At 43.8% G+C, this 62821-nt stretch overlaps 3 protein-coding genes and 1 long non-coding RNA gene across 4 annotated transcripts; 3 read left to right on the forward strand and 1 right to left on the reverse strand.

The window, feature by feature from the left end:
• The first annotated feature begins 16717 nt into the window (after positions 1 to 16717).
• Positions 16718 to 24280, forward strand: CCL18 (C-C motif chemokine ligand 18). The gene is made up of 3 exons (XM_033220647.1): positions 16718 to 16871; positions 23263 to 23374; positions 23767 to 24280. Exons 1-3 carry the CDS (start codon positions 16808 to 16810, stop codon positions 23855 to 23857), a joined length of 267 nt encoding a protein of 88 aa, XP_033076538.1. The 5' UTR covers positions 16718 to 16807; the 3' UTR covers positions 23858 to 24280.
• An 11587-nt stretch (positions 24281 to 35867) lies between these two features.
• LOC117089453 lies at positions 35868 to 43572 on the forward strand. Its single transcript, XR_004439613.1, has 2 exons — positions 35868 to 36823; positions 39859 to 43572. It is a non-coding gene; the product is annotated as an uncharacterized LOC117089453 (long non-coding RNA).
• On the reverse strand, positions 38577 to 40467 carry CCL3 (C-C motif chemokine ligand 3). Its single transcript, XM_033220518.1, has 3 exons — positions 40296 to 40467; positions 39499 to 39613; positions 38577 to 39078 (listed from the first exon to the last, which is right to left on the reverse strand). The coding sequence occupies exons 1-3, from the start codon at positions 40366 to 40368 to the stop codon at positions 38988 to 38990; spliced, it is 279 nt and encodes a 92-aa protein (XP_033076409.1). The 5' UTR covers positions 40369 to 40467; the 3' UTR covers positions 38577 to 38987.
• An 11970-nt stretch (positions 43573 to 55542) lies between the features above and the next one.
• On the forward strand, positions 55543 to 58234 carry LOC117089490 (C-C motif chemokine 4-like). Its single transcript, XM_033220843.1, has 3 exons — positions 55543 to 56600; positions 57144 to 57258; positions 57851 to 58234. The coding sequence occupies exons 1-3, from the start codon at positions 56525 to 56527 to the stop codon at positions 57936 to 57938; spliced, it is 279 nt and encodes a 92-aa protein (XP_033076734.1). The 5' UTR covers positions 55543 to 56524; the 3' UTR covers positions 57939 to 58234.
• Positions 58235 to 62821: the final 4587 nt, after the last annotated feature.

The following is a 62821-nucleotide window of genomic DNA, read 5'->3' on the forward strand; positions in this document are numbered from 1 at the left end:
CAATTAATCATTTTTATGAGCACAACTTGATGAGTTTTGACAAATGGACAGTCATGTAACCACCACTACCATCAAAACTGATAACATTCCCATCACTCCAAAAAGTCCCTTTGTGCTCCTTTTGTAGTCACTTTCTCCTATCCCCAGTCCTTGGAAACCACTGATCTGACTTTTGTCTCTATAGTTTTGCCTTTTACATTATATTATGTAAATGGAATAATACTGTTTGTATCTTTTTCCCAATCTGGACTCATTTGTTTATCATTCTGCTTTGAGATTTATCTATACTTTTGTATGTATTAGTTCATTCTCACATAGTTACCAAGAAATATCTGACACTAGGTAATTTATAAGGAAAAGAGGTTTAATTGGCTCATGGTTCTGCAGGCCGTACAGGTAGCATGATGCTAGCATCTACTTGGCTTCTGGGGAGGCCTTAGGAAACTTACAATCATTGTGGAAGGTGAGAGGAGAGTAGGCACATCACAGGGCCAGAGCAGGAACAAGAGAGAGAGTGGGGAGGTGCTACACACTTTTTTTTTTTTTTTTTTGAGGTGGAGTCTCGCTCTGTTGCCGGGACTGGAGTGCAGTGGCCGGATCTCAGCTCACTGCAAGCTCCGCCTCCCGGGTTTACGCCATTCTCCTGCCTCAGCCTCCCGAGGAGCTGGGACTACAGGCGCCCGCCATCTCGCCCGGCTAGTTTTTTTTTTTGTATTTTTAGTAGAGACGGGGTTTCACCGTGTTAGCCAGGATGGTCTCGATCTCCTGACCTCGCGATCCGCCCGTCTCGGCCTCCCAAAGTGCTGGGATTACAGGCTTGAGCCACCGCGCCCGGCTGCTATACACTTTTTTTTTTTTTTTTTTTTTTGAGGCGGAGTCTCGCTCTGTTGCCCGGACTGGAGTGCAGTGGCCAGATCTAAATGACCAGATCGCATGATAATTCACTCACCATTGTGAGGAAAGTATCAAAGAGAATAATGCTAAATCATTCATGAGAAATCTGCACCCATGATCCAGTCACCTCCCACCAGGCCCCAGGTCCAACACTGAGGATCACATTTCAATATGAGATTTGGGTGAAGACAAACATTCAAACCACATCATTGTATGTATCACTAGTTGGGTCCTTTTTGTTGCTGAATGGTATTCCATTGTATGGATGTATATAGTCACTTCTGCTATAATGCATATTTAGAAAATGCAAATTATTTTTAATTTAATTAAAAAATGGTTGACTAGGAATGTTGGATGCGAGTTCTTTTCAGAAAGAAGATCAGAGTTACTGGTTAATGGTCATGATCCAAATGGAAAACTGAGGTAAGAGAGCCAGGACCTGCCGGAGAACCCGTGGGAAGAAGCTGGGGCACAGAAAAGGAAAGCAGCAAGAGTCTGGCAGACCTTGACCTCTGAGCAACTTGGGGGTCCCATGGTAAAGGTAGGTGGGAATGCTTCTCTGCTCCCTTCATCCCTGCAACAAACTGCTGACCGCTAAGCTGGTGGGGAATCCCTCTGCCCTCGCAACCACAGGCAATGCTGTTGGTGGTGATTTGGTAACTTTCCAGGGTGAGAGAACTTGCTGACCAGTTTGTGCTAGTGGATCTGCACTCCACTCAGGCCCTACCTGAAACAGTGGGTGCCATAATGGTTGTGCACCCATTATGGGCCACTGCCCTGCCAGTGAACCTCAACCCTTAAGTTGCATTACCAGATTCCCTGCAAACATACTCCAGAATTCACTCTAAATTTGGCACCCACAGGGGATCAGTGGGTACCCGGAGAGCTGTGAGTTCCCCTGAGATCTAGCTCTCAGTGTGGGCATCCCTAGGGGAGGATGCAGTACAGCCTGTCAAAGCCTCCCTTGGGACAGAGGAAATGTGGGAATGGTGTTGATCACTGAAGGGGGTGGCACTGGTGGCCGAGAATAGGTGTGGAGAGGGGTCATTTCCTTCTCCCTCATCCACCATTGCAGACACAGCAGAGGCTTTCCCCACTGGAGGCTGGTGCAAGCACATGTGGAGACAGCCTTTCCGGGTGCCACTTGCAGAAGTTGCACCCCCACTGAAAATAAGCCTGTGCTACCTGGGCGTGCACAAAAGTCAGGGCCCATCTCCCTCTTCCTACACGGAGAAGCAGGCAATGGAGGGCGGACAAGTCGCAGAGTTGGCCCGGAGGAAGAGGCTTTGCCCTGAGCCCCTTTCAGTGGTAGCCACCAGAGGGGTGTTTCTGCAGACCTCAGTCACACTGCGGCCAGGAGCCAAAGGACAATGTCTGTATGAACTGAATATTGCAGGCCCTGTGACAGGGGCATGATAGGGAAGCAGATTGTGTTCCTGCCTGCCCAGGGTGATAAGCTGGTGCAGTGACCCTCTCAACCTCTCCTGTCCCTATCCCCAAGACCTCAGCCTATCCCAACACAAACTCCCCAACCACCCTTCATCAGGCAGGTGCCTCTCCTTATCACTTGGCTACCAAGGGCGAGTTGGCTCTTACTCTTAAGTGCCACCTACCCACCTACTGGACTGGAGACTGAACTGCACCACCAAATAAAAAGCCGGCTATCAGAAGGGCATAGTGCTAGTGTGTGAGATCAGCTTCCTGAGACTTCCACACTCAGCCCCACAGAAGATAATGAGTTGGCTTATACTCACAATACATTGCTAAAACAAGCAACATTTTAGGAAAACACTGCACAAAAGCTGTCTATAACCAAGGAACCTATACAGAGCCTTGGTCCCTTGAAAGTACCAAGAAATGAAGCAAAGAATCACAGCATACATGACAGTCATACCTTCAAGGGAAAAAAAGATAAAATTTCCATCCAAATAACAGCAAATTCAAAAATAAAAAGCAACAGCTCTTTCAGATGAGGAGGAATCAGTTCAAGAACTCTGGTGGTACAAAAAGACAGAATGTTTTGACAACCCCAAAGGCTCTCACTAACTTTCTAGCAATGGATCCTAACCAAAATGAGGATTCTGAAATAACAGATAAAGAATGCAAAATATGAATTGTAAGGAAGCTCAATGATATCCAAGAGAAAGTTGAAACTCAACAGAAAGAAACCAGAAAAACCATTCAGGATATGAAAGACAGCTACATTAAAACAAACAAACAGAACTTCCGGAAATGAAGAAATTTAATAAAAGAATTTCAAAATATAGTGGAAAAGCATCCCATGCCCATGAATAGGAAGAATCAATGTTATTAAAATAACTATATTGTCCAAAGCAGTCTACAAATTCAACACAATTCCTGTCAAATTACCAGTGTCATTTTTCACGGTACTAGAAAAAACAATTCTAAAATCTATATAGAACCAAAAAAGGGTTCAAATAGCCAAAGCAATCCTAAAGCAAAAAGAACAAAATCAGAGGCATCACATTGCCTGACCTCAAACTATACTATAAGTCTGTAGTAACCAAAATAGCATAATGGTACAAAAGTGGACACATAGATCTGTGGAACAGAACAGAGAACCGAGAGGTAAAGTCACAGACTTATAATAACTGATTTTCAACAAAGTCAGCAAAAATAGAAAATAGGGAAAGAACACCCTAGTCAATAAACCGGGCTTGGAAAACTGGCCAGCCTCATGCAGAAGAATGAAAATGGACCCCTATCTTTCCTCATATACAAAAGTTATAATAATACTAAAAATGGATTAAAAACTTGAATGTAAGATATGAAACTATTAAAATCCTGGAAAAAAAACCTAGAAAAAATTCTTCTGAACATTGACGCAGGCAAAGAATTTATGACTAAGACCTCAAAAGCAAATGCAACAAAAACAAAAATAGACAAATGGGACTTAATTAAACCAAAAAGCTTCTGCATAGCAAAAGAAACAATTAACAGAATAAACAGATAACCTACCAAATGAGAGATATATTTGCAAACTATGCATCCAACAAAGTACTAATATCCATCATCTATAAGGAGCTCAAATAAATCAACAAAATCCCTCAGATAGCCCTACTAAAAAGTGGACAAAGGACATGAACAGACACTTCTCAAAAGAAGACATACAAGTGGCCAACAAATATATGAAAAATGCTCGATATCACTAATCATCAGAGAAATGCAAACTAGAACCACAATAGGATACCATCTCACACTGTCAGAATGGCTATTATTAAAAAGTAAGAAAATAACAGATGTTGGTGAGGATGCAGAGAAAAAGAACACTTACACACTGTGGGTGGGAAGATAAATTACTTCAGCTTCTATGGTAAACAGTATGGAGATTTCTCAAGGAACTAAAAATAGAACTACCATTTGCCCAGCAATCCCACTACTGGGCATCTATCCAGAGGAAATCATTTTATCAAAAAGACACCTGCACTCATATGTTACTGCAGCACTATTCACAATAGCAAAGTCATGAAATCACCCTAAGTGTCCATCAGTGGTTGATTGGATAAATAATATGTGGTAAATATACACACCATGGGATACTATGCAGCCATAAAAAGAATGAAATCATGTCCTTCATAGCAACATGGATAGAAAGGCCATTATCCTAAGTGAAATAACTCAGAAACAGAAAATCAAATACCACTTGTTCTCACTTTTAAGTGGGAACTGAACAATGGGTACACACGGATATAAAGATTGAAATAATAGAGAGTGGGGACTGCAAAAGGAGGGAGTGTGGGAGAGGATGAGGGCTGACAAATTACCTTTTGGGTAAAGCGTGCACTATTTGGGTGATGGCTTCACTAGAGGCCCAAACCTCACCATTACGCAATATATCCATGTAACAAACCTGCACAAGCACCCTTCCTGCATCTAAAATAAAATAAAATAACAAAAAAAGAAAATATGAATTTGTTACAATATGACTGATGTGTCAGAAAAAAATTGAGCATAACACATATTTTTCCATTTGCTTACAAGTGATTTTATCCATGAAAAACACTCAGTGAATAAGCCATATAAGAATATACAAAATGGGCCGGGCACAGTGGCTCACGCCTGTAATCCCAGCACTTTGGGAGGCCAAGGCAGGTGGATCATAAGATCATGAGTTCAAGACCGGCCTGGCCAATATGGTAAAATCTTGTCTCTACTAAAAATAGAAAAATTAGCTCGGCATGGTGGCATGCACCTATATTCCCAGCTACTCAGGAGGCTGAGGCAAAAGAACCGCTTGAACCCGGGAGGCGGAGGTTGCTGTGAGCTGAGATTGCGCCACTGTACTCCAGCCTGGGTGACAGAGCAAGACTCCGTCTCAAAAAAAAAGAAAAAAAAAGAAAAGAATACACAAAACGTGTGTACATACACATGTCTCAAATACCTACTAGCTATCCTAGTTCACCCCATGTTATGAGCTACACCTATCCACAACTGGAGTTAAACTTCCTTTCTGATCTAAGACAACCTTCCTTTTTTTCAATTTTTTTTTTTTTTTTTTTTTTTGAGACAGCAGCTTGTCTAGGCTGGAGTTCAGTGGTGCCATTATAGCCCACTGCAGCCTCTAACTCTTGGATTCAGGCGATCCTCCCATCTCAGACTCCAAAGTAGCTAAGACTACAGGTGCATGACATCATGCCTAGCTAACTTTTAAAGAATTTTCTGTAGAGACAGGATTTTACTATGTTGCCCAAACTCCTGGCCTCAAGTGATCCTGCCACCTTGGCCTCTCAAAGTGCTGGGATTACAAGTGTGAGCCCCCACACCTAGCCAGACAACCTTCCTTTTACCACTTCACAATAATTGACAACCTGTAGCCCTTCTGACTTCCACTTTAAAGCAAATTTCAGGTATTTTTCATAGTAAAGTGCTGTATTTATTATAGCATTTATGTTAAATACTTAGCATTTATAAAACTGTGCTTCCATTTTTACTAGGGTTCTATCTCTATTTTAAAAATATGTCACTGATGAAGTATTTGAGTGTTCAAATACTCAAACTCATTTTACCCATAAGCTCTATAGGTTTTACTGCATGGTTTTGCATAATGTAGTGGTTTTTAGGAATGCATGTGTAGGTCGGGCACAGTGGCTCATGCCTGTAACCCTAGCACTTTGGGAGGCTGAGGAGGGCAGATCACAAGGTCAGGAGATCGAGACCCTCCTGGCTAACACAGAGAAACCCCGTCTTACCAAAAACACACACACACACACAAATTAGCTGGGCGTAGTGGCGGGCGCCTGTAGTCCCAGCTGCTCAGGAGGCTGAGGCAGGAGAATGGCGTGAACCCGGGAGGCGGAGCTTGCAGTGAGCCGAGATCACACTACTGCACTACTCCAGCCTGGGCGACAGAGCGAGACTCTGTCTCGAAAAAAAAAAAAAAAAAAAAGAGGAATGCATGTGTCTTGGTTTACCTATCAACCACTTGACGACATCTGGGTTATATCTTGAATAAAGTAAAGTTTGGGGCTATTTTGAATAAAGCTATATAAACATTTGTGCACAAGTCTTTGGACACAGAGATACAAATAGTTGGAAAGGCAGAGGGAGCACACTTAAAGATCCCTATGTGAGTGGAGCCTGGACCGTGTCTGCATAGAGGAGGACTTGGCATAGAGCTCACTCTTCATTTGTACCCCAAGACCCCTGCTTTCCTGTTGGATTCAGCAACACCGTGACCTCCTCTGGATGGCCTTTTTTTTTTTTTGAGAGGGAGTCTCGCTCTGTCGCCCTGGCCAGAGTGGCCGGATCTCAGCTCACTGCAAGCTCCGCCTCCCGGGTTTACGCCATTCTCCTGCCTCAGCCTCCCGAGTAGCTGGGACTACAGGCGCCCGCCACCTTGCCTGGCTAGTTTTTTTTTTGTATTTTTTAGTAGAGACGGGGTTTCACCGGTTAGCCAGGATGGTCTCCATCTCCTGACCTCGTGATCTGCCCGTCTCGGCCTCCCAAAGTGCTGGGATTACAGGCTTGAGCCACCGCGCCCGGCCTGGATGGCCATTTTCAACTCTTTAGTGAGGAAAGAATACCGGGAAAGGGGGAAACGTTAATTTCATTTAGAAGCAAAATTACAGTGTTCAATACATTTAAGTGTGTAATATGTTTTGTTATTTTCTTATGAATTTGTTCTTAGTATATGAAGAACATTAACTCTTACTTACGTTGTTTATATCTTCTTTAAAAATTGGGGAAGTAGATGTGGATTTTCTATCAAAGTTGCAAATTCTGGAGTAATTTGATGAGTAATTATTTTCTTTCATTTTTCAGCATTAGGCAGTTTCACTGCCCTCTCTGTCTTCCCGGAATTTTCTGTGTAATTTAACAAGATGCTGAATGGGATTTATCTTGCTGCAAAAAGCTATTTTCTTATTCTAAAAAGACCATAACATACTACCTTGAGGGATAATATTCCCTGGAGATGGCAGGACTAGCCCTAAGTTTCTCCCCATCCTTCCAATCTATAGACATAAAGAAAAAAAAGAGAAAAGAGAGGGAGAGGAGAGAATCATAGCCCAGGGCAGGGAGTATTACAGTGCTATAGTAGTCCCAGCTACTTGGGAGACTGAGGTGGGAGGATCACTTGAGCCTGGGTGATCGGGGCTGCAGTGAACCATGATCATAAAATGGTAATGGTATTGGATCACAGCAGAGCTGTGATCTCTGCTGCTCCCATAAAGGCAAATGAGAGCATTCCAAGGGAAAAGTTTGTAGCTATTGGAGGTAACATCAAAGAAAGAAGGAGTGTTCTCTTCATCTGGTTACATTTTATATAGGCTACTTATTTGTTGATGTGCCCCAGTAGTACCTGAGTAGCGGGGAGGGGAAGGGAGCGAGATGGCAAGCAGAGAGTCTTGGCCTGCACTCTGACCTTTAGCTTGATAAGCAGGAGAAAAGTGAAGATGTGGTAATAGATGGAGGGACTTGAGTCATTTGACTTTGCCCACCCAAGAGGATGACCTGGCTAATTGGAACTGAAATGCTCACATCATGGAACAAGAAATGTCAGGTTACATCTGTTCTAGGTGTAATAACACCTTGAGAGGCAGAGATCTGATGGTAAAGAGCACAGGGCATGCACCCAGGTTTAAATCCCACCACTGCTAATTATATAGTTGTGGGAAATTATCTAAACTCTCCGGACTCCTGTTTCCTCATCTGCCAATTGGGCAACAAGGGTATACGCATCATAGTGATATTCTCAGGAAAAAAAATGAGCCAATACTTGAAAGTTCTTAACTCATAATAACTTCTCAATAAATTTAAATCATTTTAATTTTTTTTCTTGTTTTTTTCTACTCTGTCACCAAAGCTAGACTGCAGTAACGTGATCATGTTCACTGCAGTCTTGAACACCTGGGCTCAAGCGATCCGCCCATCTCAGTCTCTCAAGTAGCTGGGACTACAGGTGCCTGCCACCATGCCAAGCTAATTTTTAAATTCTTTTATTGAGATGGGATCCCACTATGTTCCCAGGCTGGTCTGGATGTCCTGGGCTCAAGTGATCCTACTATCTCAGCCTCCCAAAGGGCTGGGATTACAGGCCTGAGACATTGCGCCAAGCTTCGTTTTTCTTTTTTTTTTTTTTTTTGAGACGGAGTCTTGCTCTGTCCCCCGGGCTGGAGTGCAGTGGCCGGATCTCAGCTCACTGCAAGCTCCGTCTCCCGGGTTCACGCCATTCTCCTGCCTCAGCCTCCGGAGTAGCTGGGACTACAGGCGCCTGCCACGTCGCCCGGCTAGTTTTTTTTTTTTGTATTTTTAGTAGAAACGGGGTTTCACCGTGTTAGCCAGGATGGTCTCGATCTCCTGACCTCGTGATCCGCCCGTCTCGGCCTCCCAAAGTGCTGGGATTACAGGCTTGAGCCACCGCACCCGGCAAGCTTCGTTTTTCTTAAGAAAGTTTGACTTATTTTCTTAAAGAGTAAAGATGCATATGAAGGAAGGTCTTGCTTTGAAATAAAGGAAAGTGTTTTTATTATATTAATAACATTACAACATAGCGCAAAGATCAAAAATTTATTGAAAAGTGCACATCCAGAAATTCTTGTGGTTGATGGATTTGGTCCAATATCTTGAGAGAAGATTTAGCACAAACATTCAGCACTATCTAGAATCACTGTGTACTATGTGATTTCTTAGAGAAAACATTCAATAAAAACGATATAAAGTGCTGATTTTATTTTAGGGAATATAAATTATAGTTTAATTTATAATGTTATTATTTCAGTTTTGGCTTTCTAGGCTGCTATCTCCATTGTAAGGCCTGACAACATTACCATGTAGCATGTCTTCCCTTTTTTCTGTTGTTTCTTACTTTTCCAGTTTTCCTCAACTTCCTCCCTCATCCCACCAAACCAATATTCCTAATGTTCAAGAGAGCGATCAACATAATAGCTAGAATTCCGTGGCTTACTTTTAAATAAAGGAAAGTATTTTTAATATATTAAAAACATTACAACATAGTACAAAGATCAATTATTCATTGAAAAATGCATATTCAGAAATTCCTGTGGTTGATGGACTTGGTCCAATATCTAGAGAGAAGATTTAGCACAAACATTCAGCACCATCTAGAATCACTGTGTACTATGTGATTTCTTAGAGAAAACATTCAACAAAAACAATTCAAAATTGGAAATACACAATAAAGGTGAATTAAATTAAAATTTAAGTGTGGTTTGGTTATGGGTGGGATTAGACCATAAAGGAGGTAGTTTCTGGGGTAATAAGTGCTATTCTTCTGGCTCAGCTCCCTTTTCCCCAATCTACTGATGGATTTAATTTTTTTTTTTTTCTGGGCTATTTAGATTTAGCTCTGGGTTTTGATGTATTCCTGGACTCAGCATCTCTGGGGTTGGCACAGACCAGCTGACCTCTTTTAGTCTGGAAGCTATGGGGAAAGGCAGAAGATTAAGAGGGATCTAGCCAGCTGGGAAATGTCTGGGCCCATGGTGGCCCCTCCATCTCTCTTTCTGACTTGCTATCTCAGAGTCTGTCTCTTTCTCAGCAATCAGCTCCCATGCCTTAGTGTTCCAGTTTCCCAGAGTATCTCATGAGATACTGGGAGGGTGTCTTCAGTCAGCACCCTCCTGCTGCCATGTCTTCCCCCTCTCTTCCTCTGCCCTTGGCCAGCCTCTCCTGTCTCCCTGATGACCCTGGACTGCTCAAAAAATACCTCAGAGACTCTTCTGTGCCTGTGATGGGCCCAGAGAGCTGGGTATTCCCAGGATGGTGACCAGTCCCCCTCCCTTCACCCATGGGGGCTGCTCCAGTGTCTCCCTCAGGAATGGGCAAGAGGAATGACCCTTAAACAACACTGGGCTTAGAACACAGGCTGCAGGTTTTGTAATAGTCTGCTACAAAATCTTGAGGGATCTTCTGGGGCTATAAGGGAAGCAGCAGGAGTCTGTGGAGTCAACACCAGCCGTAGGAGAAGGCACAGCAAGAGACTGAGTTATTGAAAAGCCGAAGAAAACCAACTTCCCCTCTCTATGCCCCCTGCCCTCCCTTTAATCCAAAAAAGATCAGAAGGAACGAGAAAGACACAGCATTTCTTAAAGTTGGGGAATTCAGATGAACTGGGACACAGGTATCTTTTCTACAGATTACTTTGCCTCTGTCTATATTACTCTATTTTGATTTTTATTTTTACTCTTTTAGGGATTTAGCTCACTAAAATGTCTCATCTTCCAGCTCATCTCTTTTGGGAGGGAAATTTATCTGTCCTATGATATCACAATACGAAAGAGATGAAGCTAGGATATCTCACATGTCACCAATAGGACAGGGCTCTAGGGAATAGCTGACATGAATTTAGGCTTACACGCACCAGTGGGAAATAAATAGAGCTGCCAGTTACTCTGTGAATTAGGCCTCAGTTATCTTATCAGGAAAGTGGAAATTAGCATCTCCTGCTTCCACTCTCTGAACCACTAGTTGGAATGTGATAGCCTGGACCTTTTTGAAAGAAAGTCTTTTTGAAGAGAATGGCCAGGGCGATTCGAATTCCTGTTTTGAGTGCTCTGTTTTCAACTCAGGTGATCTTTATTTTCAGGGCATGTTTGGTGTGGTCCCACCTGGAGCCAAAGAGGGTAACATCTGAATAAGGCAGAAGGGATGACACTCTCTTATGGTACCAAGGAGGTTTGGGAGCAGAGGACCACAATAGGAGGAGACAGTTGAAAATGCCTGTGTGATGCTGGGCAGGCAAGGGATTCTGGGCTTGAGTGTCAGCATACCTAAGACGAGCAAGCTTGAGTACTTGAAGCTAGCACCTCCTTCTTGGGTTCAAGCCATTGCCCCTTCTCTTTATAGAGAATTCCATTGTATGGGAAGATAGAAACTGGGGATGATTAGAGGAAAAGATTTTAATCAGAATGTTAGTGTCATGTTGGGAGTTACATAATTCAGGGGTTGCCAACACCCTTTGGTCAACACAGAAGATCCAAGTATATGCAAGAATAGTTTAACTTAGGCTGGGTGCGGTGGCTCACGTTTGTAATCCCAGCACTTTGGGAGGCCGAGGCGGGCAGATCACAACATCAGGAGATTGAGACCAGCCTGGCCAACATGGTGAAACCCCGTCTCTACTAAAAATACAAAAATTAACCGGGCATGGTGGTGCATGCCTGTAATTCCAGCTACTCAGGAGGCTTAGGCAGGAGAATCTCTTGAATCCGGGAGGTGGAGGTTGCAGTGAGCTGAGATCGCGCCACTGTACTCCAGCCTGGTGACAGAGCGAGACACCATCTAAAAAGAAAGAAAAAAAAAAGCTCAATTTCTCCATCGAATGGGGACACTTCTGAGAAAATTGTTTGCTCAATCTGTTCAAGTTGTTTTGAAGAAATAATTTCCTTAGTGAGTGGGTGATCAGGACTTGGTATGGCCACAGGCTCTCTCACGAGATGGATGTATCTATGAACCATGGGCTGACTATTTCTCTCCTGTAGAGTGGAAGGTGCTGATGCTCTTTCACAACTGCTCGGACTATACAGATGTGATTTAACTGATGATGTCACAATCATCTATTATAAGTAACCTTCACTATCTGGGTTGGAAGATCCTCTTCTAAGATGATTTCTTCATTCACACATCTGGCGCCTGGACTGGGATGTTTGAAGGACAGGCTCCTCTGGGACTGTCAACTGGAGCTGTCAACATGCCCTTTCAAGATAGCAGCCTTGAGACTCAAAGATGAATGTTCCTAGTAAACTAGGGTCATACTCATGGCCTTTTATGACCTAGCCACAGAAGTCACAGCGTATCTCTTCCACTACAGTCTCTTGGTGAAAACAGTCACAAGCCTGTCCCGATTCAAGGAGAGAGAACCTAGATCTCACCTATCAATGAGAGAAGTATCAAAGAAATATGGCCATCTTTACAAACCACTACAGCATTATTTTATCCCTAAATATTTATATTAGTTTCTATTGCTTCCATAACAAATTACCACAAATGTAGAGGCTTAAAACCACATGAATTATTCTCTTACAGTTTTGGAGGTCAAAAGTCTGAAATGGGCCTCACTGGGCTAAAACCAAGCTGTTAGTGGGGTGGCAATTGTTTTTGGAGGCTGTAGGGGAGAATCCAATTTCTTGCCTTTATTGGCTCTTAGAGGCTGCCCACATGGGTTGGCTATAGTGGGCAATGGATAGTCCAGTTCTTCTCACATTGTGTCAATCTGATACTGACACTCCTTCCTCCCTTATAAGGATCCTTATGATTATGCTGGGCTTACTCAGATACTCCAGGATATTCTCCCGATCTCAAAGTCAGTGATTAGCAACCTTAATTCCTTCTTGCTGTGTACAGGTCTCAGGGATTAGGATGGGGACATTCTTTTGGGGGAAATGTTATTCCGACTGCCACAATATTTCAGTATGTATCTTTAAAATAAGGACTTTAAAATCCCACACAATCAAAATATTGTTACTTATTTGCCATCTGTGTATTCTCCTCAGTCTGTTCATGTTTTTTGCTCATTTTCTAACTGGATGATACATTTGCTTACTTTCGAGTTTTGAGAATTATTTGTATATTCTGAATACAAGTCCTTTGTCAATTAAGTGGTTTGTAATTACTTTTTCCCAGTCTGTAATTTGTCTTTTCATCCTCTTGACAAGGTCTTTTTGAAGAGCAAGATTTAAAAATTTTGATGAAATCTAATTTGTTGCTTTTTTCTTTTATGGATTATGCATGCTTTTGGTATCAAATCTGAATTTTTTTTTTTACCCAGTCCTAGGTCCTAAAATTATTTTTCCTATTTATTTTATTTTTATTTTATTATTTTTTTTAAAGACAGAGTCTGGTTCTGTCACCCAGGCTGGAGTGCACTGGCGCAATCTTAGCTCACTGCAACTTCCACCTCTTGGGCTCAATTCTTATTTTTTTCTAAATGTCTTATCTTACATAACACACATGTCCCAGTTTATTTGACTTCTCCAACTTTAATGGGAGTTTGAATCACCCTGGTCATGAAGTCTATGATCCATTTTGAGTTAATATTTGCACAAGGTGTGAAGTTTATGTTGAGATTTGTTTTTTGGTCTTTGACGTCCAATTGCTCAGGTACTATTTGTTACAAAGGCTATCTTTCCACTTTTTTTTTTTTCATAAATGTTTGGTAGAACTTGCTTATGAAGCCAGCTAGGTATGAAGATGTTTTCTAATAAAGGTTTTTAATTATTGATTTAATTCCTTGGTAGAAATAAAACCATTCATATTTTCCATATCTTCTGGTAACACATTCTTGTGTCAATAAATTATATTCTTAATAAGGGAGAAAAGGGACTATACTCTAAAGCACTAGCAAAATGTAGCAAGCATGTGTCAGCCTGAGCAGGGGAAGTAGACTTGGGTTTGGATTTTGAGGTTGCTTGATAAAAGCAGCTGGAATGTAAGCCTCTATAAGAGACAACTTACTGACTTGGGATTATTCTTTCTGGGTATAGGCTGTAACCTCTTGACAAGGACCCGGGGGTTGGTACAGATTTGTTGCCAGAAAGGCTCCAGAAGCCTGAGAAAGCAATGGCTCACACTGAGTGAAGTTAAAATACCCGAATTGCCATGACAGATGGAGAAGGAAGGGATTAAAAGAGTCATAGAAGTGGTCATGCTGGAGTGGATACATTACAGGAGGCCAGAAGGCTCACCAGATTATGTTCCATGGGAATGCACTCTTCACCAAAGCCACCGGGACTCCCTGGTAAGAGGAGCACCAGCATCTCTAAGAAGTTAGTGGTCCAGCCTTCTTTATAGACTAGGGCTGATGGTAAAAGTGACTGTTACAAAACTTGGCCCATTGATAGCTCTCTCTTCTTGAAGCAGTGGGGCCCTCTCTCCTTGAAGCAGTGAAGCTGTCTCACTTTGAAGCAGTAGAGGCTAGGTAGCAGCATTTAACAAACAGAAGCCAAGGGGTTCTAAATATCATTATAGACAGCAAGGTTGGAGTGACAATCAAAGGGTCTTGTCCCATGGAGAGTTGTGGCAATGGTTAATAGAACAAGCATCCCTAGAGGGAAGGTGAAGTGGAAATCTCTGAAACTGTCCCCTTCTCCCAGGAAAAGAGAGTAGATTAGAAACAATATTGCAATCTAGTGGAGGGGATGGTGGAAAGTAATGCCACCATTAAGGATATAAAAAATGCAAGGAAAATGGTTATTATCATATCTATTTAATTTGCAAGTCTGGCTTCTGCAGAAACTGGATGGATCCTAGAGAATGACTGTGGAACACTGTGAGCTCAACCAAGTAGTAGCCTGATTGCAGCTTCTATAAACAGGTGCTGACTCATGCCAGGAATGAAGTACATGTTATGTACTTTCATTTGATTGATTGATTTGTTATGTACTTTGATTGATTTGGCAAATGCATTCTGTCCCATAACAAGTAGGAAAGAGGATAAGAAAAAGTTCCCATTCACGTGAATGGAAAATATTCATTTACAGTTTTCCCTTGGACTGTTAACTCTCATCTTCTGCATACTATAGTCTGAAGAGATCTGAATTTTCATGTATCTCTCAAAACAACACAGTGATCCATTACGTTGGTGACATCCTGCTGATAGGGCATGATAGACAAGAAGTGGCCATATGTTGGACACCATGTAAGACATATGTATTCTGGCTGGGTGCAGTGTCTCCTGCCTGTAATCCCAGCACTTTGGGAGGCCAAGGTGGGTGGATCACCTGAGGTTGGGAGTTCAAGACCAGCCTGGCCAACATGTAGAAACCCCATCTCTACTAAAAATACAAAATTAGCCAGGCATGGTGGCGCATGCCTGTAATCCCAGCTACTCGGGAGACTAAGGCAGGAGAATCGCTCGAACCCGGGAGGTGGAGGTTGTGGCAAGCCAAGATTGTGCCATTGCACTCCAGCCTGGGCAACAAGAGCAAAACTCCATCTCAAAAAAAAAAAAAAAGAAAGAAAAAGAAAGAAAAAGAAAAAGATAAAACATATGTATTCCATGAGGTGGGAGATAAATCTTATAAATATTTATGGACTTGTCATTTCAGCAAAGGTTTTATGGGTTCAGTTGTCAGGGACATACAGGGATATCTCCTTTAAAGTGACAAACAAATTAACATAATATATTAGCACAAGGATAAGAAAATAAACCATTGGAACAGAACAGAAATTCCAAAAGCAGACCACATGTATATGGATCCAACATGGCACCGCAAAACAAAGGGAAAATGATGATTGTGATGTTTAATTTTACATGTCAACTTGACTGGGCCATGAGATACCCAGACATTTGATCAATCATTACCCTGGGTGTTTCTGTGAGGGCATTTTTGGATGAGATTTACACTGAAATCAATAAACTGAGTAAAGCAGATTGCCTTCTCTAATGTGGTGGGCTTCATTCAATTAGTTGAAGGTCTGAATAGAACAAAAAGGCTGACCCTCCTGCCTGTAAGAGGGAACTCCTCTTGCCTGATTGCTTTCACACTGGGACATGGGTTTTTCTCCTGCCTTTGAACTTAAACTGAAACAACATCTCTTCCTGGGCCTTAAGCCTGCCCATTCTCAGGCTTTGAACTCAAACTGGGACTACACTTGCAGCTCTCCTGGGTCTCCAGCTTGCCAGCTCACTCTACAGATCTTGGAACTTGTCAGCCTTCATAATTAAATGAGCCAATTCTCTAATTTCTTATTTTGTATACACACACCATTGATTTTGCGTCTCTGGGGAATCCTGACTTATACAATGGATTTACCAATGAGTTGCCAAGGTCCATTGGGTATTCATGTGGCAAAAAATAAATCTTGAACCCTTCTTCACACCAAACATAAAAATCAACTCCAGATGGATTATAATTTAAATATTAATGCTAAAACAATAAAGCTTCTACAAGTTAACAGAGGAGGATATCTTTATTGCCTTAGGATAGGGGAAGATTTCTCATTAGATCACAAAAGGCCTAACTGTATATAAAAGATTGAAGCATGTGACTCTATTAAAAGGAAGAACAATTGTGAAAATCCATCAAAGCATTCTGCTCTACCAAAGGAGGCTGTGACAACTCATTTCTGAGAAATATCTGTCATGTGAAAACATAATCACATGATTATGCATAATCCTAAGCATAATCCCTGGGTGCTTCCAACTCCTAGTCACCCATGTGGAGATACAACTTCCCCATAAGCACCTCAGTCAACAAGTGAACCACTCACGTGTGTACCCTAAACCTTTCAAGTAACCATAGGCAACCCTGGGCTGAGAACTCACATGACACCACCAAAGTTAAAATGTCTTGCATCAGCACCTCCAGTGTTCCCATGGTCCAGGGCTGCCTATAAAAAGGAGAGATGACAGCTCATACCCCAGAAGGAGGCCAGGAGTTGTGAATTTCCAAGCCCCAGCTCGCTCTGACCACTTCTTTGCCTGCCCAGCATCATGAAGGGCCTTGCAGCTGCCCTCCTTGTCCTCTGCACCGTGGCCCTCTGCTCCTGTGCACAAGGTGAGTCTGTCATCCATGTGCTTTGATGGCTCCCTGGGTAGAAGTCAGGCCACATCTTCCAGGTGCTGTGGCCTGAAAACCCCCGTGTGAAATTAGGGATCCTCCAGTGGGGTTTCAAAGTGACATCATTGTTTTCTTCAAGAAGGTTGAAAAGCAGTCTATTGATCTGGGCGGCAGGATGGGAGTCAGAGAAGTTATATCCTACTGAGATAAATGAGATGGTTGAAGTCTAATTCATTGGGTTATTAGCATGAGGTAGAATCTAGGTCTATTTAGTTCTCTGGTGCTGGTAAGTTTTACAATGACCTCAGCAGTCTCCTAGAGTTCAACCCCTTGGGTAACATAAAAGATGTCTACACTCTTCTCAGCTATCTATGATTTAATCGATTAGAAAAAAAATTACCCAAGGAGAGTTAGGAGAAGGGAATAGACTATTCAGAGAGCCCTTGATTCCCTGTAGGGTAAAATAAAGACTAAAATGGAGATAAGACTAGGGAAATTAAGAAGAAACAAACAAGAAGCCAGAGTATTTCCAGCTTTCTTTTCCTGCAGGCCTCAACTCTGAGCTATGCTGTCTCCCTTTGCTCCTTTGTGACCCGCCTGGGCTTCTTCTCCTGAGCAACTCCTGTTGCCCTTGTTCCCTCAGATTAGATTCATACCCCATGCATCTGCTGCTTCTCCTACACCTCCCAGTAGATGCACTGCAAATTTTTGGTTGCCTATTATAAAACCAGTGGTGAGTGGTCTTAAAATTAAAATCCTATATTTTAATTACTTTATACTGTCAATATTCATTTAATTTTCATCACATATTTGCTCTTCCTGTTCTCTTAAATTCTTCTGCATCTCTGAGCTCCATCTGCAATCACTTTTCTTCTGCCTAAAGGAATCTTCTTAGTATTTTCGTAACTGCGGGTCTTCTGATGGTGAAGTCTCCATTTTTAGCTTGCTTGGAAATGTCTTCATTTTACCTTCACACTGGATATTAAAGTCCATATTAGCTCCCGCCTCCTACTTGTGCTTACATGCTCCTTGTCCCTTGTCCCGTGGGTTGTCTCCTCCATATGCCCTATCTGCAGTCAGAAGGACTGGTGCTCGCATTACGCCAGGGCAAGAGCACTGGCTGCTGGAGTCAGCAAATTTGCAGTGGATCTGGAGAAACATAACAGAGGCAGGAGACAATGGGGTGCCTTAACTGTGAGGGAATCGGCATCCAGAGCCTGAGAAAAACCAAGTAAACTTCTTCCATCCTTGAAAAGGGACCAGCAAGAAGTTGATGAAGACCTCACTCCTCAGGGCTGTGGAGTAGGGCACAAAAGGAACTAAGGAAGTCATTTATCCTTGACTTTGAATGTTTCTTTTAAATCCCTGCCTCTGTCTTACTCTCACTCCCTTGCTCCCTCCTCAGGGAGTATAGCTCTTGAAATGCTGGCCTTTGTTCCATCTCTTTTGGGTAGGAACTTCTTTCAGTCTACAGAGACTTTTCCCAGCAAGAGACCCTCTTCTGTAAATCGCTCTAGGAGTAGAGCTTCTCGGTAGAACTGAGGGAACTCTGCCACTTCCACACCGTAGGAACCAACTAGACCCAGAGTTTGCATCTTGTGAATGACTGAGTTAGGCCTCAGTTTTCTCAACTAAAAATGGGTCCTAGCCCTCTCCTGCCTTTCAGATCTAAGTTAGATATCTAAGTCCTCGGAAAATAGCCCAGAACATTTTGAAACCTTTTGTGAAGTTCTTTGATTTTACTTAGAGGACCTTAATCCACAAGAATTAAGTGATTATGGCATAAAAGTCTGCCCAGAGCATAGGGAAACAACTCTAAAATGAAGAAAGGACAAGGGTCAAGAGAGTCTCATGGGACAGATGAGACTTGTGAGCTGATGGCCATGGAGAGGAGATGGAGGGCAGCAAATAAGACCTGTTCAGTGTTGGGCAGGCAGAGGAGTGTAGGCAATGCCAAGACAGGACTGGGCACTTGCTGCCCGCCTACATCCTTCTGGGGTCCAAGCCATGTCTCCAACCCTTTACAGGCGACTCTAAACCATGAGGAGCTGGAGACTGGGGATGACCAGAGGGGATGATGTTAAGTGCATGGTGTTGTGCTCTGAGTTGTACATGTTGGGGTACCTTGGGTCCCCCAGGGGTTTAGGATGTACAAGAGCAACTCAACTGCTCACTTGTTGGGCCTGAATGTGCAGAAATGTTTTTAACAGTGAGAGAAGGTGAGATGTTAGTGTTGAAGTCATACATACATGGAGAGATCTTCAGATTAACACTTCCTCCACAGAGCAGATCTCTAATGCTGTGCTGCAGCTCCTCTGACCACATGGTGTGACATAAATGGTGATGCCACAGCGTTCTGGGCAGCACAAGTCACACTTAAACCACACCCTGGGTGAAAAGGACCTTTACGTCGTGTTAATCGGAGTGCTTCTAAGAAATGGTTAACTCATGAGGAGGAAGTCAAGAATTGGTGTCACTAAGAGGCCAAGCTTAGCAGGTACCTTCTATCAAGAACAGATCTATTTGTGAATGGCACCATGGTCATTTCCTCCTATGGAACAGATATTTCTAGTGTTGTGTTTCCATTGCACAGAAGTGCCATGTAAGATGACACCCCAGAATCTTAAGTAGTTCCAGTTGTGTTTGATCCAGATCCAAATGGACAAAATGGAATAGGGAAAGTCTGGACTATGGGAATAACAAGAATGATGCGGCCAGGCTTTTAACCACTGTTTGATTCATTGAACATTCATAGGTCCCTACAATATGCCATCATTGTGTTTGACACTGGGTAACAGACATGAATATGCATTACCTATGGGGTGTCTATATAGATCAGGAGCCTTAGATACCCTTATTTTTTCACCCAGGAAACCTACAGCTAGGAAAATATCCTATAGAAATAACCTCACTTATGGAGAAAGTTTTTGCATACAGATGTTTGGCATGATTTATAACAATGAAAAACTGGCCAGTTGCAGTGGCTTGCAGCTGTAATCCTAGTACTTTGGGAAGCCAAGGCAAGAGGATCACCTGAGGTCAGGAGTTCGAGACCAGCCTGGCCAACATGGTGAAACCCCATCTTTACTAAAAATACAAAAATTAGCTGGGTGTGGTGGTGCATGCCTGTAGTTCCAGCTACTCAGGAGGCTGAGGTAGGAGAGTCGCTTGAACCTAGGAGGTGGATGTTGCACTGAGCTGGGATCACACCACTGTACTCCTGGGCAATAGAGTGAGACTCCATCCAAAAAAAAAAAAAAAAAGAAAAATAGAAACCAACCCACATATGTTATAGTAGTACATGATAATATGAATGTACTAGGCTTGAGTAAATTAGGCAGTTCTTAAAAATACTGGAATGATGTGGAAAAGTCTTTTAATGTTAAGTACAGTCATGTATGGCATAGCAATGCTTTGGTCAATGACAAACTGCATATATTATACAGCGGTGGTCCCATAAGATTATAATTCTGTCTTTGTACTATACCTTTTCTGTGTTTAGATATGTTTAGATATGCGAATACTTAACATTGCATTACAGTTGCCTACAGTATTCAGTACAGTGGCATGCTGTGCAACTGTGTAGACTAGAAGCAACAGGCTGTACTATGCAGCGTAGGTGTATGGCAGGCTACACCATCTAAGTTTGTGTAAGTCTATGATATTCCCACAATAACAACACGGACTAATGACAAGTTCCTCAGACGTATTCTTGTCATTAAGTGATGCATGGCTGTATAAATAAAAAAATACAAAATTAAAACCTGTATCACAACAACAGTAATGTCTTCCCCCACCAGACACAGTAAAAAGAAGGAAAAAAGCAAATGAGCAAAGTACTATAAGCCTAGGAAAAAACTGCACTGGAAAGAAATACACCAAACTGTGTGTGTGTGTTTTTTTTTTTTTTTAAGTAGCTGGGTTTGGGTATAGAATTTTTCCTACCTTCAATGAAATGTATTTTTTTCAGATTTGGCATCCGAATGCATATATGCCACAATAGGGAATGTAGAAAAAATTCTCACGTTTTTGCCTCCATTTGCCTGCTGCCTGCCCAGCTTTGAGATCCTAAATGAGTTTTTATTCTTTTCTGTATTTTATATGTTTTCAAAATTAGCTTTACTACTTTTCGGTGTAATCTATAGTTCACATGACAAATCACATAAAAAGCTATTTGAACTAAAAACACTAGTAACATTGCTCTTCCTGTACTCCTGTGAGACCCCCTCGTATGCTTGTGGATGAGACATTGTGAGGATGTGATGACTGAGAAAGCAGCAGCCATTTTGTGACCATGAGGTGACAAGCTCAAATAAGAAAAGCCAATGAAATGATGGGGGAAGGGGAGATGTTTTAAGAAGCCTGAGTTCTTGATGACACAATTGAGCTGTTGAACAAACTTGGGGAGGACTGCCTGTTTAAATTTATTTATTTATCTATTTATTTACTTGAGACAAGGTCTCACTCTATTGCCCAGGCTGGAGCGCAGTGGCATGATCAGAGCTCACTGTAGGCTTGACTTCCCGGACTGAAGGAACCCTCCCTGCTTCAGCCTCTGAAGTGGCTGAAACTACAGGCATGCCCAGCTACTTAAAAAAAATTACAGAGACAGGTTCTCACTATGTTGCTCAGGTTGGTCTCACACTCTTGGGTTCGAGCAGTCCTCCCACCTTGGCCTCTCCAAGTGCTGGGATTACAGGCATGAGCCACCACGCCTGGCTCTGATTTATTTACTTTTTCAGTTTTAAGGACTAATTATTATTACAAGAGGTGAATCTGCCATAATTTATTTAGTTGTACATCATCTTTTGTTACAAATAAGCTGTGGCAAACACTTTGTTCATCTTTATGTTTATATCCATAGGATAGATCCCTGGCAGAGCACCTTGTTGATCAAAGAGTAACAACTCTTTAAGGTTCATCATTCCTATTAGCTGTCAGTTAACCCAGCGAACCCAGGGACTGGCATATTATAGAGGTTCAGTAAGCCAATGTCTGATAGGCCAACCTCAACCTCATCCCTCCTGTAGCACTTCCCCAGTTCTGCTGTCTCCATCCAGGGCATGCTTTTCTCTGGGGTTGTGCTTCTCACGATTTTCTGGCATTATCGTCCATGGCACATCTATGCTGTCAGAACAGCTGGGGAGGCTATCAGAAGGTTCCGTTCCATGGGAAAAAGACTTTATCTACAGATCTGCCCTTGGGAGAAGGCACCAGCTAACCCAGTCTCAGGGTGACGCCAGCATCTCACCTCCTCTCACTGTGGAAACCATTTCCTCACCAAGGGAGCGACTGAACCATTTTTGCAAATAACCTGAACCTTTGTGGTGAGGCTCTCCTGGTTTGTGCAATGCACAGCATGACACCAATATCATGATGAAAAATTTCCCCTTCAAAGACGATAAGGAAAAAAACTAATGGGTACTAGGCTTAATATCTGGGTGACGAAATAGTCTGTATAACAAACTCCCATGACATGAGTTTACCTATGTAACAAGCCTGCACTTGTACCCCGAATTTAAAAGCTTAAAAAATGAAAAAAGAAAACAAAATTCCTCCTCAGTCTCCCCAAGTTTATATCTTCTAATACCCCAAGGCTGCCTGTACAGAGAAGAGATGGCTGAGACCCCAGAAGGAGGCAGCAGCTTCAAGTCCTGAGTTCAGCTCTTCCCGGCCGCCACGTGAACTCACACTCTGCCCAGCATCCTGGGGACCCCCACAGCTGCCCTTGCTGTCCTTTTCTTCACTGACGCCCTCTGCCCTCAGACCCACTCTGCCCCATGTGAATTTGTCTTTTGCTCTTGTGGCCCCACTGTCTGGCCATGGCTTGGACCCCACTGCCCAAGTCTATCCCTGAGACCTCCAAGTAGAGAACTTCAGAAGGATTTCAGGGACCATTTCCTGGGGAGAGTTTTTCTTCCTAAGGGGTTTCAGCAACTCTATTCTCCTGCTCTGGGAGACAGAGGGAGAGTGAGTGAGTCCCATTCTATGGATGAGAAAATGGAGGCCCATGGGGATTTTGACAAGATCAGGTCCAACTGGTTCTCAGTGGTGGGGCCTTGGCTCTCCTTATGAACTCAGATGGAACTCCCCAAGGAGAGATGGGATGGAAAATAGTTTGTTCAGAAAACTAAATTTCCAGTAAAGAGACATAGAGATCCAGAACCAAGACAGACAGAGAATGAGAAATACCAAGAGAAAGATGCAGAAATTAAAATGTCAGGGGAAAGAAGAAATGCCAGCTTCCTTCTGGATCTCTTTGTGCCCACATCCCCACCCCAAGGAGTGATGTCTCCCAGTTCTTCCTGATTCTCAAGGAAAGGGACCAGGAGCAGCTGGCTTGCCTTGTGAACAATGACTTGGGATCTTTCTGTCCTGTCTCCTGCAGTGGGTACCAACAAAGAGTTCTGCTGCCTCACCTATACTTCCCGGCAGATTCCACAAAAGTTTATAGTTGACTATTCTGAAACCAGCCCCCAGTGCACCAAACCAGGTGTCATGTAAGTGCCAGTGCTCCTGCCCACCCCTCAGGAGGGAGGCTGGGAGGTCTGGGGTGAGGTCCCCTCAGAGTATTCAGCTCTTTAAGGCCCATCAAGGTGAAGGACTCTATGGGAGGCCCCTGCAGTGTTTTCTGACCTGGCCTGGGGCCTGCAGAGTCCTGAAGAGCCTGCCCCTGGGCAGAGGGAAGAGAGCAGACATGACAACAGGAAGTTGGCTTCCTGAGGAACCCCATCCGAGACACTTGGGGAAGGCCTGTGAACCCCGAAGTTAAGGAGAAATTTTACTGGCGTGAGGACAGGCCCTGAGATGCCTGGGACAGAGAAGGATGCAGAGGCCACAGGATTTCCCTGATGAATTCATCAGTTCTTAATTCTTCCTCCCTTCTCCACAGCCTCCTCACCAAGAGAAGACGGCAGATCTGTGCTGACCCCAATAAAAAGTGGGTCCAGAAATACATCAGTGACCTGAAGCTGATTGCCTGAGGGGCCTGGAAGTTGCGAGGACCCAGTGACATTGGTGGGCCCAGGAGGGAGCAGGAGCCTGAGCCAGGGCAATGACCCTGCCACCCTGGAGGCCACCTCTTCTAAGAGTCCCATCTGCTATGCCCAGCCACATTAACTAACGTTAATCTTAGTTTATGCATCATATTTCATTTTGAAACTGATTTCTATTGTTGAACTGCATTATGAAATGAGTATTTTCTCTGACATCTCATGACATTGTCTTTATCACCCTTTCCCTTCAACTCTTTGCACATTCAATGTGTGGATCAATCAGTGTGATTAGCTTTCTCAGCAGACATATGTATCAAATGACAAATGCTTATTGAATGGTTTTGCTCAGCATCACCTTTTAATATATTGGCAGTACTTATATAAAAGGTAAACCAGAATTCTCACTGTGAAGACTCTATTGATTTTGTTTCACTAATCAGAATCACAGATTGACAGGAATTCTGGGGGAGGAGTAGAGAAAAGGGGCAGAAACCACAAGGTAGGGACCGAGTACTTCTACGGTCATACCAGACGTTTCCGTGGAGATGTTTTCCTGAAAAGTTGAAACAGACACCATTATTTTATAAACCATATTGTAACTGAAATGCGATAGAAAAATTTTCTCCTTAAATGAATACCAAGATGAAACTGCAATGCATATTTATGCACACAAGCTCATTTTCATAAAGGAAGCTTTCCTCAGAATGATGGCTAACATCTGTTGAGGACTTACCACGTGCTGGGTTTTGGGCTAAGTACTTGTATTAGTGAAAGTCTGGGAAACATCACCCACAGTCTAGCAAGGGCTCCTTACCTGGAAGTTGGCTGAATGTCTTGGTCATGTTATCTTTGTTCCCCACTCTGCCTTTGGGGAGGATGTTTTCTATGGCTATCTGAGATGAGGCTTGGGGCTGGGTGGCCAGAGTTAGCAAATAAAAATACAGAATGGATACTTTTTTAGTGTAAGCATATCCCATGCAATATTTAGGACCTACTTGTACAAAAAATGATTTGTTCTTTACCTGAAACTCGAATTTAACAGGGTATCCTAAATTGTATCTGGCAATCCTCCGAAGAAGGAATACCGCTTATGGAGGTGTCTGTTTCTTGTTGGAGATGTCTAGTGATTGGCTTAAGTGTAGAACAGGGCTTCTCAACCTTGAATTCACATTAGCATCACTTACGAGAGCTTTAAAAAAGTTCAGTGCCAGGGCCTCACCTCCAAAGTTATGAATTTAATTGGCCTGATGTGGGGCCCAGCATCAGTGATTTAAAAACTCCCCAGGAGATGTTAATGCACAGCCGAGTTTGAGAATCACTGTTGGTGTGCGGTCATAGGCTGTTTTTAGCCAGTATTAGGGTTTCAGAGGCAATGCAATTTTGTTCCAATTTTTGAAGACATCTGATCTAGTTATTTTTGGTTCATTCCATTGGATGGTTAATCATAAGCAGAAAATCTATCAGATACAGTTATTTCTAGAACTGGGTTTTTAACACGTCTCTTGCAGCACAGCACTGGGAGCTCTGTGGTCAACCCTTCCACCGCGCACCGGTTCCCCGTTGTATTAACTCCACATTGCCCCCCTGCTGGTGAAACAATGCCACAGGCATGAAGGCTGCCCTCTTTAGCTCCCTGCCTCTAATGAATACAGCCGCACCTTCACGAAGAGCACAGCTGTTCATTGTGATGGTTAATGTTATGTGTCAACTGGGCTAAGCTAAGGGATACCCAGATAGCTGATAAACATCATTTCTGAGTGTGTCTGTGTGGTGTTACAGAAGAGATTAGCATCAGAAGACTAAAGAAGATCTGCCCTCACCAATGCAGGCAGGCATCATCCAATTCACTGAGGTCCCGAATAGAACAAAAAGGCCGAGGAAGGGTGACTTTGCTGTCTGCGTTTGACCTGGGACATCCATCTTCTCCTGCCTTCTGACATCCATGCTCCTGATTCTTGAGTCTTCAGACTCAGACAGGGACTTGTACCATCACCTCCCCTTCCTGACCCCTTCTCAGGTTTGTGAACTTGGACCAGGACTGACAACTTCGTCTGTCCTGGTTCTCAGGCCTTTGGACCAAATCACACCACTGGCTTTCCTGGTTCTCCAGCTTGCAGATGGCAGGACTTCTTGGCTTCCATAATTGTGGGAGCCCAATTCCCCTAATAAATATCTCGGGGTATATGTATATATAAACATTGGTATCCAATCTATATCTATAGATAGAAATAGTCTATTGTTTATGTTTTTCTGGATAACTGACCAATACATTCATTTTATCATCAAGATAAATATTTACAAGGTGGGATCTGAGAAGGAGGTGGATTGGGCTGCTTCAGGACCTGCTTTCCTGTCCTGCCTAATCTCTCACCTCCTCATTTTTGCTGATATTAACATTAGCTTGGAGTGGAGAACTCTGCTCTTCTAGTCTGGAAGCTCTAGATCACTGGATTCTTAAATAGCTTGGTTTTCAGGCCGCAAGCAGAAAGTACACTTCTTTAAAAAACTGCTTTTTCCCCCCTTCTCTGCTATCAGATGAATCAGTTTCAAAGTAAGTTAATTTCTTTCTTCATGGGCCTTACGAAGACTGATGCAAGAAATAGTCTCCAATACCCTGAATTTTCCGTTTTGATAAAACTTTGGCTCGAAGATGGCCTTAGAATATATAACAGGCCATGGGGGTAACCGGCTGTTTTGCTAACTAGAGGTATCCCCACTGACTTTGACCTTAGCTGCTGCCCTCAGCCAGTTCCACATTTGGGGACCTATACTTACAACACTGCAGTCCATGTTAGTTAGGGATGGTTTAAGTCACAGTGTCAGAAAAATAACTCAGTCTGGCTTAAATGATAAAAGGAATTTGTTAGTTCACATAACTGAAGCTTCAAGAAGTAGAATTAGTTGCAGGCAAAACTTGATTCAGTGGTCCTTGTTTCGCTGTAGACTATACATGTCTTTCTGAATTTCTGATCTCCCTACGTTTGAGAGCTCCATCCTAGAACGAAGTTACTGTATTCATCCTACTTACTTTATTGGCAGAATAGCTTCCAGAAACTTCCAGAGTAAATTGGGAAGACAATGTCTGTATCTTCATATTTTGAGCCAAGAGCCTGAGTTCCACTTTTATTGGTCTGGCTGGCTTGGATTAAGAGCCCATCTCTTAACCCAGGGGTCAGCAAACTATGGCCATTGGGCCCAATTAGGCCTACTACCTGTTTTTGTATGGCCTGCAAGCTAAGAAGTTTTTACATTTTAAGTGCTTGAAAACACCCAAAAGAAGAATATTTTGAGAAATATGAAAATTGTATGAAATTTGAGTTTTAGTGTCCATAAAACAGTTTTATTGGAATGCAGTTGGGCTCATTTGTTTGTGTATTGCTTATAGCCCACAGTCTAGCAAGGACTCCTTACCTGGAAGGAATCGTATTTTCATATGACAAAGTAGAGCTGAATAGTTGTGAAAGAGACTGTATAACCCACAAAACCTAAAATAGTTACTATTTGGTCCTTTACAGAGCAAGTTTGCCAACCTATATCTTAATTCGTCTTTGTGGCCAGGGAAGTGGATTTACTGGTTTGTTTGAGCTGACCAGTGTCTATAAGAAGCAATGCTGATGGGCTCAAAACCACACAGACTACCAGAGGGGTTGCTTTTCCAAAGAATCGTTTAAGGATAAAAGAGAAAGAAAGAGAGAAAGACGTTGGGACCCAATTGGTATCTACCAAATGTGTGTAACTTTCTCATATTAATTCTGTCTTGATATGTGCAGATGACCAATCCCCTGCCTGTGATTACATCATACCAGACATGTTCTTCCCAAACTGGGAGTTCAGTCCAGACTCTCCTGTTATATACCAGTTGTCTTAGGGATTTTCTTACTTTATTCAACATTATACTCAATTTTTACATTAATAATACAGTAATAATATACCCCTTTGCCATTCTGTATTTTCCTGTATAATAATAATCATTATTGTTATTATTATTATTTTTTGAGACAGGGTTTTTGCTCTTGTCGCCCAGGCTGGAGTGCAATGGTATGATCTCAGCTCACTGTCACCTTTGTCTCCTGGGTTCAAGTGATTCTCGTGCCTTAGCCTCCTGAGTAGCTGGGATTACAGGCATGCACCACCACCGTGCCCAGCTGATTTTTGCATTTTTTAGTAGAGACGGGGTTTCACCATATTTGCCAGGCTGGTCTTGAACTCCTGACCTCAGGTGATCTGCCCACCTTGGCCTCCCAAGGTGGGATACTCCCTCCCCTGAGTAGCTGGGATTACAGGCGTGAGTCACTGTGCCTGGTCTTTCCTGAATTATTTTACTGCTTTTGTAAAAGGATTTAGATTGGGATACACCCTGTTGCCCCACAAATGATGGCTAGTTCCCAAATCCGAGACTAAGTTTTCATTATAGACTTTATATTCTAAACTAAGTCACTAACAACTGGGGCCAGACAATCCTTCCAGGGCATTGTGGACATAAGAAGAGGAAAGAAAGTGGCCAGCCTAGTGGGTTCCACCTTTGTGAAGGAGAGGTCATTACTTCTAACTGCTCTTGAAGCCTAGTGAAGGGGTCTCTAGAGGGTAACTTGTACAAACTGGAAGTGCCTGCAAATAAGGCAACTCATTTTCCAGTTGGATGTCAGCTTACACAGTGAACCTCATGATTTGCCTGAGCCAAAATGAGCAGGGGAGAAGAAAACAGGAGATAGGAACCAAAGCAGGGAAAAGGATTGCCGGAGGCTGCTCTCCCATCTCATGGAATGAGCTTTCCATTGCTCCTGCGGAAGGGAGCTTTCCATTGATCCTGCGGAAGGGAGCTGGGCTCAAGCCATCCTCCCATGACACTCTGCAGAGGTCGGGGGAATCACATGTCCCATTTTGTCTGGGAAATGACCCAGTTTATGCCAGTTGTGCCAACATAATTATTAACAGTATCCCCTTTGAGTCTTAAAGTGCTCATCCTACCAACAGGAGATCCACTGCTTAGCTGACAAGGATCTTAACAGCAGTAGCTGGTGGGGTGGTCTCAGGGCTGCTGTCTACAAAGGCCCCTGGATGTGTGAGCGAGAAGGTGCTGAAAGGCAGTCTGCCCATCACCTGTAAGGTCTTGCACTTGCACGGGGCTAGGTGTGCTCCATGGTGCTTTTGTGTAACATGCTCAACGGTGTCTTCCAGGCCAGCAAAGGCCCAGGGTATGCTGCCAGTGGTGTGAGCAGAAGAGAGAGGTGAAAGATGTTGGGCCAGGGTGGGATCTTTCACCTAAGAAGCTATGCAGAGAGAGAACCCTCAGGAATGCCCATCTATCTGAGGAAAATATACATGCATTGCCCATAATTTCAATATTTTTAAAAAAGATGGAGGGGGCCGGGTGCGGTGGCCCACGCCTGTAATCCTAGCACTTTCGGAGGCCGAGGAGGGCGGATCACAAGGTCAGGAGATCGAGACCACAGTGAAACCCTGTCTCTACTAAAAATACAAAAAAAATTAGCTGGGCGCGGTGGCGGGCGCCTGTAGTCCCAGCTACTCAGGAGGCTGAGGCAGGAGAATGGCGTGAACCTGGGAGGCGGAGCTTGCAGTGAGCTGAGATCCGGCCACTGCACTCCAGCCCGGGCAACAGAGTGAGACTCTGTCTCAAAAAAAAAAAAAAAAAAAAGATGCAGGGATAACCTAGCAGTGGGGACAGGGACTACATCTAAAAGACATTAAAAGAATTTTTTTCCTCTTTTAAAAACTAAAAAAAATTTCTTTTAGAGACAGGATCTTGCTTTGTCATCCAGGCTGGAGTACAGTGGTGTGATCACAGCTCACTGCAGACTAGAACTCCTAGGCTCAAGCCATCCTCCTGCCTCAGCCTCCTGAGTAGCTAGGACTATAGCTGCACACTACCATGCCTGCTAATTTAAATTTTTTTTTTTTTTTGTAGAGACAGGGTCTCACTGTGTTGCCCAGGCTGGTCTCCAACTCCCGGCCTCAAGTGTTCCTCTGGCCCTGGCCTCTCAAAGCACTGGGATTATAGGTACAAACCACCACATCGGCAACATTTTCTCTTTATATTACCCCACACAGACCACCCCTCTTCCCAACATGCCAGAGGAGTTAAAAGGAGAAGGAGAGAGGGTGTCTCAGAACCAAACAAACACTTCATCACACTCCAACTACCAGAGCCTGTTTTGCTGTGGTGGAGGGCAAGGAGAAAGGAAGAAGTAGAAATGTTATTTAAGTCAAATTTAAGATTAGAGTTCTAAACTGAAGGAATTTTAATAACTGGATGTGACCAAAACGTGATGCAATCTGCCCAAGATGTTAAGGTGGAGCTGATGATTGGAGAAAAGTTAAGCATTTTATGTTTTTACTCTGTGACAGTAAGGATAGGATAGGTTGTGCCTAGATAACAAACAAACCCCCAGCAGAATAACAAGGTAAAAGTTTTCCATTCACACAAAATCTAATGTGGGCTAGATCACTGGTTCTCAAAATTTGGTTGCATCAGAATCCCCTGGTGGGCTTGTTTAAACACAGATTCCTGGGTTCCACCTGAGACTCTGTTTCTAAGATCTCGGGTAAGGCTCAAGATTCTGCCTTTCTAATGAGGTTTCAGGTGATGCTGATGCTGCTGACCCATGAACTATGCTCTGAGCAGTACTGATCCTAGAGCAGCTCTCCTCCAGGTGGTGACTCAGGAATTCAGGCACTTCCATCCTGTAGCTATAGATTCTGGAATGAGAAGGAAGACAGAAAAGGCATACTGCTTTTAACTGTCTTGGTCCAGAAGTGACATGCTTCACTTAATCTTATAATTCATTGGCCAGAATTAGCCACAAGAGCCCAGTGCAAATGCCATGAAGGGGATCATGTGGACTGTTTAGGGAACCCTACTTTGTCTGCCACTTCCCCTTAAAAAAGAGGTTAACCAGGGAAAGAGGCCCAGCCAATGTGAACTTGCAGCCTATTAGAATCTTTTGCTTTTTCTTTTCCCCTGATTATAATAGGCTGTCAGTTTACTATTCATCTAATATACAAAGGATTTATGCAATATTCATGTTGTTGAGATGTGAACTAAATCCTAGATCTATTTGAAATATTTGAAAGTTCATGGGCCAGTGGTGCCAGTCATCAGATGTTGAGAGCCCTTAGGGGAAAAAAGGATGAGACTCTATGGCTTCATCAAGGCAGAGGTTGCTACTGTCATGATTCCGGATAATGCCCCCACACTTGCCCTAGCTGGTTTGCTATGATGTTGGGCTAGAGGAGGAATATCTCAAAATTGGAAGGGATTATAAAATGTTGCATGAGAATAGCTATTTATGCAGAGGGGTGTGTGTGTGTGTGTGTGTGTAGAGAGAGAGAGAGTCAAAATGTACTCTTTGGATCTAGACAGGACATGTTTGTTGCCTTGATCTCTTGATACAATGGGTAACATAACAGGAGCGAACATTCCTGAAGTTCTCTGAACTAAACTGAAATTTGCAAAGCTTGTCCCCTCAATGAAAGACCCAGAGCAAGTGGCTCAAGAGAACTAAGAGAGAACCAGTTTTTAGTGCAAGGCCCCAGCTTCTCAAATCTTGGTTTTTGAATTAAAAATCACATACTCATACTTAGGAAAGTCAAAGCACAAAGAATGGAAAATGAAAAGCAGAGATCCTCATTTCTTAAAAATCATGGTTGCCAGGGAAATCACATTTAATAGACTGGGATATATCACATCAAATGTCCTTATGCTTATGTAAATACATATAACTTTTACTAAAGCAATATTATTATATATACAGTTATATAATAAATATGTGGTAATATAGAGATTGGTATAGAGATACACATATGGAATGTATATTCTATATACATAGTTTTACATTAATATCTTAGATACCTTTCATTTCAGTATGTATGTCTACTTCATTCTTTTCAGTAATTTTCTGTTTATTATGTGGCTATACCATAATGGTTTACACTATTTATCTTTTATAGAATTTATTTATATTGATTGTTTTACAAACAGAGTTGCAAACAACAGTGATGAGCCAACACTTTGCGTCTTTTTTTTTTTTTTTTCTGAGACAGAGGCTCACTCTGCCACCCAGTCTGGAGTATGGTGGTGCCATCCCAGCCAGGCATGGTGGGAGGCAACCTCTGCCTTCTGGATTCAAGTGATTCTTCTGCCTCAGCCTCTGGAGTAGCTGAGATTACAGGTGCCTCCCACCATGCCTGGCTAATTTTTGTATTTTAGTAGCGATGAGGTTTCACCGTGTTGGCGAGGCTGGCCACCGGGAAGCGATTGTAGCCGGGTTCTGCCCCTTATTGAAACCTACTCAATGTTCTCCTTTCCTAAGTAGGACAAGACCGTACCCTGCCTTTAAGGTTTATAGAATAGAAAGTGAAAACTCTTTGGGGAAGAAAATCTTCCTGAACAGACAGCCCAGGGCATTTTGAAAATCCCTTAGGAAGTTCTCTGTTTCACTTGGGTACCTCTGTCCTTGGACTTTGGTGATGTGGTTTGACCCCAGCCAGAAGTCAACAACAGCAAAACAGCAACAGGACAAACACAGCAGGACAAACACAGACTCGTGAGAGGAGACCCAGGAACAGGGATCAATGTGAATGAGGAGGATGTGGGGGCCCAAGAGTGTGAGCAGAAGAGGACAGGGCTTGGGCACTCAGTCGCCAGCTGTGAGGTCCGAGCTGTGTCCCCTTATCTTAAGAGGTGAGCCCTGAGTCATGGGAAGATGGAAACCGGGGCTGATGAGAGAGGATGTTTTTAAGCACTGTGGTGTCTTGTTGACTCGCACATGTGAGGCGTTCTTGGTAGCCACAGGGCTCAGGGTATTTGCGAGAATAGTTCAAGTGCTCAGTTGTCTCAAGGCTGTTTATGGGGAAGTGGTTTCCACAGCGAGAGGAGGTGAGATATTGGTGTCACCCAGGACCACTTAGCTAGTTCCTCCTCACTAAAGCTCTGTAGTCATAGTTTCCCCTGGCAGAGCAGAAACTTCTACGTTATCCCACAGCTGTTCTAACAGTGTAGACTTGACTTATGCAGTGATGCCAGGAGTCCCGAGCAGCACAGCCCAACTTAAACCACACGCAGATGGACAGAGCTGTATTAGCGAAGCCTGAGCTACTGAGCAATGAGAGTACAGCCAGGCTTTCAGACATCTGTTCATTCCAGGCTTTCAGACATCTGTTCATTCAAGAGAGATACATGCTAAGCAAAGGACCTAAAGATGTGTTTAATATGGGTGCTGATATGCATAAGGAACCTTGAAATAATGTTCTTAGCCTTTGGCCAAGAAGGTCCATGTCTAAGAATCTATTCTCTATAGAAATAAATTCAAATATGGGAAAAAAGAACAATGCATAAGTGTATTTGGTCCCCAGCATATTTATAGCAACTTAAAATTGGACCCAATTTAAATTGCCTATGATATGGAAATGGCTAAGAAAATTATGGGATCTTCCCTTGATTGGTTATTAAGCAGCCTTTACAAACAATGCAATGACATGAGAAATGCTTATGTTGTGGTAAGTTTAAAAAACTCAAGATGCAAATCAGCTTATTTTAATTTTTGGGATTAACATTTGGGATGTGGTCAATCCCACATAATGTATTTTTGTGGATGCAGTTCCCAGGAAAGAGGAGGAATAAAAACTGCAAGTATGAAGTGTCTCCTTCGCTTGCAGTCCCCTTGTCTATCTCCTGTGAAAGGACTCCCTTCTCTTCCTTAACATGGGCAATTTCTACTGCGGACTCATTGTTCTAAGACTTCTCTCATCTCCTCCTGCGTCCTCAGTGGCTGATCTTTGGCTTGTATGAAAGAAGGTGGGTAGTGCTTGTGGCAGGGCCAGTTCTGTCTTCCTCAGTATGTTCTGGAGTGGGTATGTAGCCCCATTTTCTAGTGGTTACCATGACATCATGAAGAGCTTATGTTTCTTTTGTCTTAGACTTGGGCAATAGTCATTCACTGGGCGACAGGAAATAACACAAGTCAGCATCTTGTTAAAAATAAAGTCATTTGGCTGGTCACGGTGGCTCACGCCTATAGTCGCAGCACTTTGGGAGGCCAAGGCGGGTGAAACACGAGGTCAGGAGATTGAAACCATCCTGGTTAACATGGTGAAACTCCGTCTCTACTAAAAAGACAAAAAATTAGCCAGGCATGGTGGTGGGTGCCTGTAGTCCCAGCTACTTGGGAGGCTGAGGCAGAAGAATGGCGTGTACCTGGTAGGTGGAGCTTGCAGTGAGCAGAGATCACACCACTGCACTCCAGCCTGAGCAACAGAGGGAGACTCTGTCTCAAAAAAAGAAAATAAGCAAATAAACAAAAAATAAAGTCATTCAGGAAAGTGGATGACTAATAGTCTCCAATCTAGAGAGCATGGGAGAAGAAATGTTTATCACACACAAAGTATTAGTGCCTGTTATATCACCAAGACAAAACTAACAGGAAAAAGACAAACACATTATAGTGAAAACATGTGTTTCCTGACCAGCATCTATTCTGCATGTTTCCTGATGCCAGAAACTCGCATTTCCTTGGGGGATATCCCCCTTCCCCACAATTCTCAGGCTTTAAATTTATGTAAAATTATTTAAACCCAAAGGTTCAAGTTATGTGCCTTGATTAACTTAAGTAAATCATTGAAACCCATCCCCATAGCCACAGCGATTGGTTAGGAATTGGGTTCCGAAGTCAGTCAAATCCGAAAGGGCCTAGTGATGCTTTTTTTCAATGGGAACACAGACTCACTCTTCCCGGCAGAAAATGAACAAGGATTCATGTAACACTGGCAGGTACTGGCAGCCATCCAGGGCCTCTCACAGGAAAGGGAGATCGGAAAGAGAAACAAAGAGGACTCATGAGATACCACAGGGCTGCTGCGCCCAGCCTTGCCTGGAGCTAGGGCCACCCCGATACCCTGGAGTCTTGGAGCCACAAGGTGTGTTTACTCAAAGCCTCTTTGAGTTGGATTTGCTTGTTTGCTTTCTGCCTGGAAACTGCCAGCATCCTGAGAGATACAGAGATCTGTATCTGTGCAGAGACACAGGGTCTGTTAAAAGTCACAGGCCCTGACTGAAGTGTGGAACTGGCTGAAACGAGAAAGTAGGAGGTGACTTGGTGAGGACCTTGTGAAATGAAAGTGAGTTTTAAGCCTTACATGCATCAGAATTACCTGGAGCCTTGTTAAAACACAGGTTGCTGGGCCCTGGTCCGTTAAGAAAGGGAAGTGGGGCTGAGAATGTGCATTGCTACCATGTTCCCAGGTGATATTCACCATGCTGTCCTGTCTGGGCACTACCTTTTGCAATCCCCATTACAAAGTATTGCACGTGCTGGTTGAACTATGGTCTGTCTTATTTTGGTGCTAAAAGCCTGTGCCAAATACCAAGGCTGCAGCATTAAGGAATTTGATAGAAAAGATTCTGAATATTGGAATTTAGTAGCTATGTATTACATCAGTAAAGTCCTTTAAGAAAGAGTTTAGGCTACTTTGAAATGGGCCCATCTGAAATTGAAAAAGAAGAAATGCAACCTGCTAAAAAGGCCCTTCCAGCCTGTTGACTGAGACTCCAGTAATCTGGAGACTTGAAGGGCTGTAAATGCAGAATTTTCTACTCTAAGATAAAGTTAGCATGAGCAGAGACAGGAAGATGAGAGACCTAACGAAGCCAAGGGTCAAATATTCATCACCTCCACATGGGCCCAGATGCAAGCAGAGGTCTCTTGCCAGCGGCTGGGAGGTCGGGGTGACAATGGTAGTGAGGTCTGTGCTAGAAAGTCCACATCCCCGGCCGGGTGCGGTGGCTCATGCCTATAAGCCTAGCACTTTGGTAGGCCAATATGGGCAGATCACGAGGTCAAGAGTTAGAGACAAACCTGCCCAACATGGTGAAATGCCGTCTCTATTAAAAATACAAAAACTTAGCTGGGCTTGGTGGCAGGCACCTGTAATCTCAGCTACTTGGGAGGCCGAGGCAGGAGACTCCCTTGAACCTGCAAGGCAGAGGTTACAGTGAGCCGCGATCATGCCACTGCACTCCAGCTCAGGTGATAGTGGGAGACTCCATCTCAAAAAAAAAAAAAAGAAAAGAAAAAGAAAGAAAAAAGAAAGTGCACATCCCCAACCCCAGTTAAAATGCAAATGCGAACTATGTAACTGACAACTTCTCTGCTTCTGGCTACCTGGCCCATGGAATTGATCAGAAACAAATAGTAGCCTACAGACATTAGCAGGCAGTCACATTGCCAAAGAAACCACAAGACTGGTTCCAAACAGTTGCTGATTACACAATACCTAAGGCAACCTCAGGCTAACTCACACAGACAGGAAGTCAGCAGCCTCCAGAAAGCAAATCCTCCACATTGCACATCTCAGATTGTCCATGGAGGACGTTCCCCCAGAGAGGAGAGCTAGGGACTGTCAGACTGGCTGAACTGCTTAAAAATGCAATTCCCATTCTCCCGTTCCCTGACAGGGGTCTTTGTTCAGCTTTCTCTGTTTGTTCATAACACTCGTATTTAGGGAATGTCGGGCATGATTAAACTTTGTTTAGCTTTGGGTTTCTGGGCCTTGAGAAACAATTCAGTGCAGGCAAGGGTTGTATGCACCTATATTCTCCTGAAAGCCCATAAAGAAGGAATGATGACACCTTCACTGCATCTATGGGGACAAAAGCTGCTCGTGTGTGTGTGTGTGTGTGTGTGTGGTGTGTGTGTGTGTGTGAGAGAGAGAGAGAGAGAGAGAGACAGAGAGAGAGAAAGAGAGAGAGAGAGAACAACCTTGTCAAAAGGGCATGTTTGTTGCTGTACCCTCATTATATGAAAGTCATCATGGCATCAAAATGCTGTAAACTAGGCTGAGCTCGATCCTCTCTGCATCAACTCAGAATCCTGACCAGAAAGTAGTTGCGATGGATGGAATATCACCCATCAAAGAATAGGGTACGGTAAGACCAGAGAGGTAAGCTATGCAAGCTAATCAGAAAATAACTCAAAGTTTTAAAAGTGCAGAATATAAAAAGGAAAAACCCTCATTCCTAAAAAAAAAAAAAAAAAGGAAAAGGAAAAGGAAAAAAAAGCCTCATCTCAAAGAAACAATGGTTAGCTATTGGATGTGTATCTTTCAAATATTTGCCTATGTAAATATATATGTGTATGTGACCTTAAAAAATAAAACAAAATAGTATCCTTTACAGATAGTTCTGTAGCGTATATAGAGAATATATATTCATATACTGGACGTAAATAGATATGCCTTTTACAAATAATATTATGGACGCTTTCTACAGATATAGATGTGTGCTACTGTTTTTTTACTGACTGCAGAATGTTCCATTGATGGATGTCTTAATCCTCTACTGATTAATCCCCTAGTGATGACTGTTTGCATTTCTTTGCTCTTTACCAACCATACTGCAAAGAATATCCTCATGTCTACATATTCTTATCTTTTGGCAGTGTTTCTATAAAGCAGATTCCTAGAAATAGGATCAGGTCAAATGGGATGTGGGTCACATAGTATGTGCATTTTAATATTTGCTAAGTAGGAGTATTTAATTATGCCTTAAAGAGTTTGAACCATACAATTCTAAACATCTTTGGACATAAAAATTAGATTATTTTAAACCAAATGAAATAAGTATAGCTCTTAAAAATTAACACGTTTGGTTTTCACACAAATATTTTGAATTTCTCTTTCTTCTGCAAAAAGGACCCTAGCTTAGTGTGCATTTCTTGTATATATAATGCAAGCAATTCATCTAATAAATAACTTACCTTTCACAGTAAACCTATAGACAGCATCCTGCTCCACACAGAATTTGGTTGTCTTTTCCTTCTCTAACATTAGCCATTTATTCTGTAGAGTGTAGATTCTAGAGAAATACTGTATAATACACCTGTTGCCATATGTGGATACTTAACAAATTTAGAAAACAGTGGTGAATTCTATTGACAGTGGCTCTTAGTCATTAACATGCTGTGGAACATCTCATGAGCTTGATAAAAATATCAGTTCCCAGGTCTACACCTAAAGATCCTGTTTAAGTGGCTTCAACAATCACTGCTCAAACACTCTATGTCAACTCAGAATCCTGACCAGAAAGTGGTTGCAATGGATAGAGTATCATCCGCTAAAGCATAGGGTAAGGTTTGAGTATAGGTGGATCATGTTTCGGGAAATAACTTGGTCAGTGGTTAACATCATAGTCTGTAGTTCAATAAAAGTCCAGTTTTGAAACGCAATTGACCTTTTACATGCTGTATAACCTCAACCAAGTTGCCTAACCTTTCTGAGCCCTGGGTTACTTTTCTGTCAAATGGAGGTATTAATAGTACCTAAGCTGTACTATTGCATTGGTAAGATTAAATGAACAATGCATAAAAAGCACTCAGAAGGAGTAAGCCTCAACAATGTAAGTAATTGCTATTAAAAGCTTGATTCATCATGAATATGTGCTACAGAGTGCTCTGCTTAATGGTGTCCATTTGAGGAGTAAATTCTCCTAGAGCATGCATATTACGATTTGAGTTATAACATATTTGTAGTTTCAATGTTCCAGAACTGTGCCTCCGTTGTAAAGTGGTAACTCTGCGGCAGCCCTCCCCATCTCTCCCAATTTCCCTCCATTTCACCTCTTCCTAATCTTTGGCTATGATTCCTCTTAACCAGTGATTTTGATTTGCCAGAAAAACAAAACCAAACTCAATACTGGTTTACCTTTTAAAAGAGCATCTTTATTAGTTCCCCAGGCCGATCACAGCCCTGAACAAAAGCATCCGATACACATTGGTCAGTCTGGTGGCTTTGGTACCATGACTGCCTATGGCAGGCAAATGACAGTCAGTTGTCACCAAACACAGTGTGAGGGAAAGGAGAGGGGACAGGGGAACTCTCAGAGCAAACAATCACAAACACACTATGAAATCGAAAATAAATTACACAAACTAAATAGTATAAATAAATTAAAATTTAAGTTAAAAACAGTCCCACAGTGGCTGTTGGGCAACAACCAGTCCATAGAAGAGGTAGCTGTGGAGGTCACAGGGATGTTCCCAAGGCTCAGGCTCCCGCTCCCCACTGGGTCCACCGAGGTCACTGGGCCTCGAAGCTTCCAGACTCTCCCTCAGGCACTCAGCTCCAGGTCGCTGACGTATTTCTGGACCCACTCCTCACTGGGGTCAGCACAGACCTGCCGGCCTCTCTTGGTTAGGAAGCTGTGGAGAAGGGAGGAAGGGTTAAGCACTGGGGAATCCAGCAGGGGAATCCTGGGCCCACCATGGCCCCTCCATCCTACTCTCTGTCCTGTGCAGCTCAGGGCCTGCTCCTCTCTCAGGGGGCCCTGCCTATCTCTGTCTAGAGAGCTTCTCTCAGGGACTCCGGGTGGGGGGGCTCTCTGAGGGTCCTGCTGCCTCTTTCTTCCTGTCCCTTTCCTCTGGGCTGGGACAGCCCTTCCTGACTCTGTAACACCTGCCCCACTCCAGCCCCAAGTCAGGTCACACCTCGGAGCCCTGCTTCCTGTACCCCCGATAGGCTCTGGAAGACTGGGCCTTTCCAGGATGGCCTTCTGTCCTGTCTGTGCCCCCACCCCGACCCTCCCTACCTCCCTAGGGGTGAGCAGGAACACTGGCACTTACATGACACCAGGCTTGGAGCACTGGCTGCTGGTCTCAAAGTAGTCAGCTATGAAATTCTGTGGAATCTGCCGGGAGATGTAGCTGAAGCAGCAGGAGGTCGGCGTGTCGGCAGCAACTGCGGAGAAAAGAGAATGAGCCCAAGTCAGAGCTCAGAAGAAAAGGCCAGGCAGCTTCTAATCCCCGAGCAGGTGAGGAAGGCAGGCTTGCTCAGACCAAGTGACTGGAAAGCATTTGGGCGTTTTTGCTGAGAAATGTCTCTTTGTTTCTGTCTATTTTCTTCCTTCCCCTTGACTCTTCATACTGGGTTCTCTGTTTCTCTGTGTGATCCAGATACCTGAACAGACTGTTCTCTTATCTCAGCTCTCTTCAGGGAATTTTGTTTGGTTCAAGTCATACCCCAGCCCAAGAGAAGCCTTGAGTATCTCTCATAAGACATCCAAGGGACAGGGCTCCTGAGAGACCTAGGGTGAACTGGACAGTGAACAACAGAACCCAGTGGGAAGGAACCAGCCCTGAATTCTGCCTCTTGCTAACTGATTTGTTTCAAACCCTGTTTTTCTATCTGTGCAAGGGACTGTAACTCCCCTGCCCCTGCCTAGATTATCATACCTGGAGACTAGGGGGCTAAGATCCCTTCTACAGATAAAAATAAAAGTCTTGAAGGCAAAGACCAAGATGTTTGGCAGCCCTTTAATAAATTCTCTTTTCTCTTGGGGGCTCTAAGGCCACAAGAAAAGACTGATGTGGTCTAATCATGGCCAGAGAGTGGTGATACCCACAATGAAACTTGGACTCACATGTTGCCGAGATCTGGTTGCAGAGAGCCACGGTGCAGAGGAGGACAGCAAGGGCAGCAGTGGAGACCTGCATGATTCTGAGCAGGTGACGGAATGTAGGCTCGAGTGTCAGCAGAACCAAGAAGGGACTGACCACTCTCTGCTGCCTGTGTCCTCCTGAAGTCTGAAGCCACCTCTCCTTGTCTTTATAGGCAGCCCTGGCGGATGGGGAAATGGAATCTGGGGGTGAGGAGGGAAATTTTTAAGCATAGTGATGCTGTCATGCTGAGTGTTGCACAACTCAGGGTCCCTGGTGACCACAGGGGCTCAGGATATCCAAGAATAGCATCTCTGAGCGATTCTCTAACTCTCAGCTCTCAACTCATGACTGGTTCTAGCTTCATGGGGAAATGGTTTCTCCTGTGAGTGTGAAGAGGAGTGTGTGTCAACCCCAAACTATTCTTAGCTGGTCCTTTCTCATAAGAACTGGTCTATGCGTGAACTCTCCGGCCCCATTCCTTCCCACAGAGCTTCAATTCTGCTTCCTCAGCTGCTATAACCACAGGGGTAGGGTTGATGGGCTGATGCTGTGGAGGGCTGCACAGCTCTTCCTCCTCCCAGAGGCAAGCAACTGAATGAAAGCTGAGGAACAGAAAGCTGGAGGTCACGTTTCAGTCATTTGTCTATTTATTAGTCTCGGAGTGACTAGGGCGCTGTGTTAAACGCTAGTTGTGGATCATAAAAATACTTGAGAGGTGGGTGCCAATATGTCAGGTGCCTAGAAATATTCGTAGCCATTAATCTAGAAAAAACATTTCTAGGAAAGAGTTCTGTGGAAACAACCCAAATATGGAGTCATCTTCAAACATAAAGACACCCGACCCAGCATCATTTATAACTCTAAATTCAGCAAAGCTAATTTCTCTCCATCAGGGGATGATAAATTATCCACTAGATCATTTATTATTAAGTCTCTAAAAAGAATGAAGTGGCAGAAATACACTTATAACATCAGTGGTTTAAAAAAGCAAGATACGACATTATACAAATTCTACAAACTTTGAAGAATTGAACAAATATATTTATATATATATTTGTACTATATATGCATATATTTGTACAATATATACATATATTTGTACATATACACATATATTTGTACAAATATATGTATATACTCCTTGCCAACCCTAGGTGTGGAAAAAATACAAAGGCTTGGAAATACAAACCTTGAAGAATGAATAGTGCTTATATGTGTGTGATAGGTACCTGGGTGATTTATTTTCTTATTTTTTTCTTTTTCTGAATTTTTCTCATTTTACTTAGTGAGACTTTATTACCTTCTTGATCAGCCCACAAATTCATGAACTAATTTTGTTTTAAAACATTTCCAGCATCACTGGTTGAAAAGTGGATTGTGGTCAGTTGTTTAATCTGAAATAAATTATTGATAAATACGCTAAAGTTTCTGTTCAATGGCCTTTGCCAAAATGAAGTCTTGATTTTCCATTTCTTTGAACCATTTTAAGGATCCTATACTATGCTTACATAAATCATGCCAAACTGAAGCAGGTGTTTTCTTATTCTTTTCAATACATAATTTCAGTGGTGTGGAAGGGTCTCTACCTTCTCAGCTAGATTATATGCTTTTTTTTTTCTTTTCCGTACTTTGTTATTTTATTCTTTCACAATCAATCAGCATACCTCATTTTATAATGAGAAATAGATCTAGTTGGTTTTAATCATCTTTGTTTCTGAAATGTCCCTGGTCTCGTGGGGGCAGGTAGAGTATGTGAACAGGTAATAGTAGCACTTAGTAGAAAGTGCTAAGACTCCTCATAGAAAAAGAAGGGAAAGCTCAGAACCCCATGAGGGGAAGAAGTGACCTTCCACCAGAGGGTTGGGGAAGGCTTCATGGAAGGGATGGAACTTTAGTTGTGTCTGGATAACTGCCCGGGATTTAGGCATCTATAGATGGGTGGGCAGTGGAGGCCCAGCTGAGGCAGAGTCCTGGGTGTGACATTGTGGGCTCAGAGGAAAGAGGGGGTGCTTCAGTGGAGCTGCAGAGCGGTGGCCGAATATGGACGATAAAGCTAAATTGGGACCAAACCAGGACAGGCCTTGAATTTCCCCCAAAGGGGCTAGAGTTGATATGTCTGATGCTGGAGAACAATGGAGGACAGAAGCCAAGTAGGACCACGCCTTTGGAATTCTGTCCTTTCTGACTGTAGAGTTAGGTCTTTTAATACACATGAGCTCTGTTTCCATCCCACCCCAATGATGGCTAGTGCCAGTCCTGAGGGAGGAGAAGCAGAGGCAAGATCAAGGGCCGTGGTAGGTTTCACATGAGCTTTCGTATCTTCCCCTATTGCTGCCAATTCCAAATAAAGGTATCTCTGCCTCTTGTTTCATTAGAAACCTACATCACAGCAATGCCTCCTTCTCACCCCACCCTCTGCCTCCCAGCTCTCGGTTGATACCCCGAATTGCGTTCCCTCACTCACTTCTTAGGGGAACCCCCTCCATACTCGTGATTCCGTTTCTGAGAGCTGGCTTCTGTGAGTTGTGGAGGGCAAGAAAAGGAAATGGAAACTGCTGAATCAGTCAGTGTTCTGGTTAGGGGCATCCTCTGCCTCTGTGATTACTGCACAGTGTGTTATATTAGTTATCTATGTACTTTCTCTTCAAAAATCTAGACCACGTCCAGTTGATTTTATTTTAGTTTCTTTTTCTCAAGAAATTTACTGTTTAATGAAGGCAATGTGAGAGTTTGGAAATAAACTTTTATTTCGTGCTAATGATAGACTAGCAACTACACAAATTTTAGTTCACAATAAGTAATATTTACTGAGAGACCACCATGAGCCAGTTTCCACAATAGGGATTTACGTGTTTGAACTGTTACTCTTCAAAACAGCCCCATGATTTAGTCACCATTATACTTTCTCAGTTGAACAGGTGAAGAAACCAAAGTAAATAGAGGTTAAACAATTTTCCTAAGGCCATAAAGCTGATGACTAGCAGAGCAGGGATTCAAATCCAGGTAGTCTGACTCTAGGCACCGCATGCTACACGTCCTGTACCACAACGTATTATATTTGATCCTCACAACAATCCTATAATGGCAGATTTTTTAGAGTGTCTTCTCAGATCATAAACCAACTTCAGACCATGTCTTGTTGGTTGATTTAAACCAAATCCTAGCACATGATGGTTATAACACGATAAGCCTCCAGACCTAGTCTCTATCTCTTATTATTGTGGTCTTTATAATAAAGGTGATTTATTGAATATATAATTCTATTTCAGTGTTTATATATTTGTAAGACTTTCCCTATCAATCCCCAAACCAGAAAATATATCCCTTTACCATGTGTTTTTGCTTGGAGTGAAATATGGTCGCATGCATAGCATGTGCTTAATTTATATACCTTGAACGAACAATGTAAAGGAGATGTAGGATGGGGTTGAGTTGGGAGGGTCTTAGACATTTTCTAGGTGGTAAATTGATGTTCCCAGTTGAAATAACGTACCCTGGGTCATGCAGATGGAATTGGTCAGTTTTATATTCCACTGTCAGTGTTAGTTACCAGTGTATCTCTAGTGATAATCACAATGCCTGACATATAGTGAAGCATAATATCTATTTGATGAATAAATAAATCACTGATTTGAGGAACAATATGTGTTATGCCTGAACTCTCACAATGGAGTTGAAATACTAATGGGTAGGGTAGTTAAGATAAGAAAGGCCATGGTGAGTGGGAGTGGGGAGAGGATCAGGAAAAATAACTAATGGGTACTAGGCTTAATACCTGGGTGATGAAATCATTTGTACACCAAACCCCCATGACACAAGTTTACCTATATAACAAACCTGCACATGCTTCCAAACACACAGACACACACACACACACACACACACACACACAAAGAGAATCAGGAGAGTCAGAAGTGTGATAGGTCTCCAGAGCCAAGGAAGAATCTTTAAATAAAATGAGAATTGAAGCGGGGCACATTGGCTTATGCCTGTAATCCCAGCACTTTGGGAGGCCGAGGTGAGCAGATCACCTGAGGCCAGGAGTTTGAGACCAGCCTGGCCAACAAGGTGAAACCCCGTCTCTACTAAACAGACAAAAAATTAGCCAGGCATGTTGGCACATGCTTGTAGTCCCAGGTACTCGGCACGCTGAGGCAGGAGAATCACCTGAATCCGGGAGGTTGCAGTGAGCCAAGATCGCACCACTGCGACCAGCCTGAGTGATAGAGTGAGATTCCATTTCAAAAAAAAAAAAGGATGAATGTCCTGATAAAGATGCAATTTGAAAGAGAAATGTAAATTATATAAAGAAGTTTTCAGTAACTTGGATCTAAACGATTATGATTTGCTTAAGAAAGAAAGGAAGGAAGGAAAAGAAAGAAAGAAAAGAAAGAGAGGGAGAGAGAAAGAAAGAGAGAAAGAGAGAAAGAAAAAGAAAGAAAGAAGAATGAGAGAAAGGAAGAAAGAAGACGAAAGAAAGAGAAAGAAGAAAGAACGACAGAAAGAAAGAAAAAGAAAGGGAAAGGAAAGAGAAAGAAAGAAAGAAAGAAAAAGAAAGAAAGAAAGAGAGAGAGAGAGAGAAAGAAAGAAAGAAAGAAAGAAAGAAAGAAAGAAAGAAAGAAAGAGAGAAAGAGAAAAGAAAAGAAAAAAAAGGCCATGGTGTCACGGTCTTGATATTTGGGAAACAGACCACCCAAGATTCCTCAGGTGGTGGTGACAGAAAGTAGCCAGCAGTCAACACCGTGGACCCTTCAGCATGGAGGGATTTGATTTGTGTCCCAGCGTTCTGGCTCATTTCAGCCTCTGTGAGGCCCCACCTTGGTCCAGCAAAGCGTCCCAGTCCGAGCGTGGGGAATCCTGGCTGAGCAGTTTGTCCTCTGTGGCGTCTTTCCCTTGCGCTGTGTGCTGCTGCCCATGCTCTGGTGCGGGGCATTGTTTTCCTTCCAGATGCTGGCCCTAATGCTCCACTTCCCTGAGTGTCACCCCCTGCTATCTCCTTTGGCAGCAGGCGCCCCAGGGATGGGTTCACTGATGATGACACACTGTTTGGCCCAGCTTTGGCCTCCTTTTCTCATATGTGGTCTGTGTGGTCAGGTTGCAGCAGGTGTGGGCCCCGCCTTTCCTGCAGGCAGAAACAGCAGCCTGGAGTCCCCTGTCTTGCATCTTAGACAATGTCTCATTGACACAGCCCCTTCTTTCTGCAGCCAGCCCCTTGTTTCCTGTCCTGAGTCCTTGTTATTTTCTCTGGCCATTTCTTGCATGTGTGCAGTAGGTCAGGGCGTATGTCTTGGTACTGGATCTGATCCCTCTCCCAGTCCCTTGCCCCTTCTTCCATATTCTCTATGCAATAAAAGGTGCCTCTTCCTATCAATCTTCCAAGCTGGAAAGCTGAGAGTCACCCTTGTCACCTCTTTCTCTGTCACTTCCTACACCTGTTCAATCACCAACTCTAGTCTACGTTCAATTTTACGTGCGTCTGCCTCTCACCATTCCCACTGCCTGTCTTAGGTCAGGTTCTTATGGATTCTCACCATGACAACTAGAAGAGGGTCCTAGCAACTCCCTTCTCTTTCTCTCTTCCTTCCTTTCCTTCCTTTTCTTTCCTTCCTTCCTTCCTTCTTTTCTCTCTCCTTCCTTCCTTCCTTCCTTCTTCCTTTCCTTTCCTTTCCTTTCCTTTCCTTTCCTTTCCTTTTCTTTCTTTCTTTCTTCCTTCCTTCCTTCCTTCCTTCCTTCCTTCCTTCCTTCCTTCCTTTCTTTGCACCACCATGCCTGGCTAATTTTTGTATTTTTAGTAGAGATGGGGTTTCACCATGTTGACCAGGCTGGTCTTGAACTCCTGACCTCAAGCGATCTGCCTGCCTTGGCCTCTCAAAGTGCTGGGATTATAGGCATGAGCCACCAACCCTGTCCTGTAATTCCTCAAATTTTCTAAGGAAAACAGGAAATCCATGGATCTTGCTGTTCAAAGGCATGCAAAATGCAAAATGGAAAAGACATTTTACATTAGAATAACAGAAACTTTGGCTGTTATGCTTTTAACATAAATTTATAATACAGCACACTTCCCTTTTCTGGTTTATTCATGCTCTAGAGCCAGACTTCTTGGCTTCAGCTTCAAATCTGTTATGTGTCAGCTGTGTGTTTTGCCATAGGTTACATACCTCTCTGTGCTTCAGTTTCCTCGTGTTTAAAAGGGGATAGTTACGCCGGGCGCGGTGGCTCAAGCCTGTAATCCCAGCACTTTGGGAGGCCGAGACGGGTGGATCACGAGGTCAGGAGATCGAGACTATCCTGGCTAACACGGTGAAACCCCGTCTCTCCTAAAAAATACAAAAAACTAGCCGGGCGACGTGGCTGGCGCCTGTAGTCCCAGCTATTTGGGAGGCGGAGGCAGGAGAATGGCATGAACCCGGGAGGCGGAGCTTGCAGTGAGCTGAGATCCAGGCACTGCACTCCAGCCTGGGTGATAGCGAGACTCCGTCTCAAAAAAAAAAAAAAAAAAAAAAAAAAAGGATAGTTACAGCACTTACCTCAGAGAGCCACTGTGAGGATTAAATGCATTAATATCTATGAAAGGCAGAGAACATTACTGGTTCACAGTAAGTGCTGTGTTAAGTGCTATCTACTATTATTACTATTACCGTTTTATTATTATTGAACTATTTCAATATGTCCATTTTACATTAAAAACAAGTGCAGGTCTCTTGTTCTTTGCCTGTATACCCCTGTCCCTGTCTTTGCCTGGCTAATCTCAGTTCAACCTGTAATAAAGAAAAGTTAGAGCCATGTAAATGGACTGATGTGAGTAGTAGAGTGATTAAATACTTTTGGTGTATCTATGCAATAAAATATGCATATATTCATGCCATTTTTGAGTAATATTTAAGTTTGTAATGACACAGAAGAAGATTAAGTAACAATAAGATATACTACTTCATGAAAGAATATTAAGTACCAATAATAAAATATAAAACTAGGTACAGAATGATAGGACAATTTTAATTTTCTTATTTATGCCTCCCTATATTTTCTGAATTTTGTACAATGACCATGTATATTTTCTATAAAAGAAAACCAAACTAATATAATTTTTTTTTTTTTTGAGACAGTGTCTTGCTCTGTCACCCAGGCTGGAGTGCAGTGGCACGATCTCGGCTCCCTGCAATCTCCACCTCCCAGATTCAAGAGATTCTCATGCCTCAGCTTCCTGAGTAGCTGGGACTACATGCGTATGCCACGACGCCAAACTAAGTTTTTGTATTTTTAGTAGAGACGGGCTTTCACTATGTTGGCCAGGCTGTTCTCAAACTCCTGACCTCATATGATCCACCCACCTCGGCCTCCCAAAGTGCTGGGATTACAGGCATGAGCCACCATGCCTGGCCTATAAATTTTTTTTTCAGAAAAAAAATTCAGGTCTCACATTTTTTGGAAGTTTTCCTTAACACTTTACTACCACCATCTAAAGTGCATACCCTCACCCTCGGACACAATGCCTGTCACATAGTAGGTACTCAATAAAGCTTTACTGAATTATGTTCATCTCTTGCTGGAGTATTCCCTATGACCTGCATGGAAAGAGGCCAGAAACAGTTGGAAGGAAGATGCTTCACAAGAAATACTGAAAGTTTTCTTGACCTCATGGATGCTGGTGAGGCTTTACCCCTCTCTCAGGAATTGAACATCTCCTGAAGTTCCTGACCTCTACCTTTCACAACTAAGAGCAGGCTGTTGCAGGAGACCAAGGTCCATTTCCCCGGTAAGAAGAGCATGGCCGGCCAGCTCCATAGTCAGAGTGTGGCAGTCACTGATGAGCTGCTCCAACCGCTCACTGTCCTACTGAGGCAGAAATTTAAAACCTAAATATGCACTCATTCACTCCAAGAAAAGTAACAGGCAAGGCAAGGGTTAAAAAGTAAAGAAGAGCAAGTTTTCCTCTGCCTAGCAAGCTCACTTCAAGGACAGTTATAAGATAATGTTGTTCGAGAAGTCGAAGCCAAAGGAACGGGCTCCAGACCCCCCTCTCCATAACAAGAGTGAAGAAAAAAAGGGACAAATGTCTGTATTTAGCCAGTTATTATTTTTCTTTCATGCAGCTGCAAGGCCACCAGCTAAGCAAGGCCACAAGTTATGCTGTGCTATAGATTACGTGACCTATCATTATGTGATTTGCTGCTTTTGTTTTGCTTCTGTAAGCCCGCTTGTAAAACCCTGCTCTGTCTTTGTTGAAATGCTCAGCTTTTTGGATATGAATTCACAGAGCCAGTGCACACCTTAAAATAAATATCCTCCTGTTCTCCCATATTGGTCTCTTCATTCCTCAGTTTACCACAACACTATAGATTTCATCCTGAAGAATTCTGCACTCCAGATAATTGTGTACTTGTTTCTTCAATCCACAATTCAGCTTCTGCTCCCATTTCCCCCAAAGTGACTTGGATACCATACTGGCAAAACCACAGGATTTGCCTCTTTTTGGTTTATTATCTTGGCAAAATGACCCTATGTTCCAGCTCTCCTTGGCTTTCCAGTCTCCACATTTGCCCTCCAGGGTTCTCTGGTTCTAGGCATCCACTTCCTGGAGGCCACCTCTTGGCCCTGACACTCAGGTGTCTCCTCAACACTCTAGGAGAGGCCAGTATGTCCAGATTGACTGCCTCTCTACTCTGCTCCTAAGCACTTTGGTAATCTCTTCTGAGAGTCTGTTATTAACAGAGATTGCCTGCATGTGTAATCTCAGAAGGTCATACCTGTAGAGGGACTCTGGTGATCTCTGAACTGAGAGTCGAAGACCCTGGTTCTTGACATGCATACTGTGTGACCTTGATCAGGTCTTTTCACTTCTCTAGGTTTTGCTTTCCTAATCTGTACAGTGGCAAAACAGATTGGGATCAGGTAAAACTACAGGCCACAGATATGCTGAGGAAAATGAAAAATACCAGGGTATTTTCAAGGTTAGGCTACTGCTGTGGCTGCTTGGCCTGCCTGCAGCCTGGGAGGTTAAGGCTAACATGGTAAGACAAATGTAAAAATGCCCAGAATGGAGTTACGAATATAGTGGTGGTCAAGGATGTGGAGGGAAACCTCTAGATGACCACAAGTGAGGGGGAAAGAAGGGCTTCCCTGCTCAGGGGTGAGGGGGTGGCCCTCTAAATGGAGCTCCCTGGAACCATGGATGAGCCTTGCTGTCACTTCTTGCAACCCTGAGTTACAAAGAGTTGAGTCCAAGAATAGTATCCATTATGATAAAACTATTAGATGTGGGGGTTGAGGGCTGGGGAGAAGGGGAAGTACCACACTATCAGGGCTGAGGAATCACCTATTGGGTGGAGTGTCAGAACACCCAGTTCACTCATACTCAGTTTACTCATTTGGCTATATAGGGGTTCACATCTTGAGTCCATACTACTCATCACATCCCCTCCATGGAGATAAGCATAACACAGTTTCTGCATCAAGGAGCTCACGTTCTAGTTGGGGAGGCAACCACATGAATAGATCAATATGTGATAGGTGGTAAGAAGGAAGTAGTTCAGGAGACTGTAGGGGCACAGGGAAGGATACAGGATTCACTTGGGAAAAGGTCAGGGAAGTTTCTCCAGAGAAGATGAGCATCTTTTTTGTCGTGTATTTGAGAGTCATTTGTTTATTGGCTCCCCTTGGCTTTCCAGTCTCCACATGTGCCCTCCAGGAGTTCTAAATGGCACCAGTGCCTAAATCTTGTTGGGGGTAGGGGTAAGTTAATATTGCTGAAAAAAAATCATACAAGTCCTTTTTACTCTCAGTGTGGACTTCCACTGGTGCAGACACAGTATTGTTGTTAGGATCTTCATGAAGACCCCTCAAAACCTTTTACCTCCATGAGCCAAAGATCGGATCAAGGCTAGGAAACAAAAGTCAACAGACAAACTCATTGTATGGCTCAGTGATGACTAATCACCCATTTTATCAATCAATATTCTCCTGAAACCCAGAACAGGCATCCTCCTAACCCCTCCACCCTGCTCATTCAGACAGCTGCTCTGGTGGGGATTGAGACTTAACTTGGAACAACTCATCTACAGCTGAGAGACAGCCTTCTCCATCCTTCAGGCTTCCTGACACTGTGTTTCTTCCTCTGACATGACACTTAGCTTATTCTACCTCGTGGGATAGTTATTTCTGTCACTGTCAATGCCATCTCTAGACATGGAACTCTTCGAAGGCAGGGATTGGGCTTCGTTCAGCTCCGTCTGCCCTGACAAACAGCAGATGGTTAGTACATTGGGTTGAATAAAAATGTCATAGATAACGAAGTCTGTGTGAATCCAGAGAACATGAGACACATTCTGCTTCTCTTAAAGTAAGGTCCTTGATGCATGAAGATGAAACTGCACCAACTAGGAAAGGCCAGGAGAGATACTAACACATGTGCTATCAGGGAACACAGAACATTACAGCCAGGGGTGAGAGTCTTGGAGAAGATCACAACATTTGAAGCAAGAGCTGTACAAAGAAATGGGGAGAGAACAGAGGAGAGATGTGCAGCTTGTGTGTGTGGGTGGGGGAGTCAGGGAGAATGCTGAGGTAGGATGACCTTGTGCTTTATGTAATGACCCTGAAGGACCCCAGGATGTTGCTCCTACCCCTCCTAGGGTTCCAGATGCTGTAGGTCCCCCCTTTTTTTTTTCTTAACTTGTATCCCTGGTGCCTGCTGTTTTCTTCTTTGTATCCATGTGTATTTAATGTTTAGCTTCCACTTATAAATGAGAACATGCAGTATTTGATTTTCTCTTCCTGTGTTAGTTTGCTTAGGATAACGGCCTAAGCAAAGAAGAAGAAAGAAAGAGAAGAAAGAAGAAAGAAAGAGAAAGAAGGGGAGAGAGAGAAAGGAAGGAAGGAGGAAAAGAAGGAGGAAAGGAAGAAGGAAAGGAAAGGAAGGAAGGAAGGAAGGAAGAAAAGAAAAAAACAAAGAAAGGAAAGAAAGAAAAGAAAGAAAAAGAAAGAAAGGAAAGAAAAGAAAGAGAAAGAAAACCCATGGTGTCACAGTTTTGATCTTTGGGAAACCGACCACCCAAGATTCCTTAGGTGGTGGTGACAGAAAGTAGCCAGCAGTCAACACTGCGGACCCTTCAGCATGGAGGGTTTTGATTTGTGTCCCAGAGTTCTGACTCATTTCAGCCTCTGTGAGGCCCCACCTCAGTCCCAGTCATGAGCGCGGGGGAATCCTGGCTGAGCAGTTTGTCCTCTGTGGCATCTTTGCCTTGCACTATTTGGCTTGCCTCCCCACTGTGCGCTGCTGCCCATGCTCTGGCGCGGGGCAATACTTTCCTTCCAGATTCTGGCCCCGAGGCTCCACTTCCCCAGGGGTCACCCTCTGCCATCTCTTTTGGCAGCAGGCGCCCCAGGGATGGGTTCACTGATGATGACATTCTGTTTGTCCCAGCTTTGACCTCCTTTTCTCATACGTGGTCTGTGTGGTCAGGTTGCAGCAGGTGTGGGCCCCGCCTTTCCTGCAGGCAGAAGCAGCAGCCTGGAGTCCCCTGTCTTGCATCTTAGACAGACAATGTCTTTCTGATGCCAACCCGTTGTTTCCTGTCCCAAGTCCTTGTTATTTTCTCTGGCCATTTCTTGCATGTGTGCAGTAGGTCAGGGCATAAGTCTTGGTACTGGATCTAATCCCTCTCCCAGTCGCTTCCCCTTTTCCATATTTTCTGTTTGTTTGTTTGTTTGTTTGTTTGTTGTTTGTTTGTTTGTTTTGAGATGGAGTCTCGCTCTGCCGCCCAGTCTGGAGTGCAGTGGCCGGATCTCAGCTCACTGCAAGCTCTGCCTCCCAGGTTTGCGCCATTCTCCTGCCTCAGCCTCCCGAGTAGCTGGGACTGCAGGTGCCTGCCACCTCGCCCGGCTAGTTTTTTGTATTTTTTAGTAGAGACGGAGTTTCACCGTGTTAGCCAGGATGGTCTCGATCTCCTGAACTCGTGATCGGCCCGCCTCAGCCTCCCAAAGTGCTGGGATTACAGGCTTGAGCCACCGCGTCCGGCCCCCCTTTTCCATATTTTCTACACAATAAAAAGTGCCTCTTCCTATCAATATTCCAAGCTGGAAAGCCAAGAATCACCCTTGTCTCCTCTTTCTCTGTCATCTCCTACACCAATTCAATCGCCAACTCTAGTCTACATTCAATTTCATGTGCATCTGCCTCTCACCATTCCCACTGCCTGTCAGGTTCTTATGGTTTCTCACCATGACAACTAGAGGCGGGTCCTAGCAACTCCTTTTTCTTTTCTTATTTATTTATTTAGAGACAAGGTCTCACTCTGTGGCCCAGGCTGGAGTGCAGTGGCTGATCTTGGTTCACTACAACCTTGGCTTCCCAGGCTCAAGCAATTCTTGTGCCTCAGCCTCCCAAGCAGCTGGGATTATACTCACGTGCCACCACGCCCGACTAATTTTTTGTATTTTTTGTGGAGACGCGGTTTCACCATGTAGGCCAGGTTGGTCTTGAACTCCTGGCCTCAAGTGATCTGCCTGCTTTGGCCTCCCAAAGTGCTGGGATTACAGGTGTGAGCCACCATGCCTGGCCTAGTTTTGTCTCTTTTTAATCTATCCCACGATACAGCATCCAATATAATTTTGCTAAAGCTCAAAATCATTCTCTGTTTCTCTCCTTTTAAAATCTTGCAAACATTCTGCATCATTTCTGGCATGAAATGGAAGCTTCTCTGTAACTTGACCCCTGTTTACCTCTTTGCCCTCGAGGCTTGCAAGTTTGTTTTATAGGTAAATTGTGTGTTGTGGGAGTTTGGTGTACGAATTATTTCATCACCCAGGTAATAAGCATAGTATCCGATAGGTAATTTTTTTAATCCTCTCCCTCCTCCCACCCTTCACCCTTGAGTCAGCCCCAGTGCCTGCTGTTCCCTTCTTTGTGTCCATGTGTACTCAGTGTTTAGCTTCCACTTATAAGTGAGAACATGCAGTATTTGGTTTTCTGTTCCTGCATTAGTTCACTTAGGATAATGGCCTCCAGCTCCATCCATGTTGCTACAAAGGGCATGATCTTGTTCTTTTTTTAATGACTGAGAAGTATATATACCACATTTTCTTTATCCGGTCTATCATAGATGGGCATTTAGGTTGATTCCATGTCTTTGCTATTGTGAATAGTGTTGCAATGAAATACCTGTGCACATGTCTTTATGGTAGAATGATTTCTATTCCTTTGGGTATATACCCAATAATGGGATTGCTGGGTCGAATGGTAGTTCTGTTTTAAGTTCTTTTAGAAACCACCAAACTGCTCCCCACAATGGCTGAACTAATTTACATTCCCACCAGCAGTGTATAAGTGTTCCTTTTCTCTGCAACTTCACCAGCATCTGTTATTTTTTGACTTTTTAAAATAGCCATCCAGACTGGTTTGAGACAGTATCTCACTGTGGTTTTGATTTGCATTTCTCTAATGATTAGTGGTGTTGAGCACTTTTTTGTATGTTTACTGGCCGCATGTATGTCTTCTTTTGAAATGTATCTGTTTATGTTCATTGCCCACTTTTTAATGGAGTTGTTTGTATTTTGCTTGTGCATTTGTTTAAGTTCCCTATAGATTCCGGATACTAGACCTTTGTCAGATGCATAGTTTGTAAATATTTTCTCCCATTCTGTACGTTCTCCTTACTTTGCTGATAATTTTTTTTGCTGTGCAGAATCTCTTTAGTTTAATTAGATCCCATTTGTCAGTTTTTGATTTTGTTGGAATTTGCTTTTGGCATCTTCATCATGAAATCTCTGCCAGATCCTATGTCCAGAATGGTATTGTCTAGGTTATCTTACAGGATATCATATTTTTATAGTTTTACAATTTTTGGTTTTGCATTTAAGTATTTAATCCATTGTGAGTTGATTTTTATACACAGTGTAAGGAAGGAATCCAGTTTCAATCTTTTGCATATGGCTAACCAATTATCCCAGTATCATTTATTGAATGGGAAGTCCTTTCCCCATTGCTTGTTTTTGTTAACTTTGTCAAAAATCAGATGGTTGCAGGTATGCAGTATTATTTCTGAGCTCTCTATTTTGTTCTATTGGTCTATGCATCTGTTTTTGTACCAGTACCATGCTGTTTTGGTTACTGTAGCCCTGTAGTATAGTTTGAAGTCATGGCTCCTTCTTTTTACTCTTCTTTTTTTTTTTTGATACAGAGTCTCACTCTGTTGCCCAGGCTGGAGTGCAGTGGCATGATTTTGGCTCACTGCAAGCTCTGTCTTCTGGGTTCACACCATTCTCCTGCCTCAGCCTCCTGAGTAGCTGGGACTACAGGCGCCTGCCACCACACCTGGAGAATTTTTTGTATTTTTAGTAGAGACAAGATTTCACCGTGTTAGCCAGGATGGTCTCAATCTCCTGACCTCGTGATCCACATGCCTTGGCCTCCCAAAGTGCTGGGATTACAGGCTTGAGCCACCGCTCCCGGCCTACTCTTCTTTTTTCTTTCTCAGAGAAGAGTGGGGTTAGGGGTGAGCAGGCGGGTTAGGGTAGTAGAGCTAAAGGCAGATAGAGATCTTGATCCAATTATCCTCATTCACCTCATTTGCCCAACTTCACACACTCCTGTATTCAGGGCCTTTGTAATCTTCTGTACAGGTGCCCAGCAGCTGTCAAACCAGCCAGGGCTTAACATAAGCACGGACATTCCCTATGGACTGGTTGGAACACACCCACATTCTTAGTTTACATATTTTGTCTGTAACATGGATAAACTCATTACTAAGTATACAGTTCTGTTTTGTTTTGCTTTGCTTTGTTTTTGAGGTAGGCTCTCGTTCTGTCACCCAAGCTGGTAATTGTGCAGTGGCACAATTACCACTCACTGCAGCCTGGACTTTCCTGGGCTCAGGTGATCCTCCCACCTCAGCCTCCTGAGCAGCTGGGACTACAGGTGTGCGTCACCACTCCCAGCCAAATTGTTTTTGGTATTTTTTTTTTGTAGAGACAGGGTTTTACCATGTTGCCCAGGCTGGTCTCCAACTTCTGGGCTCAAGCAATCCACCTGCCTTGGCCTCCCAAAGTGCTGGATTACAGGTGTGAGCCACTGCACCCAGTTCAGTCCTGTTTTTATACTAGAAGAACATTCTCTATCTAGGTCTCAAACTCGATTCTTACTGGTTTATATGTCCTGTTCTTTTGTTGGTCCAAGAAAATATCCTGAAATCTTTATTTCTTCTCTTGTTCTAGGACAGACTGGCCCTATCTCTTTCCTGAATTAAGTTTGAGTGCAATTGGTCTTTGAGTGTGGAATAGCTCCTAGCAGTCTATCAGTCAGCGGTTTCTCTTTGTGGTCACACTCTATGTTTATTCTGGAGACTACAGCATGGAAAGAAAATGGACTTTGGAGTCAGATGAATCTTGATTCAGATTTGGCAGTGCCACTCATCAGCTCTATGGCACTGAGCACATCAGTGGACCACTCTCTGATCCTCAATTGCCTTATCTATAAAATGAGATGACACACCCCTGCTCAGGGCTATGGTAGGATTAGATATGGTATGTGTAAGACAGCTTTCCCAGTGCCAGGTACACGCTAAGTGTCCAATAAGAAGTTACAAATGTTGCTAAGTAACCCTGCTAAGTCCCTCTGCACATCCAGTGCTGGACTCTTCATGCCCAAGGAAACATACAGGACACAAAATTCAGTGACAGTCAGCTCAGCAGATCAAAGCACAGGAAGGAGATGGGGGGGTCCTGGCTCCCCCTTTATTCTTGGGGCCAGGCTTGTGGACAGCCTGGAAAGACTGACATGAACCCTCCAGCATCTGGGGGCGCCAATCACCAAGAGCAGCACAGTTCTTGTCTACCAGCCACTTATAGCAGGTGTGAACATTTCATCTTTCCTCTGTGGTTTGCAACTCTCCCCCCAGGTCTCGGTCACTTCCTTTGGTTGTACCACTTCCCTTTTCTTCTAGCCTGCAGTTCCCTCATCTTTCCTCTATGATGACACTGCCCTGGGGAAGAGAGATCGAGAGGAACTCGTCACTCAGCTAGCTTCAGGAGCCATGACATCATCTCTACCATGGAAATTCCACTCACTCTGCTGAGCCCTCACATTTGTCCCAGGCCTCACAGTCCTTATAAAAAGATTCCCAACTTAGTATCAGCACAGGACACAGCTGGGTTCTGAAGCTTCTGAGTTCTGTAGCCTCACCTCTGAGAAAACCTCTCTTCCACCAACACCATGAAGCTGTGCGTGACTGTCCTGTCTCTCCTCGTGCTAGTAGCTGCCTTCTGCTCTCCAGCACTCTCAGCACCAAGTAAGTCTACTTTAGCAGCTGCTATTTCCAGAGCCAAGGTGTAGGCAGAGTCTTTTGTTCTAGCTGTGGGATCTGGGGATGGGACAAAAGGCAGCTAGGAAGATTGCCACAAAGTCTGCACTAAATGTAGAGTCTAGTAGATATTCAATGACATTCAAGTTCTTACTTTCTCAAGAATTAGCAACCAGCAGAGGGAAAGGATGGGCTGGAAGTCAGACTGTTGAATTGGCTCTGCCTCTAATTACTTGTTCAAGCAAGCCCTGTCCCTCTCTGTGCCTTGGTTTCCCATCTGTCACATGAAGGGGGTGCGATGTGTTCTGAGACTGAATCCAGTTCCAATCTTCTAAATTTCTTTCTTGTTCTTCTCTGAAGATCCACTATTCAGAATAAGAGTCCTGCTCAGGTTAGGTGGGAATGGATACGAGGGACCATATTTGGGGTTCCGGTAGCTCCACAGGGATGCTCAATGAAGACGCAAAACTAGAAGCCAGAATAAACAGCTCCCATGTGCAGTGTTGATCTCACCCTGGCCTTTCCTTTCAGTGGGCTCAGACCCTCCCACTGCCTGCTGCTTTTCTTACACCGTGAGGAAGCTTCCTCGCAACTTTGTGGTAGATTACTACGAGACCAGCAGCCTCTGCTCCCAGCCAGCTGTGGTGTGAGTATCAACCCCTGGGCTGCTCTGGGAGGCAAGGGTGAGGGCTGGATTTTAAAAGGGGGCCTGTTTTGGGGAGGGGGTGATTGAGCAGTGGGGAGGCAGCTCTCAGGGCTGAAGGCTTCCCTGAGAGCAGTGAGGACGCAGGTCATGAACTCACTTTGCAAGTGCTGAAGGCGGCTGAGTGGGAGCTGAGAGAGAAGGGGGTTCCTAGGGAGGAAGTTATCCAGGGGACAGGAAAGCAGGGGAAGTCAGACAGGTCACATGAGATAGGGACCGATTTCTTGAACTGTGCTAGAAAGACATGTGGAAAAGTCACTGCCAGGCTGGCAAGGAATAGGGAGACATATTCATATTGATTGCAATGCCCACTGGTTCCTAATCTGGGAAACCCCTGGAGCCCACAGCTAACTCCAGTGGGTGGAAGTTACAGGGAGTCTGGTTCCAGCGCTGCCCCAGGAAGGATCCCATGCACCAGAGCTGCCCACATGGACCATGGTCAGGCAGAGGAAGATGCCGGCCACAGGCAAGGGAAAAAGCCAGATGACCTCAAAGGTTTCATGGGATTCTCATCTGTCTGCTCCTTGTTCTACAGATTCCAGACCAAAAGAGGCAAGCAAGTCTGCGCTGACCCCAGTGAGACCTGGGTCCAGGAGTATGTGTATGATCTGGAACTGAACTGAGCTGCTCAGAGACAGGAAGTCTTCAGGGAAGGCCACCTGAGTCTGGATGCTTCTCCATGAGACGCATCTCCTCCATACTCAGGACTCCTCTCCGCAGTTCCTGTCCCTTCTCTTAATTTAATCTTTTTTATGTGCTGTATTATTGTATTAGATGTTATTTCCATTATTTATATTTGTTTAGCCAAAGTGTCTCCTATGGGGATGATCCACCGTCACTGTTTCTCTGCTGTTGCAAATATATGGATAACACTGTTAATTCCATGTATTTTCATAATAAAACTTTAAAATAAAATGCAGACAGTTTCTTTGTGATTTTAATTTGATTTGGGGGTAAGGGGGGGGGCAAACTACAGTCTCCAAAAGGAATAAGAATGAGCAATTGCTGCATCCTTAATATGAGCTCTGGGCTGAGCACTCTTCATACATCTCACTGCGTACTTTCAACAAGGGTTTTAACACCCTGTTGTCCCCAGTTTCACAGTTAAGGAAATAGAGGCACAGAGAGGTGAAGCAATTTGTTGAGGCTCATAGGTCGGCTTGGGGAGTGTCATGAAAGAATGCCCCAAAAAAGGAGCTTGTCATTTCAACATCTTGAGGGGAAGTTGTAAACAGGGGAAACAGCACAGCAAAGGGGGAAGAAGAGTGAGAAAAGTGTCTTCATCATCTTATTATCAGCATAACATTGGGAAAGTCATCTTGCCTTATTAGACCTCAGTGTTCACACCTGTGAAATGGGGCTAATATTAACCATTTCGAAGGGCTGTTATGAGGTGATATGTAAAGCACCCAACATGGGACTGGGCCCCTGGAAGATTCTCTCCTTCCCTCTCTGAGCTTCAGCCTTTTCACTTAAAATGGACCTAGCAGTTATCAGGGTCGTCATGAGGATTAGATTAGTTAGTTGACAGATCAGCACTCTAAAGTCCAAGCTACTGTGAAGTGTTGTCATGAGGACAGAAGGATGGAGGTCTGTTTTTTGTTTTTTGGTTTTTTAGAGATGGAATGTCGCTCTGTCGCCCACGCTGGAGTACAGTGGTGCAACCTTGGCTCACTGAAAGCTCCGCCTCCCGGTTCACACCATTCTCCTGCTTCAGCCTCCTGAGTAGCTGGGACGACAGGCGTCCGCCACCACACCATGCCCAGCTAATTTTTTGTATTTTTAATAGAAACAGGGTTTCACAGTGTTAGCCAGGATGGTCTCGATCTCCTGACCTTGTAATCTTCCCGCCTTGGCCTCCCAAAGTGCTGAGATTGAGACACCGTGCCCAGCCAGAGGTCTGGTTTTGTTTGGAAGTGTTGCAGGAGTAACTTAAAGCCACTTCTACTTAACTATCCTTCAATCAGAACTGCCTAGTCCATGGGTCAGAGACAACATGGCTCTGAAATAGAATTACATGCACAATAAAGCCTGATCCTCAGGACATAGACTCGTAGTCTACTAAAGCTAAAAGGAAATTTTAGACCATCTGGTCCAACCCTCTCATTTTATGGAAACTGAGGGCCAAGGCCTGGGAAGTAACTTGCCACATGCCACTCAGTGAGTGCATAGCAGAGCAGGACCCTGGCCAGGACCCTCAGCTCCCAGGCTCGAGCCCTTTCCTTCACACCTTCCCTCATGACACACCTCTGTGGTCCTCAAAACGGAGACCGGTTGAGTAAGGACAAGGCGGAGACTACCTTGAAAATCCTTTGAGTGTTCTTAGTCCTATGCAAAAGCAGAATTGGGGCCCTGTACTTCTCTGGGGTCAACAGACACAATTCCCTTCCTGTCCTACCCTTAGTCACCTCCATCATTCCCGAGCCCCAGTGGAAGCCTCCTTCAGATTCTGCCGGGACTGAGAGAAGGAGGTTAGGGGGCATAACTCATCCAAAACAGGTGTGAGGAGAGGCTAGCAGCAAAGAAAGTGCCTGGCCATAGTTTCTGCTACCATTTGCCTAGATCTGAGCTGTCTAATATGTTAGCCACTGGCCAAAGTGGCTATTTACAATTTCATTACATTTAATAAAAATGAAATAAAATTTAAAATTTACTTCCCGAGTCACACTATCACATTTCAAGTGCTCAGTAGCCCTTGGTAACACAGCCAGTTACCATGTTAGACAGCACGGATTCTGGAACTTTCTATCATTGCAGAAAGTTCCGTTGGACAGCAGTCTCCTAGAATATTCTCAGAGCCTAAAGAAAGTGCCTACAGGCAGTTGGGATGGCCTGTAAGATTAGGGTGTGCATTTGGAGAAAAATATACAATTCTATTCTGAGGGGATGGGATGGGAGAGAGAATGGATGACCCCAAGCCAGAGACAAGGTATAGATCACTGTGGTAGCTGAGTAATGGCCCCCAAAACATCCACATCCTATTCCCCAGAACCTGTCAATGTCACTTTATGTGGCAGAAGGGACTCTGGAGGTATGATCAAGTTATGGATCTTGAGATGAGTGATTGCCTTGAATTATCTGGTCAGGCCCTAATGTAGTTGTAAGTGTGCTTATAAGAGGGAGGAAGAGAAAAATGTGGCAATAGCAGAGAAGGTAGCAATGTGACCGGAGAAACAAGATGCTATGCTGCTGGCTTGGAAGATGGAGGAAGAGGCCAGGAGCCAAGAGGTGTGAGGATGCAGCTCTGGAAGCTGGAAAAGGCAAGGAAATAGTTCCTCCCCTAGAGCCTCCAGAGTGAGTGCAGCCCAGGGAAACTAGTTTCAGACTTCTCACCTCCAGAACTTTAAGAGAATAAATATGTGGTTATAAGACGCTAAGTGTGTGGTAGTATTTTGCAGCAATAGAAACAAATACAACCACCAACTGATGCATCACCAATAGCGACCCCCAGTAGCTCAGTGTGGCAGGAAAGGGAGCATTCTAGAGGGTGAGCCAAACCTCCCTGCAGGAGGAACCCAGGGTGAGAGGGACACATCTCAAGGAGATGGACTATAATGAAGAGAGGCATCCCAAGGGGAGATCTGCTTCAGCAACTGAGTTCTGGGGCTGAGGCTTGACCCAGGGTCCAAGACCCTTAGGAAGCATGCCTCTTCTTGAGACACCTAGGGTGCTCTGAGGGGTCCTGGATTGCTACCTGGGAGAGTCCATCCTCTCATCTGTCAGATGCAGCCCAGAGCAGAACCATGACCTGTCTCTGGTTCATTGTTAGTGAACAGGCAGGGCTAGGGCTAGAATCCAGGTCTCCTCCCTCATGATGGAGTCCCTTTCCCACTGGTGCCTGCCCCTCAGCAAATGGGAAGGGAGGAGCTCAGCTCCACAGAGGCAGGACCACCAGGGAAGGCTGCAGGAGGCCTGGGCAGCCTCATGAAGAAATGCTTCACCAGGAATTACAAACGGCAGCATGGAATCCTCCAAGTGGGGCAATGTGGGACTTCACCTGTTGCACAATATGAGACTGTTTTTTCCTCCTTTCTCCTCTTTTCATACAACTTCCTTTTTTCACCCTGGGCCCAGAGAGCTGAAATCTTCTCACTCGACGTTCCAGTTGAGGTTTCTCCAGGTTTCTGGGTGGGAGTGAAAGTCAGAACAGAAAAAGCAGGACACTTGAAAGGAACTAGGGATTACGGAGCAAACTCTAGACATCTGGCCTGTCTTCCTGCTCCTTGCAGTGCCCACCTCCCCCAGCTCACTCTCCAGATGGGAGTCCATTTCCTTATGTACATGTTCCTTTAGGACGTGTTCATGCAAACATGTCCTTATCCCCCATCCCACCTCAACCTGCAACCCTCCATTACACTCCCATTGACACAGGCATTTTCCTTCAAGGAGGCCAGGAGCCGAGCAAGCCGAGGCAGGGATCAAGGGAGCAAGATGAGCTGAGAATGGTGACAAAGCCACAGCTCTTCCTGGTGGCTGAGACCAGCGACCAGGTGGCAGTCCTGTGCTGCAGTCTGCATTCACCCTTTACAGACTTGAGGGCCTTAATGCCCTCTCTTTCCCACTTATCTCTACCTGTTCTCCCTTCTAAACTCCTTCCCTCTTGGGTTCCCACTGAGTCTAGCAGACAGGAAAATGGAAGGAAGGAATTGAGAGACAAAATCGTGGCTGCGTTTTTCTACCTTTTAAATAGTTTCATTTTTAGATACAATCAACACTTTGTATATATGGCTTCCACATTTGTGGATTCAACCAGTGATGGATGGAAAATACCTGGGGGGAAAAAAAACACAATAAGCCAGGTGTGGTGGCTCACACCTATAATCCTAGCACTTTGGGAGGCCAAGGTGGGAGGAATATTTGAGCTTAGGAATTCAAGACCAGCCTGAGCAACATAACAAGACCCAGGCTACAAAAAAGTACCAAAATTAACTGGGTGAGGTGGCACATGTCTGTAGTCCCAGCTACTTGGGAGGCTGAGGCAGGAGGATCACTTGAGCCCAAGAGGCAGAAGTTACAAAGAACTGAGATGATGTGACTGCACTCCAGCCTGGGCGCTAGAGCAATATCCTGTCTCAAAAACTGAAAACTAAAAAAATACAAATAAAAAACAATGCAGTATAACAACCATCTACATTTACATGTATTAATAGCATTTACATTGTTTAGGTATTCTAAGTAATCTAGAGATTAAAGTATATGGAGGATGTGCATAGATTATGGGCAAATACTATGCTATGTTATGTCAGAGACTTCAGCATGTGTAGATTTTGGAAGCCATGAGAATTCCTAGAACCAATCCCCTGTGGATACCAAAGGATGGCTCTATATGATAAGTGAGTAAAAAATATATATATACACATATATAGAAGGAATGAGAAAATCAAAATTAATTTTTTTCAGGGAAGATGGGCTTGATGGGACTTGATGGAGGATGGTCTGGGAGACTCTCCCCTTCTATGGAAACATTCCCAACTGGGAGACCAGCACAGCTGCAGGGAAATAATTT

Source organism: Trachypithecus francoisi, unplaced genomic scaffold (genome assembly GCF_009764315.1).
Source record: "Trachypithecus francoisi isolate TF-2019V2 unplaced genomic scaffold, Tfra_2.0 Contig00057_ERROPOS647011+, whole genome shotgun sequence".
Classification (NCBI taxonomy): Eukaryota; Metazoa; Chordata; class Mammalia; order Primates; family Cercopithecidae; genus Trachypithecus; species Trachypithecus francoisi.

Coding starts and splice junctions, on each gene's coding strand:
- CCL18 (XM_033220647.1), top strand. CDS start 16,808: ATGAAGGGCCTTGCAGCTGCCCTCCTTGTCCTCTGCACCGTGGCCCTC. Junction 16,872..23,262: donor CCTCTGCTCCTGTGCACAAG/GTGAGTCTGTCA, acceptor TGTCTCCTGCAG/TGGGTACCAACAAAGAGTTC. Junction 23,375..23,766: donor TGCACCAAACCAGGTGTCAT/GTAAGTGCCAGT, acceptor CCTTCTCCACAG/CCTCCTCACCAAGAGAAGAC.
- CCL3 (XM_033220518.1), bottom strand. CDS start 40,368: ATGCAGGTCTCCACTGCTGCCCTTGCTGTCCTCCTCTGCACCGTGGCT. Junction 39,614..40,295: donor CAACCAGATCTCGGCAACAT/GTGAGTCCAAGT, acceptor TTTTCTCCGCAG/TTGCTGCCGACACGCCGACC. Junction 39,079..39,498: donor TGCTCCAAGCCTGGTGTCAT/GTAAGTGCCAGT, acceptor CCTTCTCCACAG/CTTCCTAACCAAGAGAGGCC.
- LOC117089490 (XM_033220843.1), top strand. CDS start 56,525: ATGAAGCTGTGCGTGACTGTCCTGTCTCTCCTCGTGCTAGTAGCTGCC. Junction 56,601..57,143: donor TCCAGCACTCTCAGCACCAA/GTAAGTCTACTT, acceptor CTTTCCTTTCAG/TGGGCTCAGACCCTCCCACT. Junction 57,259..57,850: donor TGCTCCCAGCCAGCTGTGGT/GTGAGTATCAAC, acceptor CTTGTTCTACAG/ATTCCAGACCAAAAGAGGCA.